At 43.5% G+C, this 72,089-nt stretch overlaps 5 protein-coding genes across 6 annotated transcripts in view; 1 reads left to right on the top strand and 4 right to left on the bottom strand.

The window, feature by feature from the left end:
• The window catches only part of pdik1l (PDLIM1 interacting kinase 1 like), a 10,776-nt gene extending 3,156 nt beyond the window's left edge, over positions 1–7,620 (bottom strand). The window contains exons 1-3 of the mRNA XM_080532655.1: positions 7,514–7,620; positions 4,481–4,776; positions 1–842 (exon numbers count right to left, since the gene is read on the bottom strand). The exon at positions 1–842 is cut by the window's left edge and continues 3,156 nt beyond it. Of these exons, the coding sequence (XP_080388781.1) occupies positions 102–842; positions 4,481–4,776; positions 7,514–7,544 (1,068 nt within the window). The 5' untranslated portion in view covers positions 7,545–7,620 and the 3' untranslated portion in view covers positions 1–101. The remainder of the gene's footprint in view (positions 843–4,480; positions 4,777–7,513) is intronic.
• A 6,550-nt stretch (positions 7,621–14,170) lies between these two features.
• lin28ab (lin-28 homolog Ab) lies at positions 14,171–32,270 on the bottom strand (the record flags this gene model as incomplete). The annotated part of the gene is made up of 4 exons (XM_080532658.1): positions 14,171–14,390; positions 24,842–25,020; positions 31,118–31,293; positions 32,240–32,270. 4 exons carry the CDS (start codon positions 32,268–32,270, stop codon positions 14,171–14,173), a joined length of 606 nt encoding a protein of 201 aa, XP_080388784.1.
• Positions 32,271–44,640: 12,370 nt separating this feature from the next.
• On the top strand, positions 44,641–56,027 carry maneal (mannosidase endo-alpha like; the record flags this gene model as incomplete). 2 transcript variants are annotated; one of them, XM_080532654.1, is made up of 4 exons in its annotated part: positions 44,641–45,142; positions 50,434–50,543; positions 54,375–54,451; positions 55,391–56,027. In XM_080532654.1, the coding sequence occupies 4 exons, from the start codon at positions 44,641–44,643 to the stop codon at positions 56,025–56,027; spliced, it is 1,326 nt and encodes a 441-aa protein (XP_080388780.1). The 2 variants fall into 2 exon arrangements, with proteins under 2 accessions (XP_080388780.1, XP_080388779.1); XM_080532653.1 differs by having other exon boundaries at positions 50,434–50,612.
• Positions 56,028–59,096: 3,069 nt separating this feature from the next.
• LOC308158116 (metal regulatory transcription factor 1-like) lies at positions 59,097–69,521 on the bottom strand (the record flags this gene model as incomplete). Its single annotated transcript, XM_080531713.1, has 11 exons — positions 59,097–59,162; positions 59,418–59,674; positions 59,942–60,008; positions 61,377–61,972; positions 62,180–62,237; positions 62,754–62,834; positions 62,953–63,086; positions 64,194–64,267; positions 65,290–65,421; positions 67,794–68,032; positions 69,066–69,521. 11 exons carry the CDS (start codon positions 69,519–69,521, stop codon positions 59,097–59,099), a joined length of 2,160 nt encoding a protein of 719 aa, XP_080387839.1.
• A 1,779-nt stretch (positions 69,522–71,300) lies between these two features.
• Positions 71,301–72,089, bottom strand: part of sf3a3 (splicing factor 3a, subunit 3) — an 8,019-nt gene continuing 7,230 nt past the window's right edge. The window contains exons 16-17 of the mRNA XM_080532639.1: positions 71,966–72,021; positions 71,301–71,618 (exon numbers count right to left, since the gene is read on the bottom strand). Of these exons, the coding sequence (XP_080388765.1) occupies positions 71,541–71,618; positions 71,966–72,021 (134 nt within the window). The 3' untranslated portion in view covers positions 71,301–71,540. The remainder of the gene's footprint in view (positions 71,619–71,965; positions 72,022–72,089) is intronic.

The raw sequence follows: 72,089 nt of genomic DNA, 5'->3' as shown, positions 1-72,089 counted from the left end.
TTTGTGTGGCCCATCTGAGCTAACAGTGTGGCCAATCCGGTGTGTACACGTCCTTGACAAGCTATACAAGGTCCATGAAGTTTCCTTTCCAGGTTCTACCATCACGTGTCCCAGTCCAGCTCTCTGCAGGCGATGCGGACCAGTCGGAGCTCCAGTTCAAAAGCGTCGGGCCTCTCCTGAGGATTGGCCGACAGCATGTCCCTGATCAGCTGCTTCATGTTGGCGTTCATGCTCTTCTTCCTGGCAGGGATCAGCAGCTCCATCTTGGGGTTCTCCAGGAGAGCCTCCCCCAGTGGCACGATCTCCGAGCCCTGCTGCACGTAGCTACCCAGCAGCTCCTTCTGCGTCTCGACGTCCACGAAGGTGATGCGCTCCACCATGGCCCAGATTATCACCCCCAGGGCGAAGATGTCCGCCTTGGCCGTGTAGTGGCCCTCCCACACCTCAGGGGCCATGTAGAAGTCTGTGCCGCACGCCGTGGACAGGAAGCACTTGTTGACGCTGGCCGGCTCCTCCGAGTTGAGGCCGGAGGAGGAGCAGACTTTGCTCAAGCCGAAGTCGGCCACCTTCAGCGTGGGCTCGGGGCAGCCGGCCGGCGTCCTGCCCTGGCAGATGAGGATGTTGTCGGGCTTGAGGTCGCGGTGGATGATCTTGTTGCGGTGGAGGAAAGCCAGGGCGCTGCCCAGCTGCAGCATGAAGCTGGTGTTGGTCTTGCGGCTGGGCTTACGGGAGAGCAGGTACGCGTTCATATCGCCGCCGTCGCAGAAGTCCATGACGAACCACAGGTAGTACGCGCAGCAGGGGTCAAAGGTGATCTCACCCTTTAGGGAAGTCTCCACCAGCTGGAGTTAAAGAGAAACAAAACAGACAGGAAATTGGTTTAAGCATAGTTTGAGTCTTGGCAAGCTTTAACTCACCAACTGCCAAAGAATGCCAGAACATTCACCACCTAGAGTGCTTAGTGTTTTATGTGGTGTTTACCTAGCAACAATACTTTGGTTACAAAAGCATCATAATATATGCGTTTTTGGTGAATAAAGTCACCCGTGGCACTTTAGAATCTTGACAATTTGGCCACCCTCTGCATTAAATAAGTGAAACATGTCACCAGTGAGATGAACACTGACACTGCTAAACATGTGCTAATAACAAATGGAATTAACTATTTAAACAGGTTGCCAAGAAGAGCAAGCCACTACTACCAGCATACAGACTTGACTGTCAATTTCTGTTGCATTTCAGATGCAAATTGTAAGAACCTTTAAATACAATTCCTAACTGCTACCTGACAGATCTACATAAAAAGAGAGACATTTATTAAACACATTTTCTGGAAGACATGATTATTGATAAAACAAGATGGAAAGATTATTATTATAGTCATTACATTCCGGGAGAGAAAAAAGGGAAAATCTGATACTTTTGAGTGAGCAAAATTGCCTCCCCCCTTTTGGTCTTTGAACACAGCCCGACTGCCATCATCTTTTGTGAGCTGTCTTTATGCCTGTTTATTTATTTATTTATTTATCAAAGCTCCTTTTGAAGCCTCATCTTAAAAGCCGTTAGCTGGAGGAACTGTATTTATTTCATCTCTCCACAGCTCCTCCTTTTGACAGCTGACCAGATACACAGTTACACACTTATGAGTATTATGACATTTCATCCTTCCAAACGCCTGACAAATGCTGCTTTTTGACACACAAAAAGTATTTTGTATTTTTTTATTTTGTTCACACTGATAACACTCTGTTTTTTTTTGTGACAACATGATGAGTGAGAATACTTAGATGCTAATTAAAGCATTTAAAAAATGTGTACAAATTAGATGAGATAAATCACGAGTGTCAAACACCATGCCACACGATAGCAAGACACTTGAGAATGCGGTGGTTCTGTCTGACGAGGAGTGACTTTCAAAATAATATGGATAATTAGATGCAGGGGTGTAGATGAGTTTCAAATCACACAACACACCTGTGTGCTATAAAACTACATAGGAAGGACACACAAGATCCCATTTGTCTACAAATAAATCCAGCATAACCGCTTGAGTTTGAATTACGGCTTCCTGTGTCACAATATTAACAGTAGGAAACCATCATGTATGGTGCTACTACCATTTACGAAACGTGGTATATACAAACGGGTCACAGATTGTTTGGCATTCCATTAAAGGGGCAGCCGTTAACCTAATAGATGCAGAAAATTCCACAGTTGCCGTGGTCCGATAATACTGTCCTATTATCATTTGTTTTCCCTATAAGCGCACATCAGAACATTACAGAAAAGAAGAAAAAAATACCCAGAATAAAGGGATTCCGGGAACGCAGCCAACCCCAACCCACCAGAGAGCTTAACGAGCTGTCGGACAATGGCCCACGTGCCACTGAGGGGATATAATCAGGAATGGCCAGGCCCTTGAAGCGCTCAGTTAGCCAGCAGGAGGGCACAGGGACGTGACAGGCTGTAGACAGGCTGACTGTGGAGGGGCCCCTTTAAAACCACAGAGCCAGGGGCAGCACCTGACAACACGTGTGCACACAGTCACACACAGAGACACACACGCAGACACACACACGCTCTATAGAGCCAGTAAGCACTCTGATGACAGTCCACCCACCCACCCACACCCACACACGCTCACGCACATGCTCGTACACACGCTCAGACACACGCACACATGCTCACACGCACTTACACACACGCTCACACGCACTTACACATGCACTTACACACACGCACACGCACACGCACACCCACGGCTCCTCTAAATTCAAGACAAACCAGTTGTTAGGACCAGGACAAAGGGTCTGTAAGAGCAGCACCATCTGACAGGAGAAGACGATGCAACAATACAATTTGTGAAAATGCAATTACAGCTCTAAACACTGGAACCAACCCTGGTCACCAACCATGGCATGCACTTGGGAGTTACTAGCAAACACTAGTCAAGCCCTGTCATGCTACTGTGTTTGTACAACCGTGCATAGGAATGTGCTGTGCCCCGTTATTGACGGCTGTTGACAATGTGCCGTCAAACAACCAGTAGAACAACCAGAACAACTGGCACAGGGGCAAGGACAAACGCACAGTCCCTTTAGCAACTGGCATGACTGTGCAGAAGCTTCAAAACAACAACACACCCTACTCTTTAGGACTCCTGTTAGAACTAGGCTATGTCATTGGCTCTGGGGGATGTCACCAATCAGCATCCAGTCAAATTCCTTCCCTTCTGGACCATTCCCTACTTCCTCCACAGCTGCCAAGGTTCTCTACATCTGCACAGCAGAACGCTGAGGTCCTGAAGTAGGGGTGGGCATCAATGATCGATGATCGATTAATTGATCGATAAGGTCTTGGTCGATCACAAGATATTTTGATCGATAATCATTAATAATAATATTATTATTATTAATATATTTTTTATTTTTGGGGGGAATAATAATAATGGAAATTAGTTTGTCCACGTGTCACCAGATTGCGTTCGTCTCTCACCCCTGAACATGTTAACATGATCATCTTTCTGAACAAGAACCAGTAGGCCTGCCGCCTACAGTCTCTCGCTGGAGTTTAAATTTAAGTTAAGCTGGACGCTCTTAAGGACACTAATGTTTTCAGTCATCCTCCTATTTGTGAGTAACTGTTTTTTTTACTGCTCCTATGGTGAGTTACTTATTTTCTATATTTTTATTTATAACGTAAAATGTGTTTTTAAGTTAAACAATTTAGGCTACTCACTGCCTTGTTTAAGAGGATTGTTATCTGACTGTAGTGTCTAGTTTGGATGTGAATGAATGAATGTGTGCAATAGCAACACAAATAAAGTTTTTTCCCCAAGGAAAACATGCTTGTTATTTCTGCCCTATTTTTTTCCCCCGATTTTTTGGGGGGATTTAAAAATAAAAAAAATACAAAAAAAAATACAAAAAAAGCGTATTGATTAATCGATAATTGATCGTTAATTCGTTACGATTATCGGAAAAAAAATGTTGATCGTTTGCCCAGCCCTATCCTGAAGGCCCTGTGGCAATAAACGTGGGCACTCATAACCTATAGGTAGCCTACCTATAGCCTAACCTGTTCACGAGGGGGGTGTCTGTAGAAACTGCTTTGCTTCAAAAATTATTCACACACAAAAACTTGAGCCTATCTAGGCCCAGGGTTCTCCCCAGGATCTTTGAACAGTGTGGCGCTGGATTGCATTATCAAAACCCGACTGCGTTTATTCATGTGCAAAAACGCTGAACTCACTTGGAAACATCACTTTCAGTTACGCTTCCGTTTAGCGACGTCGTCATTGGCGATTGATGATAGAGCTATCATTACTAACTATATAGTTATTATATTATACAGTTAATATATACCCTTGTAATGTTTACATAGTGGTGCCTTAAAGTTCACAGCGTGGAACAGCGCCACTCTTGCATTCGTTGAGGAGAACCCTGCAGGCCCCTGGCCTCCCAGAGAACAGGCCTCTTACCTCCAGGTAGAGAGGGGAGCTGGAGCCATGGCTCATCCTCTGGGCCAGCTCGTCCCGCTGCAGCACACACTCCTCCAGGTGGATCACGTTGGGGTGCTGGCTCTGGATGCTACTGAGGGCCCAGAACTCCCGCAGGGCCAGCTCCACGTTCTCGGGTGAGTGGCAGCGGATCTTCTTGACCGCCACGCGGGTGCCCGTGCACTTCACCGCAGCCTCATACACCACGCCGTAGCTGCCCCGCCCCACCTCCTGGATCAGATCGTACTTCGGCTGACTGCTCACCATCCTCTTCCTCACTGTGGATATGGAGGGGGGGGGGGGAGGAGATGGGGAGGAAAGATACAGGGGATAGGAAGGTAAAAACCCCAAGCAAAAGAAAGCTGTTTCTAGATGTTATTAACTTTTACCTGTTGATGTTGACACTAAAGGTGAGCTTAGGCTGACAGAGAATAAGGTTGAGATTCCTTGTTTGGATTCGTAACAGGTAAAGTTAGAATTCTCCATAAGCTACTTCCTTTTGCTTCCTGAGTTGACAGCCAGGTGATAGCAACTCACACGGCAGACTAGGCCTATGCCTGGCTGTGTTCTCCATTTTTCCCCAAACAGCACTACAGTGTGTGTCCTAAAGATCTAGAGTCTGACTGATGGAAAATGTCCATCCCTCGCCAATTCTTCACGAATAAAGCCATAGCAACACTTAAGTTAAGAAAGCTTCCATCCTCAAGACTTACAACATGTACGCTATGTTTTAAATAAGTAATATCCAATTATCATAACATTTAAAAGCCATTGTACGGTCAACATCTAATCGATAGACATTGAATCGTGTTGATTTGTTGTGTGTTCAAAAGGTCAAATGTATCAGATGCAGTCATCATGCCTCATGTCACCCTGAAGTACAGGCCGAAGCACAACAGTTGCCGGGCAACACTTGTTCTTGACAGTAAACATAAATGAGATGGCTAGCTTCTTGATGACAGCTTGGTCTCAAGAAGTCATTGACATGTTCACATGTTTATTTGTTTATTAAGATCCCCATTAGCTGCTACATAGATTAATATTTTCCCATTAGTATAGTTAAATTAGATCTTTAGACAAGGGACTGGCACTGTGATAGAGTGTTGTCTCTTCTATACATAACTGAGTGACAGGAAATCCGTTTTTAGCCTCCACCATGAAGAAACCCATTAGTAGCGTGTCTTGTGGGTTATGCATGTCCGTTTGAAGTGTACGCGAATAGATTCTACAAGTGGACAGGACATGTCAACAAACAGATGTTTCTCAAAAAAGACTAAAAGAGAAGTAGTCAATCTCTCCTCAAGCCTCAGCCAGGAAAGACTGTTTGTTGTCAAGCATGTTGATTAGTTTTGATGTGACGTGCGTGACACAAATCAAGCGAGCTGCTCTGCAGATTATTTGAAGGCATTCAAAGCTTGCAAATGCACGTCTGCACTGAGAAACGTCAACAAAGTTTTGACCCAAACTCAATTGCTATGTGGTCATGGAAAAGAACAGATTTGACAGTAGAGGAAACTTGCAGCAGCCAACACTGACACCCCATATTACATACGCAAATTGAATGGTATCAAATGATCATGCATAACAATTAACTAACGTTAGCCGAGCTCTTGGCATTTAGAGACAGAAACGCGTTGATACGAGATAGCGACACATATTTTCCTCAGTCTAAAAAACACAGAAAGCAAAGGAACACACGTCTAGTCTGCTGCTATCTGGATAACCAGAGATAGCTAAGGAAGCGATCATTCAGGCTATTACCACCATCCATGACCATAATTAGCTGATTAACAAAAGTCTAGCTACCTAGCCAAACTGCAGCTTAGAGTAAATGTACGTTAGGCAGCTAGCTTTCTAGCTAGCTAGCCCAATCAAGTCATGGACACATGGTATTATTGTCTTGAGCTATGCTCGCCGCATCTGTTCCCCTCGTATGTCATGTTCTGAGGCCACAGACCTTTCCCGTCGGATCCGATGCTGACAAATTCCTATTTGCAGATAACTTTCACCAGCTGTAGAGGTATATTTGTGGTCCAGACATGCTTACAACGTATAGACCCAAAAAAATGGAATGTTGTTACAACGTATACAATTCTTACAAATAATAACAATTCTTACAACGTAGACCAAAAGAATGTAATGCAAAAACCATAAATAAACATTGAAATATCCGGTTTCAACGTGTGTTGTTGTTGTTGTTGTTGTTGTTGTTTTGGTGCACAGCAGTTTGCAATCTTAGTAGTTAATCGTTACACACGGCATAAAAAGTACATTTTATAGTTTAGTAGCAGGGATCGATTGCGATTCCCCAGCGCCATCACTTCGGGATCACCATCCGAACAACCGCAGAGTTTGTGACCAAAGTATATAAGTGAAGTATGAGCGGCACGACCATTGGCATCGGGGCTAGTGCTGCCATGTCTATGCCTAGTGTTACTATGTCTATGCCTAGTGCTACTATGTCTATGCCTAGTGCTACTATGTCTATGCCTAGTGCTGCTATGTCTATGCCTAGTGCTACTATGTCTATGCCTAGTGTTATTATGTCTATGCCTAGTGCTACTATGTCTATGCCTAGTGTTACTATGTCTATGCCTAGTGCTGCTATGTCTATGTCTAGTGCTACTATGTCTATGCCTAGTGCTACTATGTCTATGCCTAGTGTTACTATGTCTATGCCTAGTGCTGCTATGTCTATGCCTAGTGTTACTATGTCTATGCCTAGTGCTGCTATGTCTATGCCTAGTGTTACTATGTCTATGCCTAGTGTTACTATGTCTATGCCTAGTGCTACGTTGTCTATGCCCAGTGCTACTATGTCTATGCCCAGTGCTGCTATGTCTATGCCTAGTGCTACTATGTCTATGCCTAGTGCTACTATGTCTATGCCTGCCGCTGCCAGCACATTTGTCCAGGTTCAATCACACAGCGACATACCGCTGTCACTTGTTGTAGACAAAGAACCGGCTTCTGTCTGAAGACGAAGGAACAAAGAAGGCAAGTTTTCACATTTACCTTTAGTCTTCGTCTTCTCTGAAGAATTCATTTGTTGTCAATCTCACTTTCCCTGGCAGCCATTACGTTACTAACCGCCACACACGTCCTCGCGCAGCCACGGTCCGTGTGAATGTGAGCGTGCTTGGCTGCTGAGACCGCGGACCTGCTCGCGGAGTCCCCTCCAACAGCGCGCGCGCACGGTTGGCTCGCTCCCAAAACAAGAGGGTTGAGCCTCGGGAAAATATAATGGCAATATGGGGATTCAATGTGTATATGGAGAGAAAATGAATATGCATTCATCCTTACCGTATGCACATATTCAAATATTTTTCGAATGTGTAATATTTCCCAAAGTAGATATCTCAAATCATCATATCAATCTTAAACACCCACTTTCATGCAACACCTTATTCTAACTATACAATAATAACATGTTTATCTCAATACAATACATATAGCCTACGTTTTGAAAATGCAGTGTTGAACTATTTAAACAGCTTCAGAAAGTGTAAGTGTAAGCATATCACTGCCTATGGCCTAACTTGCCTAACAATGTTCCAAGGATTGCTATGATCTTTAAACTGGATCAACCAAATTATATTTTTTACGATTAGTATACTCATTATCATATAGTGTCATATCTAGTGAAACATGGCATGCTGTGTATCTATGATCTGACATGTAAAAAGTCCCACCAGTGGATCACTGTAATATTTTAAGTTTATTAGCAGGGGAAGTGATGAACATGTCAACAACACTACAACACATTGTTGTTTCCAAGTCTGGGATGCATGCCTTCTCAGTTTTAAATGAAATTGTAAAAAACAACAGTCATATAGTTAAATCCTTATTGCATCTTCAGTTACTGCAACTTCAGTAAACATAGCTACATTCTTTAGTCAATTAAACACAAATTACTGCACATTTGGCAGTATCTTTGCCACGACTTGATGTATTTGCAATTGCACAGAACGTCTGAATTGTAAACATCAAAATTTTTATCTGTGAGCAAATATTATTGTTCCATTTTATGCTTCAAATACAGTCCCTGAGAATTGACTACTGATATAGGCTGAGTTGTAACAAGACACTTGGGATATATGGGCGAACAATGAGATGGATTTGCAGTTTGTGGGTAGGCCTACTATTTCAGTGCTGGTATATCGCCTCTAATATGACGGAGAATGTAGCACACAGCAGTGAGAACGCATCATTATAACCACATGACTTCCTAAAAGATACCAGAAAAAAAACACATACACAAAAGGCAACATTTTCACAAAAGTATATTTTTGTCATCCGTTATCGTGGTGATCTTGTCATATTAGCATCACAATTAAACAGCTGGCATTGCTTTGAATACATCCTGATATCCTACTGTCAGTATATTCAATACAATATGATATGATTGCTGTATCTCACAGGGATATGTGATGCTTTGGTAACAACTGTTACAAAGCTTCAGAATGACAGCAGAAATATAGAAAGCACTCTGCTTAATACATGCTTGGGGCGTTTTCCTGTCATGGTGAGTAGAGATAAGCGCTTGTTTGAGTTATCTCTGAAAATGAAGTGAAATGTTATTTGAGTCCTCACAGAGTTATCCACCAATCTAACTTAGGAACAATACTAGCGATTTAGTGAAATTAACCCTTTGCATTGATGTTCAGCAGTATCACATTGCACAAACACAAAGGAATATACAGGTATGCTATAGAAGAATTATGTAATGCAATAATCATGATGATCATGATCATCAATAATCATGCAATAATGAAGACGACATAAACAAAACATTTGAAAAAATAAAAACACAGAAATTCAACATTTCTGTGGGAGGTAGAACACATTACATTGCAAACTGAAACAAAGACATCATTCAAATAAACCAAACAACAAACAAAATCATTCAACATCAACTCACATAATGATTCATGGACACAGCCATTTGCTTTCGCAGCAGGGCTAATATGACAGCTAATATGACAGCATCTTTAATATGACAGCATCTCTGCCATTGTCCATTACACATTTTCTCAAACAACCTGAGGTAGACTTGTACAGTTTAGATTCTTGACAAGACAGTATGTCTTGTTCTTGTGTATAAAATTTGTAAAAAGACCCACAAACCCAAAACAAAACGACCCAACGACAGGAGACGGGAGCAGCAGGCAACAGGCTGATGAACAGTGTGACGTAGGCAGCGTTGCGAGTCACATGGTGGACTCAAGTGCATATGACTGTGACATGTCAGTCTGCTAATGGTGGCCAAATGTTGAGAGCTCGTCATCAAGATGAGGTCTGGTCTGGAGGGCCTCAGCCATCAACACGCTTGGTCCCCAAAACTACTAGTCTAGGCCTGTTCTGCAGTCCCTCTACTTGGTGAGGCTATTCTAAACACTGTTTAGAATCTACTCTAAAACACAGACTACCATGCAAATACAGAAATAGACAACATTATATTAATATTGTGACACGGATGGATATGTACAGTAACCATAGGTGAGAGATGCAGAGCTGACCTGTTAGTCAGTCCTGATTTGGTTTCTGTTTTGGTAAGGTGGGTAGGTTGATGGTCTGGTGCTTCAATTTGGTCTTCAGCTAGTTATACATATCATATCAGGGGCCTCTAATTTTACCAAAGGAATACTTACGCTATTCTCAACACCTATGCCATCACTTAATCACCACCTCCACTTATGCCTGGGATACACCAGATACCTTTACCTCAGCAGCGTGTGTGTGTCATTTCTACAAAAAAGAAAACCTACATGTTCTCCAACGCATACAACCTTCCCTATCCTTAACCCCTAACCTTGCCCCCCCCCCCCCTCCCCTGGCTGTGTTATTTGTTTCCTGTGCCTGTTCGTCAATACAATACTGTGTTCTATGTGCTCACGTTATCTGTTGCTCGTTCTTTTCGTGTTTTCTGTGTACCCATATTGTCAGTGTCTTTGAGTCATTGAAAAGCGCTTTATACATATAATGAATTATTATTATTATTATTATTATTTCGGTGCCCATGTTAACAGGTTAGAGCAGCCAAACAGCGTGAGACGCATCACCATGCTGCTGAGGTAGAGGTATCCGTTTTGGCCCATGCGTTAAGCTTTCGAACAAGACAGCTAAACTAGGGTAACATGAAAATACACAGCTGTTGTAAATTGACATCAAGGTAACGTGAAAATAGTGCATTGCTCCTTCAGCTTGTTTTTTGGCGATCAAAGTTCTGGGTTTTCCGGCAACCCAGCCCATAAACTATATAGACACATACACACTTCAACATCCTATTCAAAGAAGGTCTTAACTTAAAGCGTTTCCCTGAGTGCAAAAGAGGGATTTCAGTGACACAAAACCTTTGCTGCAGCCATGTGGATCCACAAAGCAATTTACTATCTATACATCCTAACCATGGACACAACAACTGAAGCAAAAGGTCACACTTTAGATTAAGTTGCTTAATATCTGTGTATTAACAATGTACTTATATTGAGACTATCTAGACAGCTGTGTTGTTTTTATATGAAGTTATTTAGTAATTGCTGTGTATTTTAGTTATTACTTACTTACTACTAAGTTGAAGAATTGTTGTTATTACATTATATAGTGCCAGTCCCTATTCTATTGAATAGCAAACACAAAACTATATGACTATGTTGTTACTAAGTTACTTCATATAAATACAAATGTTGTTTCTTGAGTAATGACTGCATTATTGCATGGGTATAAGAGCAACTTAATAGGGCAATGAGAAACGCTGAGAAAATCACTTCTCGAAACTAAACAAACCACAACAATCCCAGGGTTCTCTTTTCCACACTTGATAGCCTGTTAAACCCCGCCCCTAGAACACCTGATAGCCTGTTAAACCCCGCCCCTAGAACACCTGATAGCCTGTTAAACCCTGCCCCTAGAACACCTGATAGCCTGTTAAACCCCGCCCCGAGAACACCTGATAACCTGTTAAACCCCGCCCCTAGAACACCTGATAGCCTGTTAAACCCCGCCCCTAGAACACCTGATAGCCTGTTAAACCCCGCCCCTAGAACACCTGATAGCCTGTTAAACCCCGCCCCTAGAACACCTGATAGCCTGTTAAACCCCGCTCCTAGAACACCTGATAACCTGTTAAACCCCGCCCCTAGAACACCTGATAGCCTGTTAAACCCTGCCCCTAGAACACCTGATAGCATATCCTCAGCCTCCAAATATGAGGAATTCTCAGCCCACTTTAGAGACAAGATAACGACCATCAGGATGTGTATTACTAAGACAAGACCAAACATGTTATCCACTGATCATCCACCACTATGTAACATGACTATGAGTTTGTTTGCCTTGGTTGATACTGAAACATTAAGCAAAGTGGTGTCTCAGCTCAGGCCCTCTACTTGTCCCCTTGACCCTATTTCCCCACCACATTTTTTAAGGAGATTTTCAACTCCGTATGTAAGGACATATTAGTATGTAAGGACATATTAGCCATTGTAAATCGCTCCCTGCTCACAGGCATCTTCCCAGGGATCCATTCTAGGACCGTTGCTTTTCAGCCTATACATGTTACCCCTTGGCTCTGTCATCAGGAAACACAACATTAACTACCACAGCTATGCTGACGACACCCAGCTCTCAGTGGGGGGGTCTCTGCAACCCCCAATAACTACAACATTGTTGACTGTCTGACAGACAGTATTGCTGGTATCAATGGATGGATGATACAACACTTTCTCCAGCTTAATCAGGATAAAACAGAGGTATTGGTCATTGGTGAAAAAGTCGAAAGAGAGAAATTATCTGCACATTTGAAAACACTGACACTTAACACCAAGTGCCAGGCCATAAATCTAAGAGTCATAATTGACTCAGATCTTAATTTTGAATCCCATATCAAAAATATGACAAAAATATCCTTCTAGCACTTAAGAAACATTAGCAAAGTGCAATCTTTTCTCTCCCAAGCAGACACTGAAAAATGAATGCATGCGTTTGTCACTAGCAGACTAGATTACTGCAACGCCCTCCTGTCAGGCCTACCCAAAAAAGTGATTAGTCAAATTGACGGTACAAAATGCAGCCGCACGTGTCCTTACAAAGACCAGACGGAGAGCACATATCACACCAGTCCTGAAGTCACTGCACTGGCTCCCTATTAGTTTCAGAATAGATTTCAAGATTATTTTATTAGTCTATAAGTCACTCCATGGCCATGCAATCAAATACATTATGGACATGGTTGTGCGATACACACCAGGTAGACCACTGATGTCCACTGGCACTGAACTCTCGACAGTCCCAGTAGCCAGGACCAGGAGATATGGAGAAACAACGTTCAGTAATGCTCCCAGACTCTGGAACACCCTACCAGAGCCTGAGACTCTGGAACACCCTACCAGAGAGCCTGAGAACTCAGGAAACATTTAAACGAGACCTCAAAACATATTTATTCAATCTCGCCTTTTAAATCTCTGCTACTATTGTTGTTTTATTTATCTCTATTGTTAGTTTATCTCTACTGTTGTTTTATCTCTATTGTTGTTTTATCTTCCTTGTAATCTGTAAAGCACATTGTGTACATTTTTTTATGAGAAATGCGCTATACAAATAAAGTTTGATTTGATGGTGAATAAATAATCAATATAAAAAGCTAATTGTATCTATATAGTACATTTAGCAGGTGGAGTATATCCTTGCCTCTCTTATGAAGGAGAAGTTAAGGCATGACTATCTATTGAACACTGGGGTTCTTTATCATAAAGATCATTAAGCCATTGAAAAAGAAGAAAACACCACCTCAGCTCCTCAAAAAAAGCCACAAACTTCTGACTATCAAAATATTTTTCAAGTAAATGTGTCATGTCTTTGGGCAGTTTATGATAACAGCCCTGATATGTAGCATATGTGTAAAAACGTTGGGCAGACAGAAGCTGTCGTACAATCAATGCTGGTCTTGCATAAAGCCTTCAGTCACAGTGTTGTCAGATAGGAGCAGGCAACATCAGGACAGGTATAGGATACAGGAAGAGGCTATGGCACTTACAACAAGCTACATTGTGCACAGTCCAGTTAGCAAAAACGTAGTACCAACATTCATTCAGCAAAAAACTGATTTAAACATTCCAAAAGGCATGTAAGTAAAATGACTACCAATACCTGAACAAGATCTGCAGCAGAAAGACACACTCCTTCCTTTTGTTGATAAAACACCATCAGAGCCAGAATATGATCCGTTTCTGTACATTCATGTGTATGATTGTATATTCTGACTTTCTTCTTAGAAATGGAACAGAACAGAACTGAGCAAAGTACTCGCTCTATTCATCCTCACCCAACATCGGCCAAGACTGATTTAGCAGGAAAATTAAAAAATAATGTGCCATACACAAAAGTACAGTGGTAAAACGTCAAGTCTCATTGCAATTTGTAAACACAAAGTGTTTTGATTGTTTCAGTACAAAACTAAGACACTTACCTAAGGCAGAAAAGAATAACAGAGACAGAAAAAGTATATTGAGTCGCTACGGTAAATATGTCTCTCTACAACGAACACTGAACTAATTCTCAACCATCACATTATCAAGATGAAACTTTGAGGTTTGATAAATAAGACCTGAGGTAGTTCCAAAAGCAGCATTCCAGTGAAACCTTTGATTGGCGCTTGTCATATCCATGAATCCTTCAATCAGATCTCTCCAGCGGCAAAGGGGCGTGGCTCTGGTCCTCCTCCTCATCCCTCAGCGAGCCTGCCGTTCCCTGAGATCCGGGGGAGGATTGCTGTGCTTTGATTGGACAGTTGGCCACCATGTGAGAAATGCTCTGGCAGAAATGGCACTTCTTGGGCTGAGGAGGCAGTTGACATTCTTTGGCATGATGATCTGCCCCTCCACAATTGTAACATCTAAAAACAAAAATGAGTTATGATACAATATTAATGATATCCAGTATATTCCATATAACAGACACTTTTATCCAAAGCGACTTCAGTACAGAATACAATGTTGTATTATGGTCGCAACGACGGTCGCACCCATAGAACAACCTCTTACTTTAGGCTGCATATCTGACAAGTTGAAATGGTTATTCACAAAAAGCATCTTAACATCAGAATTTTCATTATCTATTTATTTTTTTTGTCAAAAGAAAATCTATCTTGCCTATAATGCCAAAGCATAATGATAAAAGGTGCAATTTTATAAGAGGCCTGAATAAGTACGGACAGATTACATGTTCTTCCAACAGAGGGCAGTATACTCCCATGGATGGCTTCAGATTGCTAAATCTATGTTCTCTTATCATATTAATTCAAATGTACTAAGAAACACTAACTGCTACAAGGGGCTGGACCAGACTGATGTATTTCTATATGCACATCTGTATGCCAACAGTAAAAACAACCAAAAATCTATCCGGTAAGTATTGTACCATAAATGTATGTAATGCTAGATTATATTTGCTTTCTCTTTTGTATGGAAGGGTTTGGAATGGTCCGTCTAGCAGGGAAGTAAGGGGGTCTTTTAGGGTAAAAACAACAGAGCCCCCCCCCCCCCCCCCCCCCCCCCAACATACCATAATTGCAAATCCAAATGAGTGGATGCAGTGAATTCTGTGATTGCATTGCCTCAGATGCAGATCAAACCCCGGAGCAAGCCCCAAGCTAACCGCAGCTTCCCTCCCTCCTCTCCCCAGTTGCCCTTTGCCTCTCAACCCCCATCCGGGGTGGGGTGGGTGGGGTTATTGATCAGTGCGGCCACAAGGGTGGGAGAGGGGTCTGTTTGTTTCAATACTGCAGAGTGACCTCTGAACTCTGACCCCCCCGGGTTTTCTTTCTGCCTTCCCCCCACCTCATTTACACACCACACCCCATTGTTGCCATGGCAGTGGTGACCTCTGACCTCTCCCAGGGACCTACATCTGTTATCAATTTAATGGATAGGATCCTTTCCCCCTATTGCACCCAACATTCATGTTTCTGAGCCAATGACACAGGGTATACTATACTCAAATACACTTGGTGTTAAAGTAAGACCTCATGGAGAGATGACCATGTTATCCACTCGTCAGACCTCGGCAAATTACACTGTGGAAATACATTTTTATTGAAATCAATTGAATAAAAAAACTTGTAGGTGAAAAACTTGAGGTGCTTAATTTAGTTAGCCTTGCATGATCGTTATGCAATTGCTTCTATTGTGCCTGACAATTTAAATCAAGCACAGTATTTAAAACCGTTTATATGAATGAATGGTCTTTATTGTCATTGCTATAGTACAGGTACCAAACAACGAAATTTGGGAGGGGTGGCTCCCCTGGTGCTAGGAAAGAAAAAAAAAACTAAAAAAAACAAGAAGGGAAAGGAGCTGGTTTACATAAATAAAGGCTATGTACACTATCCACTATACTATACTGTACAGATAAGACGACTAGGGTTGTCATATTGCACATAGTGTTATTGCACATTCATTTAAAGTGTCGCAGTTTGCAGGCTTGAAATGTACACATTTGTGCCTCAGCACTACACCTGATTTTTTCAATCCAGCAGCTGCCATCAATCCGTCCAGACTGTCCAGGGCCCAGAACCTAGGTCTTTGCTGTGTTCAGGGCCTGGGTGGCCCTGGGGTAGAAGCTGTGCTTCAGTCTGTTTGTCCTTGCGGCATATACATATATATCTGCTCAAGTCTGCTATCCATTACATCACACCAATGACACTTTCTCGCAAAATGGGAGTCAATAATCTAGCAGTCAGAAATAACTTCTACAAAGATTTAGGAAATAAGGATTCTCTAGATATAAATGGAACGTGTTATTGTTAGTGCTGTGCTTTCTACGATGATTACAGCTACACAGAGCTGAGGGAACACAGGGTGTAAGATTGTTGTTAAAAATTAAAGCATGATGATGTTCCTCAATGAATTCAGTGCTTTAGCTGAACAGCTAACAGGGCTGAGGGAACAGCTAACAAGGCTGAGGGAACAGCTAACAGGGCTGAGGGAACAGCTAATAGCTAACAGGGCTGCTGAGGGAACAGCTAACAGCTAACAGCTAACAGGGCTGAAGGAACAGCTAACAGCTAACAGCTAACAGGGCTGAAGGAACAGCTAACAGCTAACAGCTAACAGCTAACAGCTAACAGGGCTGAGGAAACAGCTAACAGCTAACAAGGCTGAGGGAACAGCTAACAGCTAACAGGGCTGAGGGAACAGCTAACAGCTAACAGGGCTGAGGGAACAGCTAACAGCTAACAGGGCTGAGGGAACAGCTAACAGCTAACAAGGCTGAGGGAACAGCTAACAGGGCTGAGGGAACAGCTAACAGCTAACAGGGCTGAGGGAACAGCTAACAGCTAACAGGGCTGAGGGAACAGCTAACAGCTAACAGGGCTGAGGGAACAGCTAACAGCTAACAGGGCTGAGGGAACAGCTAACAGGGCTGAGGGAACAGCTAACAAGGCTGAGGGAACAGCTAACAGCTAACAGGGCTGAGGGAACAGCTAACAGCTAACAGGGCTGAGGGAACAGCTAACAGCTAACAAGGCTGAGGGAACAGCTAACAGGGCTGAGGGAACAGCTAACAGCTAACAGGGCTGAGGGAACAGCTAACAGGGCTGAGGGAACAGCTAACAGCTAACAAGGCTGAGGGAACGGGGTCATCCCTATGTTCCCCGGGTCCTATGTTCCCCGGGTCCTATGTTCCCCGTTTTCTTAGCCAAAAAAAAAAAAAGGGTTCTATGTTCCCCTCTTCCGAAAACTTCCGAAAAAGGGTTCTATGTTCCCCGCTTCCGAAAAAGGGTTCTATGTTCCCCGCTTCCGTATATTCCCCGCCTGCCGTTGTGTCAAGCGACCCCAGGTGTCGTTATGTAGTACTGCATGATTTTTTTTTTTTTTTTTTTTTTTTTTTAAACAACATACACAAATACATAATTATACTGTTAGTTTTTTTTTTATTGTTTTTTTTTTAAACAACATACACAAATACATAATCATACTGTGGATTACTATGTGTACAACATTATTATATGAACAAAATGATTATATGTACAAAACCTTTTGTAGGTAGGACACTATTGGACCTCGGCCCAAATCTAGTACTGAACCTGACCCCCCATGCTAAACCATTTGGAAGTACAGTATACTAGGACTCCAATTCAGACACACTGGGGGGCTGTCACAAATCTACTAACTCTAATCAGCCTGGTCTCACACGGCAGACGTCAGAATTCGACGTTGATGGACAAACATTAATCTGCTCTATTCATACATTAATCTGCTCTATTCAGACATTAATCTGCTCTATTCAGACATTAATCTGCTCTATTCAGACATTAATCTGCTCTATTCATACATTAATCTGCTCTATTCATACATTAATCTGCTCTATTCAGACATTAATCTGCTCTATTCACACATTAATCTGCTCTATTCACACATTAATCTGCTCTATTCATACATTAATCTGCTCTATTCAGACATTAATCTGCTCTATTCAGACATTAATCTGCTCTATTCAGACATTAATCTGCTCTATTCATACATTAATCTGCTCTATTCATACATTAATCTGCTCTATTCAGACATTAATCTGCTCTATTCACACATTAATCTGCTCTATTCAGACATTAATCTGCTCTATTCAGACATTAATCTGCTCTATTCAGACATTAATCTGCTCTATTCATACATTAATCTGCTCTATTCATACATTAATCTGCTCTATTCAGACATTAATCTGCTCTATTCACACATTAATCTGCTCTATTCACACATTAATCTGCTCTATTCATACATTAATCTGCTCTATTCAGACATTAATCTGCTCTATTCAGACATTAATCTGCTCTATTCACACATTAATCTGCTCTATTCACACATTAATCTGCTCTATTCATACATTAATCTGCTCTATTCAGACATTAATCTGCTCTATTCAGACATTAATCTGCTCTATTCAGACATTAATCTGCTCTATTCATACATTAATCTGCTCTATTCATACATTAATCTGCTCTATTCAGACATTAATCTGCTCTATTCACACATTAATCTGCTCTATTCAGACATTAATCTGCTCTATTCAGACATTAATCTGCTCTATTCATACATTAATCTGCTCTATTCATACATTAATCTGAGAAAGGATTAAAGCGCGCTAATGATGATGGACGTAACATCAGTCCAATCATGGGCGGGCACCGTGATTGAGAAAGGATTAAGAAAGGATTTAAAATTGTGAAAGGAGGAGACAGAGGGGAAAATGTTCAATGTCAAAATGTTCATGCCAAACTAATAACATTTAGGGCCTGATTTACTAAGATCCCAAATAACGAATACTAATTGAAGTTCACACACAGGGGAAGTTGAGATATACTTGTTTTCGGCTATACTTCAAATAAGGCCCGCTATCTTCTACATTGGAAAGATCAACAATCCTCACTGCACACCGTTAGTAGATCAGCCTGCAGATGTAGAACCAGTTTGCACATTAATAGGCCATTAATAGGCTAATAAGTTATAATTCTGTATTTTTGTTCTAGCTTATCATCGTACTCTGAACGATGCTGTCCAAGTGCGCCATCCTTCACTTTGGAAATTCCTTCGGCACCTGAAGGATCAGCAAACGCTTGCAGAGGGTAAGCTGGGGATGGCAGACAGAGGCCACGCTCCCCCAACAAGGAGACGGAAGTGGAGGGAGTTGGAGGCCCGTCTACTGAGGCTGAAAGGACAGTACATGCAGGGCCTCAGAGATCTGGCTTCGTACTGGAGGGCTGTCAGCCGTAGCGTCCGTATGGGCTAGATTTCCACATTTATTTTGATAGCACTTTGGCCTATGTTGTTGTTATTATTATTGTTATTGGCCTAATTGTGTTATTGTTATTATTATTATTATTGTTATTATTATGTTATTGTTATTGGCCTAAATATTGCTATTGTTATTATGTTTGTTGCTGTTTGTTGCTGTGCCTGACTACTAAAACACTAGAGTGAAAGAGACTACATCTCTGTATGCCAGGATCCCCCGAGGATTTGATGTGTGAAAGAGGATGTGTCACACTCTATGTGCTACGGAAACTGGCTAGTTACTTAGGGATTATATTATGGGATATGTGACACTGTAACCTAGAGACACACTGCGCTGTTACGTGACGTCCTGCCAATGGGATGTACAGTATTGTCTCAGGTTGGCATTTTGATGCTTGGTCTTGGAAACAAACACCATGTTTGCACAAACATTGTTTTGTTGTTGTTGTTGTTGGTTGCAATAAAAGCCTATATTTTGGATTGATATCTCTACTGTATTTATTTGATTCCGTTTGACCAAAATATAGAAAAAATATTTCTTTAATCCATGCATACAATTGCAAATGTTGGGCCGCTACCCACACGTTTAGCTGTGTTGCTCATTCCACAAATGCATGATCCTTACAAGTCATACCTCGTTGTAAAAGTGACTAATCAGCGGGTCATTCCACTAAAGGTGGATCAGTATAGCGGCGCTCAGGGAACTCGAGATTGGAAATCAAGCCTCAGGTGATTCCTCGAACGAGGATCAGCCTTGTGTCATCAGTGTTCACAGAAGACAGGCTTAGGCCCAATCCCAATTCACCCCTAGCCCTTCGTTTTCACCCCTATGGCTCGATTTGCGCGTTCACGTTTAGGGCGAGGGCTGTCTCAATTCATATTTCGTCGAGGGCTAGGGGTAAGGGGGAGGGCTAACTATTACTTCGTTTCGAGGGATTTCAGGACCAGACTAGCTTCGAAGGGCTAACGGTACGCTACCCCTTGATACCAGGATGCATTGCGAATCATCTACAGAAATCTTATGTCGCTCTATTCAATGCGGAAATGTCATTTTAATTCTCTGTAATTACTTATTAATAAAGATTTGAAAAATTATGATAACCATCTTATTGTCTTAGTTTAATGTCATTACAATGCATTATAGACCTTTTATTTATAACACGCATAACCCAAAAATCGCTTTTATGTCGGTGCTGTGTCTAACGTTACAGTAACGCAACGCTGCATGACAGTCGAGCATTTCAGAGATGTACAGTCATAAATCAATTATTACCTGTGGCGTTTGACAGCGGATGATGGTACACATATGTAAAGTTATCTATCAAACGTTCGGCTGACTTGTACATGATGCGCATTTTGACCTATTTCCACCCGCAATCTAATCCGAGCAGTTGTTATTATGTAATATTATTAATGGGTTGTATCATTCATTTCAATGCATTATAGACCTTTTCTTTATAACAAGCACAACAACAACAAAACGTTATCATGCCGATGTGCTGTGTGTCTAACGTTACAAGCTGATTTGTGCATGACAGCCGCGCATTGACATTTCCATGTCTGATGTCTAATGTCTGTTGTACTAATGTCATTTCAATGCATTATAGACCTTTTCTTTATAACAAGCACAACAACAACAAAACGTTATTATGCCGATGTGCTGTGTGCTGTGTGTCTAACGTTACAAGCTGATTTGTGCATGACAGCCGCGCATTGACATATTTCCATGTCTAATGGCATATGACACGCGAAATGTAACTACAGTTAAGGATACGCGTAAAGGATGATGATATATCACCGTTCGACTCTACTGAGAAATGTTTCCGCTTATTTGTCATCTCTCCTTCACAGGCAAATGTGGCCGCGTCCCCAAGAGATCCTCTTTCTACGTTTTTGACCACCACTATGATGGATTGATTTTTGGATTCTAGACGACGAATTGTTCTGAGAAAGGCGCTTGGTAACGTGATTTTTGGACAACGCTTTATGACTATTGATGGACTGGTTGTTTTGGTTGGAGTCATTCATTGTCATTAAATTCATTGTCATTATTGCGATGTCCACAAAAAAGACATCGCTGACGGAAGAGACTAAAAAAGGAACGTCTAAACACTACAGTGTGTTGATAACAAACGAAAATAGATGCTTATAGCACACGCAACAGAAATAAACACAGCTGAAGAAGGCATTGCGAGATGTGAGAATTCGCCGGCAACACAACGCGTCAACCGTACCGCGTGATGACGTAGGCGCCGTGAAGGGTTGTCCCAATTCATAGGGCTTTGATTTCAAGGGGTAGGGCTTGTGACGTATTCGAAGGCCTTGCCTTCGAATCGAGTGACACTCGAAAACGAGCCATAGGGGTAGAAAAGAGAATCGGGATTGGGCCTTACAAATCTTCGATATGGGCGCGTGCACGCAGACATAAAAAGCCCTGAAGTGTCGATCTGTCGAAAAGAAGATACTCCACTCTGCAGGGGTACTACATTTGCGCAGCATTCCGAATTATTGATTTTTATGAAGACGGAAAAATAAGATGTAAAATAGTGCAATACTGCCGCAATTAACAAGGCGAGGGAAATGGTTTGGCAAGAAATTGCTGACCGATTAAATGCGTAGGTCATACTAGCCCCAGTTATTGTTATATGTTCATATTTTAATAAATGACTATTACTACTGTGGTGATATCCGCAGCAGGCTACAAACCGTCATATCGCCACAATGGCCTAGTGGTATTGACTGCTGCCATAGGATTTAATCGTCATTTTATATCAGTGGTTCGAATCCCTCTTCAGGCGCACTTTTTACTGCATTTCGTTGTCTGAATCTAATCTAAAATCTCATCTAAAAAAGTATTGTAGGCTATAAAATTATGGTGCAGGCTAATTTACAAGAACTGACACGATTACAATGGTGTTTGAAACCTTTGCATGAAATCTTCGGTTAAATGTAAAAAAAAATAAAAATGAATGACTTAGTCAAGTCTCGAACTCGCAACCTTTGGAACTCCAGTCCGCAGCCTTAACCACTACGCTAGCATGACAGCAATGCAAGTTGTTTCTTTTTACACTCTTTTCTTTATTGATATATCGATTTATCTATCACACTTTCAAAATATCAAGTTATCTATCACACAATCAAACTATCTATCGATCGATCACACTTTCAAAATATCAAATTATCTATCTATCACACAGTCAAACTATCTAATCTATCTATCTCGTGTGAAGTGGGAACTAATATTTCCTAGGGAGGAACTATCGTTCGGGATGTAGTTTCCGCCTGTGAGCCTTTTTTGACGCGCGTCTCACTATAGCCTGTGTTTTCGATTTCGAAGACGTCACTCACTGTGCTACGAAAACTGGCTAGTTACTTAGGGATTATATTATGGGATATGTGACACTGTAACCTAGAGACACACTGCGCTGTTACGTGACGTCCTGCCAATGGGATGTACAGTATTGTCCCATAGGTTGGCATTTTGATGCTTGGTCTTGGAAACAAACACCATGTTTGCACAAACATAGTTTTTTTGTTGTTGTTGTTGGTTGCAATAAAAGCCTATATTTTGGATTGATATCTCTACTGTATTTATTTGATTTCGTTTGACAAAAATATAGAAAAAATATTTAATAATGTGTATATATATATATATCACTGGTGTTCTTTTAGGAATATAAGATTTTCAATTCCATCTCGAAAATGATCTATCTAGGGAGTTATATAAAATGCTGAGACAATACTATGACATTCATTGTGTTCTTCATTATTTCCAAGTCATCTTAAGACCCCCCCCCCAAAAAAAAAAAAAAAAAAAAAAATCAAACTCTCATGCAGTACCACATAACGACACATGAGGTCGCTTGACACAACGGCAGGCGGGGAACATAGGACCCTTTTTCGGAAGCGGGGAACATAGAACCCTTTTTCGGAAGCGGGGAACATAGAACCCTTTTTCGGAAGTGCGGAACCGGGGAACATAGGACCCGGGGAACATAGGACCCGGGGAACATAGGCATGCTCCCGAGGGAACAGCTAACAGCTAACAGGGCTGAGGGAACAGCTAACAGCTAACAAGGCTGAGGGAACAGCTAACAGCTAACAAGGCTGAGGGAACAGCTAACAGCTAACAAGGCTGAGGGAACAGCTAACAGGGCTGAGGGAACAGCTAACAGGGCTGAGGGAACAGCTAACAGCTAACAGGGCTGAGGGAACAGCTAACAGCTAACAAGGCTGAGGGAACAGCTAACAGCTAACAAGGCTGAGGGAACAGCTAACAGCTAACAAGGCTGAGGGAACAGCTAACAGCTAACAAGGCTGAGGGAACAGCTAACAGGGCTGAGGGAACAGCTAACAGCTAACAAGGCTGAGGGAACAGCTAACAGCTAACAGGGCTGAGGGAACAGCTAACAGGGCTGAGGGAACAGCTAACAGCTAACAAGGCTGAGGGAACAGCTAACAGGGCTGAGGGAACAGCTAACAGCTAACAGGGCTGAGGGAACAGCTAACAGCTAACAGGGCTGAGGGAACAGCTAACAGGGCTGAGGGAACAGCTAACAGCTAACAGGGCTGAGGGAACAGCTAACAGGGCTGAGGGAACAGCTAACAGCTAACAAGGCTGAGGGAACAGCTAACAGCTAACAGGGCTGAGGGAACAGCTAACAGGGCTGAGGGAACAGCTAACAGCTAACAAGGCTGAGGGAACAGCTAACAGCTAACAAGGCTGAGGGAACAGCTAACAAGGCTGAGGGAACAGCTAACAGCTAACAAGGCTGAGGGAACAGCTAACAGCTAACAGGGCTGAGGGAACAGCTAACAGCTAACAGGGCTGAGGGAACAGCTAACAGCTAACAGGGCTGAGGGAACAGCTAACAGGGCTGAGGGAACAGCTAACAGGGCTGAGGGAACAGCTAACAGGGCTGAGGGAACAGCTAACAGCTAACAGCTAACAGGGCTGAGGGAGAACCAGGGCCCGGTTGTTCAAAACATTTAATTTGGATCAGAATGATCTCGATTCCTTTCTCTGATCCAGGAACAGATCGAGCTGTCTAATTTCCCCTATACAACTCAGCCAGATAGATCTGATCCTGGGTAGCAAAAAAGAATCAGGATCATTCTGATCCAAAATAAACTTTTTGAACAACTGGGCTCAGAACTATCAATAACTGGCAACACTTATTTGTGTAGTAGGCATGGAGATAGTTGTGTGTGTGTGGGGGGTGGGGGGGGAGTGGAGAGTGGTCTGCTAACTCCCAGGACTTGATGTTGCTAACAGCCTATTGATCCAGGTCAGCACAATTACACCCTGTGGGGGGGGGGGGGGGGGAGCTTTTTTTGGACCAGCTATTTATTTCCCAGATGTGTTATCATTTAGTACATCATTTAGTATTATTAGTCAATAGTATTGGTATAACCCGTTCATTATGTTTTTCTCATCTTTGCACTTCAGTTGTTATGTTCACATAAATAAATCAATTACAGTTAAACCCAATGTTCAATCATTTATCATGGAATTGTTAGCATGAGTGAGGCCATCCCAAGACGGGTGATGACTCACCTGTCCCCTTTGGAGCGGCGTTTCTGGGTACTCTTTGGTCTCTTCTCGCTGCCTTCACACGGGGCTCCGCCTGGACCCGTCACCTGCAGAGACTCCAGGCCCTTGGACGACTTCTTGAAGGTGAACTCCACAGTCTCGCCCTCCTTCAGGCTGCGAAAACCCTCCATGTGCAGCTTGCTCTGTGAGGGGTGGGAAGAAAGGAATGGTCAGGGTAAGGAAGGAGGGAAGGATTGGTCAGGGTAAGGAAGGAATGGTCAGGGTAAGGAAGGAATGGTCAGGGTAAGGAAGGAGGGAAGGGTCAGGGTAAGGAAGGAGGGAAGGAAGGAAGGGTCAGGGTAAGGAAGGAGGGAAGGGTCAGGGTAGGGAAGGAGGGAAGGGTCAGGGTAAGGAAGGAAGGAAGGAAGGGTCAGGGTAAGGAAGGAGGGAAGGGTCAGGGTAGGGAAGGAGGGAAGGGTCAGGGTAAGGAAGGAAGGAAGGGTCAGGGTAAGGAAGGAAGGAAGGAAGGGTCAGGGTAGGGAAGGAAGGAAGGGTCAGGGTAAGGAAGGAAGGAAGGGTCAGGGTAAGGAAGGAAGGAAGGGTCAGGGTAAGGAAGGAGGGAAGGAAGGGTCAGGGTAGGGAAGGAAGGAAGGGTCAGGGTAGGGAAGGAAGGAAGGGTCAGGGTAGGGAAGGAAGGAAGGGTCAGGGTAAGGAAGGAAGGGTCAGGGTAGGGAAGGAGGGAAGGGTCAGGGTAAGGAAGGAAGGAAGGGTCAGGGTAGGGAAGGAAGGAAGGAAGGGTCAGGGTAGGGAAGGAAGGAAGGGTCAGGGTAAGGAAGGAAGGAAGGAAGGGTCAGGGTAAGGAAGGAAGGAAGGAAGGGTCAGGGTAGGGAAGGAAGGAAGGAAGGGTCAGGGTAAGGAAGGAAGGAAGGAAGGGTCAGGGTAAGGAAGGAAGGAAGGAAGGGTCAGGGTAGGGAAGGAAGGAAGGGTCAGGGTAAGGAAGGAAGGAAGGGTCAGGGTAAGGAAGGAGGGAAGGGTCAGGGTAAGGAAGGAAGGAAGGGTCAGGGTAAGGAAAGAGGGAAGGGTCAGGGTAAGGAAGGAAGGAAGGGTCAGGGTAGGGAAGGAAGGAAGGAAGGGTCAGGGTAAGGAAGGAAGGAAGGGTCAGGGTAAGGAAGGAAGGAAGGGTCAGGGTAAGGAAGGAAGGAAGGGTCAGGGTAGGGAAGGAAGGAAGGGTCAGGGTAAGGAAGGAAGGAAGGGTCAGGGTAGGGAAGGAGGGAAGGGTCAGGGTAAGGAAGGAGGGAAGGGTCAGGGTAAGGAAGGAAGGAAGGAAGGGTCGGGGTAGGGAAGGAAGGAAGGGTCAGGGTAAGGAAGGAAGGGTCAGGGTAAGGAAGGAGGGAAGGAAGGGTCAGGGTAAGGAAGGAAGGAAGGAAGGGTCAGGGTAAGGAAGGAAGGAAGGGTCAGGGTAAGGAAGGAAGGAAGGGTCAGGGTAAGGAAGGAGGGAAGGAAGGGTCAGGGTAGGGAAGGAAGGAAGGAAGGGTCAGGGTAAGGAAGGAAGGAAGGGTCAGGGTAGGGAAGGAGGGAAGGAAGGGTCAGGGTAGGGAAGGAAGGAAGGAAGGGTCAGGGTAAGGAAGGAAGGAAGGGTCAGGGTAAGGAAGGAAGGAAGGAAGGGTCAGGGTAAGGAAGGAAGGAAGGAAGGGTCAGGGTAAGGAAGGAAGGAAGGAAGGGTCAGGGTAGGGAAGGAAGGAAGGAAGGGTCAGGGTAAGGAAGGAAGGGTCAGGGTAAGGAAGGAGGGAAGGGTCAGGGTAGGGAAGGAAGGGTCAGGGTAAGGAAGGAAGGGTCAGGGTAAGGAAGGAAGGAAGGGTCAGGGTAAGGAAGGAAGGAAGGGTCAGGGTAAGGAAGGAAGGGTCAGGGTAAGGAAGGAAGGAAGGGTCAGGGTAAGGAAGGAAGGAAGGGTCAGGGTAAGGAAGGAAGGGTCAGGGTAAGGAAGGAAGGAAGGGTCAGGGTAGGGAAGGAAGGAAGGGTCAGGGTAGGGAAGGAAGGAAGGGTCAGGGTAAGGAAGGAGGGAAGGGTCAGGGTAGGGAAGGAGGGAAGGGTCAGAGTAAGGAAGGAAGGAAGGGTCAGGGTAGGGAAGGAAGGAAGGGTCAGGGTAAGGAAGGAAGGAAGGGTCAGGGTAGGGAAGGAGGGAAGGGTCAGCGTAAGGAAGGAGGGAAGGGTCAGGGTAGGGAAGGAGGGAAGGGTCAGGGTAAGGAAGGAGGGAAGGGTCAGGGTAAGGAAGGAAGGAAGGGTCAGGGTAAGGAAGGAAGGAAGGGTCAGGGTAAGGAAGGAAGGAAGGGTCAGGGTAAGGAAGGAAGGAAGGGTCAGGGTAAGGAAGGAAGGAAGGGTCAGGGTAGGGAAGGAAGGAAGGGTCAGGGTAAGGAAGGAGGGAAGGGTCAGGGTAAGGAAGGAGGGAAGGGTCAGGGTAGGGAAGGAAGGAAGGGTCAGGGTAAGGAAGGAGGGAAGGGTCAGGGTAGGGAAGGAAGGAAGGGTCAGGGTAAGGAAGGAAGGAAGGGTCAGAGTAAGGAAGGAAGGAAGGGTCAGGGTAAGGAAGGAAGGGTCAGGGTAAGGAAGGAAGGAAGGGTCAGGGTAAGGAAGGAAGGAAGGAAGGGTCAGGGTAAGGAAGGAAGGAAGGGTCAGGGTAAGGAAGGAAGGGTCAGGGTAAGGAAGGAAGGAAGGGTCAGGGTAAGGAAGGAAGGAAGGAAGGAAGGGTCAGGGTAGGGAAGGAGGGAAGGAAGGGTCAGGGTAAGGAAGGAAGGAATGGTCAGGGTAGGGAAGGAGGGGAAGAAAGGAATGGTCAGGGTAGGGAAGGGAAGGAGGTCAGGAGATAAGGAGGCCAGATGGAACGCCATCCCTGCAGCTACAAGGCATTCCATTATTACCCAGCTGCCGAGTCATGTTTTGTACATTTGCATTATTTAAATGGCAAGAGATTTTTTTTTTTAAACAGCCCTGGGGTCCGTTTCACAAAAGCTTTGTAGCTTAATTAGTACTCATCCTGATAACCCAGCCGCAAAGCCTTGAGAGGCTAACAATTGTAAAATCAATGTTTACGAGTCAATCTTCGGCACCAGAACTAACAAAATTCGTTAAATTAAGTGGTCTAGGGGAAGAGTAGGGCTCGACTGTGAAAACTGCTACTAGTAGCTACTTAAGGAAAAGTCAGTCCTTGTCGGGAAGTTGAGATATATGTGTTTTTACTTAGAATATAACACATTGTCTGTGCATATAACTCAACATCAGCTACCGGGCTTGTCAGGGGTGAACTACAAAGAGGTGTTACTTAATTAGAGCCATACTACATACATACATCAAACATTTAGCATAGGTTTCAATACATCAATGGATACGGCCTGGAACTCTCCACCCACCCCCCACCCCATAGCAAATCTAATCCTAACCCCCCTTTAGCAAATCCATCCTATTGACGGTCCAGTTAAAACATCAATGCCTTCTTACACCCCTCCCCCTTTTCAGGATTGTGTGTGTGTGTGTGTGTGTGTGTGTGGACAGCACTGCCACCTCCCCCCAGCTAGTCACTCACAGCATTCCAACCCCCAACCCCCCCCCCCCCCCCCCCCCCCCCATCTCTCTCCTTCCTCAGCACCATGAGGCAATAGACTCTCCTAAACTCTCCAAACTCCATCTGGTCAAGTCCCAAACTGACCACTGCTGAAGGATGCTGGGGGGGGGGGGGGGGGGGTGGGTAGTGTGCATTCCTGGGATAGCTTCCCAAAAGGCCCATGAAGAACAGTGGCAAGAATTATTAATCCACCTGGAGTAAAGTTCTGTCACTCTCCTTCTCATTATCATTCCATGGATGGTGTTAGACGTGGCAGACATCCTGGTGTACTTGGGACTACGGAAAAAGTACTAAAAGTAGTAAAAATGTAATATTCATTTGCGACTCGTTTTTTCTTGCTATGTTATGAAAGCTAAGTGCTACACATTGTGCACAGTGCAGGACCATCCACAGACACACAGACACCAATCTGGTTCCATGGTATATACGCTCCTTGTGTTTTATCTAAGCCAATGGTAGGGGTAGGGAAGGAGGTGCTGTGGACCAGCAGTTGATCGTGGGAGGGCTGTGGTGGGTCAGTATATGCCCCCACCCCCACCCCCCATGCCGTCGGACTTAACCCAGACACCCACTCTCACCGGGGGGTGGGGGTGATCACGGTGGGAAAGGAATCCAGGTCCTGACAACCTTAGCATTCCTCCCAACCCCCGTCAGAGGAACTACCCTCTGACCTCTCGCGCTTCACCTCAGTGTCTCCCGAGTGCTTTTTTTTATGGATAGACTCAGCTCACAAACTCCACCACCTCTAACCCATTCCCCATCCGCCTTAGCTGGGCTAGATGCTGGAGCAGCTGGGGCCACCACCACCACCACTTTCTCTCCCACTCAGTTCTCAATTCAATTGTACAGGCTTTATTGGCAGGACAAATACAATAGCCTTATTCAAATGTATTGCTGCTGCCACCCCCCACCTCCTTCCCTCTCTCTCTCTCACAAACACTATTCTCTTTCGCGCTCTCCCTCTTTCTGCATTTCTCTGTCTCCTCCTCTCTCTGACACGCCGATATCCCCCACCACACACACACACACTCACACACACACACACTTCATTCACAGATTTGCTGCTCAGTAACAGATCACAGCCGGCAGGATTTCCTCTCTTGGGTTGACAATGGCACCCATTGTCCCGCGGGCCCAACAGGTCCCCAGCCAGGACCTCGGTCTGAACATGATCAATTTCCACCCCAGAGAGGGAAGGCTTCGGGAGAATGGGTGCCTCAAGACAATCAACATTAACAAGCTACTTCCTTGTGTCCAACGCTGCAGTCATAGCTGAATGAAAACCAAGAAACTGCCTGTCAGAATTTCCACCACAAAGTTGTAATTCCAATGATAACAGTTCAAACATGAGCAGTGTTAGGAGGGTGTGTGTGGGGGGGTGTATTTATTTTTCTTTTTGATTGGGTGATTTACCGAAACACAGAGCAGGGAAATTTGAGTAGGGGTCTCTAGCCCCCACGTTTAAGGAGAACGGAGGGCCAGGGGTGGGTGGGCGCCACACGAGGGGCAAGTCCCCTGATGTTTTAATGACTTTATAACAGGAAGCAGGGCTGGATGGGGAGAGGAATGAGGCTTGTTATCTCTGCTTAGCCTGACCCCTGTCTGTTCCTTTTAAGTCCCAGAGACCTCTTACTCAGGGGGGGTTGGGGTGGGGGGCACGTTGAGCCTGGTGGACTTTAAGATCTGCTAATCTCCAGGTAATTTTACACAAAAAACCCTGGAGTCCCAGCTCGTCACTGAATGATTCACATTCCATTCCATCTGAAACGAGAACTTGTTCACCCCCCTCTTGATGTTCCAGCCGTAGTCAGCCTGGAGTCTATAGTGCATAACTTAAATAAAACTAACCTTCACAAAGAGATGTCATGAACAAAACAATACTATCTGCTCTCATGATGACCTGTCTTAATTCTTTGGGGATTTCATACATCACAGAAAAGTTTCTCTTTCTAAGTGAAATGTCTGATCTGAATGCTTAACTATCATCACTGCTGTTTGATATCATGAATCCACTTCCAAATTTTGACTGCCCTCATAAAATGTGTCAAAACATTGTGCAGTCTTGATTATGCACTCAATTCAATACATTTAAGGTAATGGGTAATAGGCCTAAACAACCCCTGATTTTGGTCATGAACACTGAAGCTACCTTACTTTCGATGTTAGTGTATTACCTAATGTAATATTGCTATGTAATATGCTATCAAATCCAAACTTTACAGGCATATAGGCTGTATGCAGCACACATGTTCAAATCTGAAGTCATTAACCACATCACACTGTTGCTTAAAACATCCTATGTTAAAAGTTGCAAGCGTTAAACCATATATTTTGGAACTTTTTTATTTATATAAACTGGTAACATTTTTCACGGGATAAATTAAATGACTTCTTCCTTTAATTAAATATCAGTTGGATCATAATAAGACCATAATACATTCACCGACAGATCTATAAAACATAACTGATCATAAATGTAGTCCCGAACTTAATTTAAATGCTGAAAAGTGACATTATTATAACAAAATAATTTAACTTGGTCACTCCTCAGTTCAACACGATCAGTACAAACGTTGGCACAAAGATGCGCCAAGAGATCCATATCTTCAGATTTGGTCCGAGCTGCTATAGGCCTTGAAAACACAATGTCAACACTACACTTACACGGGGCCCACAGCAAATCTCACCTGGTGAACGAATACATCGACGGGCTCCTCGAGTGGCGCGCCATCTCTGTTTGTCATGGACAGGAACCCGAACCCCATTCGTACGTTAAACCATTTGCACACGCCGCTGCCCAGAGAAGGGCCCAGGTCTTCCTCGGAGCCTGCCGCTTCCTCCTCTTCGGTCTTTGCACAGCCCCCTTTCGACAGAGAAAATGTCACTCGGTCAAAAAAATCGAAGTATACAGGCCTGTTTGAAATCCATGAAAACAATTCTAGGAAGCATATGGGTCTGGCAGGCCCCTTACTAAGATGTTTTCCAGCATCAGTCCTTTGGTGCGACATGTAGGAAATTAGCGTATTGCGTGTTGACGAAGATCGCTCGAAAGCCGCATGCAATTATTGGGTGTAAACAGTATTAGAAACAATCACGAATCATTATAAATCCGAGGTATTTCTGCTATCAAAACCTGTTTCTTAACGACAGATAATGATCATTGTAGACGGTGTACAATATAATAACAATAATAATACTCTTAATAGCCCCAATAATAACAATTAGTAGGCCTATTATAATTGCCTAATTATGATAATAAATCATATATAGATGAATAATACAATAATAATGTTTGTAAATTGAGACTGAGTAGGCCCTAAGTCAATTAAATTGCAGTTAAATCACATACAAAAGTGGTCAGCTAAATCAAATTGATTGAAAATGTCTTGATCGAGCCTATAAGTCATTAACAATGAAAGTTTCAATGTCGGGGAAATTGTTTGACAAAAATAAATAAATAAAGTTTGACCAAAATAAATTCCCACGCAGGAACAGGAAAGGTCATGTTAGGCTAGGCTTAAACAAAGTTAAACGAGAGTCCAGGAGAAGGCCTGATGATGAGAGCAATGAAAGATAAAACATATTTTTAAATGTAAAACAAAACAAACAAAAAACGAATAGCCTAATATAAGAATATTCTCTTACAGTCGAAGTAGGAAAGCATATAAAGCAAAATGAATCACCTATTGTCATATTTCACCACCAAACTCCAAAGCAAAACATCTATACAGTAGGCTACTTCTTTCAGACAATAGTTGGTTATTCTTGGGAAAATGTCCAAGTTATATCTAAAAACACCTCTGTGCTACCTGTGAAATGTTGGTTGGAAACAGAGCCCATCCCGCTCCTTTCCGTGTAAATGATAGTCCAGGGTGTCCTCGTCTACCCCCTGACCAACAAACCACGGCCCCGAAACGCACTTTCCCGCACAGAGGCTATGGGATTAAAACAACGTGCAAAAGGAAGCGGCAGCAATGGATACAAGTAGACAAAAGGGTTTGAGGTACTTTCTCCCTGACAACGAAAGGTAGAAAGACTGCTGGGAAGACTTTTTTGAAAAGAATACCGAAATCTGAAAGACAATGCAAGTAAACCCAACCCGCCCTCTTTTTTGTCTCTCTCCTAAAAGAGATCTTTCTCCGGAACCCTCCTCCATCTTCAAAGACGCATTATAACGCATTATAATGCTTATACCTTCTGCCATGGCTGGTGGGATCCAGTGCCTCCTACTCCAGAAGAATCAGGCAACAAATGCTGGCTGTGTGTTTAACATCCGTGTGTGCTTTTGTGATCTTTCCTCGGAAATAATGTATTTTTTTCCCGGTCCCCTCTCTTGCAGAATACTGGGGCCCCTGACCCTCCGGCCGCTAATATTAACCCCCACCCTTTCGAGCCAAGTCCACGTGACACTCAATTGCAATCTTCTTGCTAGTAAATTAAACATTCCACGGTGATAGGACCCAAATTCGGAGAGCGACCAATCAGGGAGACCACCATGCTCCAGTTGAGGCTTGAGGGACACCCACCCGCCCACCCCCCACTCCTCGCATGGAACACCCACAACCCCCACATTGCATTTACATCTGAATGTGTGTGGATGGTCACTCCGGTGGTTTCACGGAAGCCATTGGCCATCCACATTCCAAACCACCAAAGGACATCTAAAGTCCTAGGTATAAATCCAAGAGCGCAAAACAGCCTACGCCTACGCGAGTGGTCACAAAGCTTTTTAACCATGAACATCTACTACTACAATCCACTGAATGAATGCATACATTGTATGTGTTGTTTGTTAGGCTAGTGTTAATTGTGGTTGCAGTAAACAAGCTCAGTTTCTAATATTACGACCAATTTGTAACACTGCCTGCATCAGAACAATAGTCTATGGGCTTTTTCATTTTGTTTCACGCTTCAGTTTCCACTGAAATTGTGTCCTGTGCACATCATCGGAGGCAAGCTGATGTTTAGAAAGGCCTAGGCTGCTTACAGCGAGGAAGTTGAACTTCGTAGTATTTTGAGCTGGCAACAAACCAATTGCTGGTGGTGATAAAGGACTGAAACTATGCTAGTGACTGCGTTTTTTTTTTTTCGAGTGTGATTCTCAACGACTCTAAAACGTGTGGAAACGGTCTCCATTTTGGTCATGGTCCTTGAGTTGCCTAAACATTTTGTAATCTAACGAATTTACAAACCCATATGTTCCTGACCTGGGCTATTAACATTGTGGTTTCAATTGAATGCTGAAACAAATCAATTTTACCTATTTGTTTACCTATTTATTTCACTAGATTTTTCATAATCCTGCGAGTCTTAGAAAGATCCTTGTGACATTAAGATCCCACATTGCTTATTCTTTACGTTTTCTTTCTTTTTTTCGCAAATAAGCCTATATTACATCCTAGTGGTGCACAGTGATATTGCACAATTATTCAAGTCCGAAAATTGCCATTTAGGTCAAAGTATTTTGGGCAAAACATTCTTTTTTCTTAGCCACGACTTGGTGTTTTCATTCCTTGAGGTTTTTTCCCCAGCAAAAACCAAAATGAAGTAACACTGGGCCTCTCAACTTCAATGGAGTATAGGCTAACCTCAGAGTCGGACCGTTCCAAACATCTCATTTAGAATTTAGGTCTACGCTACCTGATGGCGCTAGAAAAAAAGTAATTGCCTCCAATAAAGAATAGCCCATAAAATGTAGACATAGCCTACTTTTTATTCTGAATGTAACGATAACTAACCTAGTCTACCATGATCACCAACTATGCTAGCCTTTTTTCAGAGCATATACATCCAAAGCTGGTGAATCTGCGTAGAGACTGTATTCATGATGATCTGATAGACAAATTCCTGTAGGCCTACACATCAGAATTAGTTTAGAAGGAGTTTAGAAGAAGTTTGACCACACCAATCCTGAGATCCCTACACTGGCTACCAGTCTCTCAAAGTACTCCTAATTGCATACAAATCACAAAATGGTCTTGGACCAAAATACATATCAGATCTCCCACCATATATTCCCGCAAGGCCCCTAAGGTCAGCTGAGACTAATCAGCTAATCATTCCAAGAGTGAAAACAAAACATGGTGCAGCAGCTTTCAGTCACGCTGCATGCTCCTGGAACGAACTCCCTGAAGAAATCAAACAGGCTCAAACTCTAAAAATATTAAAATCTAAGCTAAAAACCGCAACAGTTTTGATTAAACACAAACACTTCTATCAATGTATTTTATCCACAAGCTATTGTCTTGTTGAATGTGTTATCTATTTACTTCTTATATTTGCTTTTATTCATTGTCATTTTTATTTTCTTACTATGCTCCTCTTGCTGTATTTTTAATAATGTATGAAATGTGCTATACAATTAAACTTGCCTTGCCTTACAGTTAAGTTATGTCCAGATCAACATCAGAGACAGAGCCATAGTCTCTGTGTGTGTGTGTGTGTGTGTGTGTGTGTGTGTGTGTGTGTGTGTGTGTGTGTGTGTCTCTCTCTCTCTCTCTCTCTCTCTCTCTCTCTCTCTCTCTCTCTCTCTCTCTCTCTCTCTCTCTCTCTCTCTCTCTCTCTCTCTCTCTCTCTCTCTCTCTCAGCATATGTGTCATTAGCAGGCCTCAATAGCCATCCTAACCATGTCTACTAGATTTTGATCAAGTTTACCAAAAGTCACATTGAGTTGGCCTAAGCATAGGAGAGGAAAAAAACATGTAGGCCTATACTGTCTGCCATTCTTTAAGGCACGGGCTTATGGCAATTAAAAGCAATTGGCAACTCACCCCTGCACGGATCTGGATACATTTTCTTGAACAAATATTTGCGTCCTTCGTTCTTTTATTTGACGAAAACCAGCCGCCTGCCCTCGCCGACTCAACGCGGGCTTTTATAGATAAGGTTCAGGAATCACATTCACAGTATTTGAATAATTAGCGATGATTCATACCACTGTACCGGATCTGCGCTTTCAACTGTCAGACCTTTTGAATTGACACTGTCATCAAGTCATTTAGGAGATCGCAGATGGCATTCGCTTTTCATTTCACCACCGAGTCACAGGCTGCTAGGCTACACTTCAATTACTACAGGCCAATAGCCCTCCATCAAATTATTAACATGTAACTAGTTCTTGGAAGGAAGTGTATCACGGGAGGATTAATCATCACTGTTGCGGTACTGCGAAGTATATTGTCAGACGCATATGAGTCATGCACATGTTCTGAATAGAAACCGCAGTTACCATCTCAGATACCTGAACGAGAAACCGCACGTTGTGAATGGGGCTGGAAGTGAGACTTCCACAGGGCAGCTGGTGGACGAGACCATATGAGACGCTGTTCACGGTCATCTTGACACCAACATCCTCCCTCTCACTTACACAAAGGTGCCCTGGCACCTGTAAGATAGGGCCGTCATCTTACCTGCAAGCGTCATTGTGGTCAGTGTTTATTGATGCGTGTCTAAAATTAACTGTGTGAGTAGCGGAGGTGATTTGGAATTACGCTGGTAAGGAGGTAGCCCTGCCTGAGACATGGAAAATCAACTGTCACCCTTGAACCATGGACAATGTCCTCTTGGCCTAATGGTAGACACTTGGGTCTTTCTCGAGGGAGACCCAGGTTCAAACCCCATCTGTGGTTCTGTGACCTCCGGTGAATAGCGGAGGTTATTTGAAACCATGTTCTTGTGACGAGGTAACCCTGCCTGAGACATTGAACCCTCAAGTGTCACCCTCAGATCCTGAAGATGTCCTCTTGGTAGATGCTTGGGTGTTCCACATGGGAGATTGAAGTTCAAACTCAAACCTGTCACATACAGTAAGTAATGGGACAGTGAAGCTTTTTTTCCTTTGTTTGGCTCTACACTCTTTGATTTTAAATTAAATCATTCAGTTTCACTTGTTAGTGTTGTAATTTCTGAATGGTGAAACCAATATGTACACAAGAACCATCAAAGTCAAGCTGAGAAGCTATTCTTTATGTACTTGAAATGTTTGAAATCCAAAATCCAAACTTTTAAGAGTGCAGAACCAAAAGTGGTAAAACATGCTTCACTGTCCCACTACTTACACAGGGCACTGTACTGTGGACGTTCACCTCTCATTTTGCAAGGGTGAGCAGAGATGTCTTCAATGTTACAAAGTGTAGACAACACGTGTTTGAGACCATTACAATAAGGCTATGTCCACACCAATACTTTTTTATAAACTTGGATTTTTATATTCGTTTTGAGGGGTTCGTCCACACGCAAACAAGTTTTTGCCCCCTGAAAACGAACATTTTGAAAAACTCCGGCCAGAGTGAAAATTTAAAAAAAACGCTGTATATTTGTATACGCTGAGTTTTTTTGTATTCGTCACGTCATCATGCGCATAGATTTCTATGATCATGCGCACTGCAGCTGTTTGCTGTTCCCTCCAATGTCATATCCTGGGCTGGCACCAGTAACTACATTGTTTACAACAGGCAACGGTGGTCGAGGCTACACAAGCGAGGAAAATGGATGTGTACAAAGTGCTTCTAGTTCTTTCACTGTTAACTGGACTTTTAACCTGTTTACAGATAATTGCACAGTTAATGATCGAGAACATTGAGAGATAGAGGCGTCTGATTGGCCAGCGGGGCTATGGGGTTAACATTATATTGCCGACTACTGGTGTGGAATGCTCAATGACAGCGTTTATATTGCGTTCATGCGTATGCATGTGGATACAGACATTTTAATAAACATGCTGGTGTGGACGGTAATATTTTTATATACGAAAAACGTTTAGTTTCTGAGACCGTCCTTTGATCTCTGCCTCTTACCAACTCAATAGGGCAGCCAGTGTTTACTATAACAATGACGGACAAAGCTATAACTATCCTTTAAATCCACCACTCTCCAACTCCAGGCTACACTACAGAGAAATATAGATGAGGCTTGATTGCAGACATATCATTAAAAGTGATATAGAGCATGTAATAATTACAAAACACTGGCTACTCACCTTGATGAAAGGCATTCAACTACAATAAATTCTGAAAAATCAAAGCATGTCTTCTGATTGGGTTGAATGTCTACACCTGTTGCCACATGAATTGCACTGAAACAATAATATTGGTTCAGTGCAATTAGTGTAGCATCGGGTGCATATTATGAAGACAAGGAAGCCTGAACTTGATTATAGCTCAAGCCTGCTAACTTTGGATAATCCTGAATATGCATAGCTTGCACTCTTTTATTCAATTTATTAAATAATAATTTATTAATTATTAACACAGATGACTGCGGTACACATGGTGGGGAAAGTATAGTGAATATGGAAGGAGAAAAAAACAACTTTAGTCCAGGTTAAGTTGAAGTATATTTGAATTAATAGATTGAAATAAATGCCTCTATGAAATGAAGGCCACTCCTTAACCAAGAGAGAAAGAGAGAGAGAGAGAGAGAGAGAGAGAGAGAGAGAGAGAGAGAGAGAGAGAGAGGTTATATACCTAATTAAAACCAAATGACTTCATTCAAGTCCTTCTCAACAGGCCTCTCAGAGTTGCTGTGGGTGCAGCAGGCTCCTCTGTGTCACCATGGAAACACATGGAATTCTGTCTATCACAGGACAAAGAGGGGTTCCTTAGCTGACCCGTGTCACACTGAGGGGCTTAGGAACAATACCCTGGCACGTGCTCCCCGAGCAACCCCCCACCCAACCACCACACACACGTAGGATGCCGTGTCAGAGTGATGGAGAGGATTGTGGAGGTCTATCGCTCACTCACTGAAGGGAGTTAAGCTCCGTTCCTCTGACAGTTAAGAGTGCAATCTGAGACCCTGCACTATAAGAGGCAGCAGTAGCCAGTAGGTATCCTATAAGCGGCAGGTTGCAGTTGCATTATGTAAAAGGCTTCACCATTTTTCAGTCTAGTCCTCAGCCGGCTATGAGGAATGGAAAATTATACCACAGGAACAGATTGGATTTACTCATTTGAAATGAAATGTCGGAAATGTAAGAGGCTATATTCACCGTGACCTGATAGTTAAACGAATTCCACTGACCTTGGTTGTGTGGTAAGGATCTTGTGTCTGCACACTGCACCTGGGCAATGAGGATCCACTGTTCACATCAGAATGACAGTTAGATGTGTGTGTATGTCCAGATCAACATTAGAACCGGAGCCATACTCTGTGTGTGTGTGTGTGTGTGTGTGTGTGTGTGTGTGTGTGTGTGTGTGTGTGCGTGTGTGTGTGTGTGTGTGTGTGCGCGTGCGTGTGTGCGTGCATTTTGAGGAGAACATTTGAGGGACTATCAACGCGTGGGACCTTGGCAGTGGAGATTGAGAACAACCCAGCAGCCCCGTTTGGGGAGCTGTCAGCTCACCTTTCACCTCTTCACCCAGGGGGACCGGCCAGCACCGATCAATAACACCAATCCATACATGATCCATACACCCTGCTATGCCTTGACAGATATCCCTACTACAACAAGGTTTCGGTCAGAAAAGCCTGTTGCCTTTTAAAAGTGCAGGTGGTGTTTAAGTAGCTTATAGCATTAACAATTCTTGAATTAGGTAAAACAAATCAGGTAAAACCAAAATAAGTCTCTCTCTCTCTCTCTCTCTCTCTCTCTCTATATATATATATATATATATATATATATATATATATATATATATATATATATATATATATGTTATGGTACATGTGGGAATATGGTACATGTGGGAAAACTAGGGTTAGGGTTAGGTGCTAGGGTGCTAGGGTTAGGGTTAAGGTTAGACATGCCAGCATGTACCAACTCGACGTAGCACCTAACCCTAACCCTAGTTTTCCCACATGTACCGTATTCCCACATGTACCGTAACATATATATTTATATACATACAGTATATAGGGCTGATTTCATGGACGCAGATTAAGACTAAGCCGAGACTAAAAAGCATCCTCGATGGAGTTTTTCCATTGCAAGTGTGATTTAACCCTGGACTAGGATAAAGCCTTGTCTGTGAAACCGGGCTCATAGAATAACAGATTAATAATGTTGTGTCAAATCTGATTAAGGTAAGAGGCTCCACCAAACCATCTGCTGAGAGAAGCAATACATCAAATGGGTGTGACACTGTCACACTTGGTTTTCCTGATTGTCTGTCAATAGAGGTTGGACAGCACAGATGCTACAACATAGCACCTAGTAATGGAGGCTATACAGCTACGCATAATATCCGATGATGTGATCTGATGATTTTACAATTAGGCCTTACACTTGGATTTGGACAGTAACAGGTTCAACAGTAACAAACGTCAAAGTGTGCGAGTAGAATTAAGCCAACAGAAGTCATATGTGTCGACTGTCGAGTCGGGTCAGACAATGAGGCACCTTCAGCACCTTGGACAGCTCCACTTTAAGCAGCAAATCGTGGCTCTAAGAGGGATATCATTGATACATTCTTAAACTTTGAGATGTTGTTCATCAACACAGAAGACTGTGACTCAGAGAAACACACTAAGCTATGCCATGCACAAACAATTTCTCGTAACTTAAATAAGCTACATTAGTGGAATTAGTGGAATCATTTAATTCGAGAGAAATGGGGTTCATCAATGATTATGGTTACATTATTCACAGTTTAACTAATCGCACTAATTCATGGAAATGGCCATGTTAAAATGGAGGCGGCTGTGTTGGGGCGGCTAAGGCGCAGGAGGTAGAGCCAGCGTCTAATGATCGCAAGGTTGGCAGATCGGTGGTTCGAGCCCCGGCTGGCCACATGTCGAAGCGTCCTTGGGCAAGACACTTAACCCCAATTTGCTCCCAATGAGCGGGCCAGCACCTTGCATGGTAGCTTGCCGCCATTGGTGTGTGAATGTGTGTGTGAATGGGTGAATGAGAGGCCATTGTAAAGCGCTTTGGAATAAGGCGCTATATAAGTCAGTCCATTTACCATTTATTTATTTACAAAAATATTGTGAGTCAATCCTCCCATCCCTTGTTGTCCATGCTGGAGCCCGTCAGTCAAATAAATCCACTGTTCAAACACCTTTTCATTATACACGGACACCCCCTAGTGGTGATGGATGGATATGCGTGGCAGTGAGAGATCACATTGGCCTAACTCTTTATATCTCCAACATGATAGAGAACCAGTTACTTTAAAATATATTATTGCTCGGATCCTCGCGAGTCATGTTTCGCATCGCAAAAATACACAATAAATGATATCACTCTACTGCCACTAGATGTCACTGTAGTTCTGTCATGTCATTTCGGGCAGTTTACATAATTTGGTGTTGTTTGCGTATAGCCCTCCTCTTATGTTAGATACACGATTTATGTTCTTGGTCAAATTGACCCAGTTAGACCTTTATCAGTCACCTCAGGGTAGAAGAATGTACCCTGAATGTATTAGAGTGTATTTTTTAAATTATTATTATTCACTTTTGGGATAAATAATTAAAATGCAGATGGTATGTGTTTGACATGTGATAGCATATCTTGTGGGACCTGGAACCTTTCTATATTATGTTTTCAGCAGGCACTCTCCTCTGATGTTCATGGGCGATGGGGAGTGTGGAATATTCAAGCGTCGCGTTATTTTACATGTACACCTCACTTTCAGGCTGTGAGGAAGTTTGACATTTACATTTTTGACATTTAGCAGACGCCTTTACCCGAAGCGACTTACAACAAATACATTTGTCGAAGTAAGCGAATCATCTATCCATCAGTCATTGTAATTGTAATCTTGACAGTTACGATGCTAGAAGAATGAAGAATTACTAAGAATTTTCATCAGAGGATAAAGATGGTCAGAGTTGGATGGATGTTCAGAGTTCACTTCTTATCCTCAGTCTAGACACCTTCCTCAATCTTACTGTCATGATGAAAGAGGCCTTCTAGCACCTCACACTGACTGAAAGTCTTTTGCTCTCTTCAGCAGAGAACATATTGTTCTGTTGTAGATAGGGTTGGGTACCGAAAATCGGTACCGGTAAGTACCGGTTACTTTACATTCGGTATAGTACCGAACCGAATTGCAAAGGAGATTTCGGTGCCTCATTTCGGTACTTTTCTATCTCGCCCCCTGGTGTCCGGTGTCATGCAACAGTCAACTTGTGACTCGTGACGTGACATCGCCTGTTAAATTTCCACTCAGTGCGTGTCGTGGTAGTGAGCTGAGCAGTTGTGTATCATCATATTATCGAATTTCGCTAGCTAGCCTAGCTACGAGGTCACCGAGAAGACCTCACAACAAAAGCTCCAACAAAATTGTCTCCTACAGGCTGTCTCCTGCGCTAGATAAAGCAGGGGATGACGCCATTTCTGTGGCTCCAGCTGCAACACAGCGAGGGCTGCGTTCGTAAATTCGCTCCGAGAGCGACGGAGCGCACACTGGGCTCAACGTCATAAAGCGACCGAGTAATTTGATTGGACAAGAGGCGTTCTACGAGTGCTGGTCGGATTTCCTGAGCGTATTTACGAACGCACCCCCAAACACTTCAGACAGTAGTCAGGATTCAGGAAAGGTGAACACACACACACAATCGCGTTTGTGACCACCGTCGCAATTCACCTGTGTTTATCTGAATCATCCCTCTCTCTTGGACGTGACAGTCCTTGAAATGAATGCCAAATGGCCTAATGATCATTTATTACTCGATTCGCTCTCAGTGTTGTCTTGCATACGCAGCTCTCCGCGGACAATCATCGGTATATCTTCTTGTAAGTGCTACAATAACATCCACGGAAATATCAAACAGAACTAAACTATAATCGAAACAAGCCAGTGGTATTATATATAGTCAGTTATAGGCCTAGATGACGAGCAAACAATATTTGTTTACTTTATGTTTATAAATCTGTGCCATTACTAATGGCATTAGACAATTATGTCAAAACAAAAAAAAAGTCAAAATGACAATAAAAAAGTCAAGAGAGGTGTCGTATTTTGCCAGAGAAGGCAAATATGCTGATCTTTTTGCAAAATAATTGCTGAGGTGGGAGTTTTATTTTTATTTGAGTGTATATTTCACTGTAATATTATATATATGTATATTGTGCCTCAGTCAGCAGGAGTTTTATTTTCATTTATTTTAATTTGAGTGTATATTTAACTAATATACGTATATTGTGCCTCAGCAATAAAAAAGTGAAAAGCTGTTTAATTTTGTCGACCGTGTTATTATTATATATATATATATATTATGTCATTTTAAAAAATCAAAAGTACCGAATTAAGTACCGTTTCGGTACCGGTACCGTTTTTAAAGTATCGGTTAGGTACCGGTACCGGATAAAACCCAAACGATACCCAACCCTAGTTGTAGAGAGTGAAGGTTGGTGAAGAGTGAAGGTAGGCCTATCCCCTTTTTCCCATATGAATGTTATTATTTATTTTGATACGTTCATTCCTACCGAGAGGATAAAATGAAGGTTCATGCTGAAGAAAAAAGAACTTTCAGCTCATGCTGAAAACAAAAACACTCTTAAAAACTCTAAAATGGGTCGGTTTTACCTAAAAGTAAGAGGATAGTCACATAGTCTTTCGGTTATATAATCAAATAAGACATAAGAGCTCAGTGAACTATGCCATTAGCAGAGGAGGATCTTAAAATATCCCGCCGTAACGGTCTATGTCAGTGAGCTCGATCTGGCAAGATCCTAACCGTGGGCGTCCACTGGGTGCCTGTTGCTGCCTAATCCCACAGAGTGAGTGGGCATCTTCCTCCCAGGAGTTAATCCTGCCTCTGCTATCCTAAACTATGTGGGTGGCACATCTTAATCTCAATGTTGCCTAAACTTCAAAGCTCATGTATCATTCAGTGTTTTGCATATCAGCCCACGGTGCTTCGCTGAAATCTCTAGTGAAATGCAATAGGCGAGTAATCATTTAATAAATATTATAACTATATAACTTCAAGGACTTCTATTCAGTTCATTTGAGGCTGTTATCTTTTACTCACACAAGCCACACATTTACCTGACACTAAACCCTGACAAATGTGTTCTATAGGCCTATATCTTTTACAAAAAAAAGTGTAATGTTTCTTCGTTTTATCAATTATTAATCCTATCATTGTCCATGCCTACAGTATAGGCCTATAGCATTGTAGCCTAAAATACATCATGTCGACATGCATTTGGTCTGTAGAATAAGACTATTGAAGTAGAAAAATGTGTTGGACGGAAAGAGAATGTAATAAAACCTACACATACCTATGTTGAACAGTTCAAGCCATACAGTGTAAACAAAGGCAATGCCCATTTGTTCCACGCACACTCTATGTTCTTTCAGCGCGCGGGGTTAATCCCACCCACTCTGCTCGCCCCCGCACCGCGCAAACCGCGAGCGCTCAACATCTTCTGGCGCGCGGCGAGAAAACGATCAATATAAAACGGTCCACCCAAAAGTACGAGTGACTAATCACGGAAATAGAAATCAATCAACACGTCGACCTCACGTATCAAATGTCCACCGACTGTGCCGTGTGTTTGGGTATTTGATGGATTATAGTGTTTGCTCCCGGAAGAGCAGATCCAAACGCATTAACGAGGAAGAAATGAGAACGAGGGGTACCAGGCGAGCGGACAGCGCTTGCCGGAAACAAAGGTAACGGTGCTGCTAAAGTATGTGATGAATTAACAGACCAGACCGGCACAGTTTTTATTGTGTGATGGGCACTACAAGCAAATACCTGGAGTGACTGGCTTTTTGAAATACGCCAGAAGCGACATGTTTTTCACTCTCTCGCGCAGTGGCATCCACTAATGGGCTCACAGCGGTCGAGACACGTAAAACCAACAATAACATACAATCCTCATGACAGTCGCAATGGAAAGGCGAGGGTTCATTTCATTCATTCATTATAACAAATCATGTCTGTAGTCTACGTGGAGATAGGCAGCAAATGTAGCACAGATTATTATACGTTCGCTTAATTCAAACGCAGGACGAGAATAATGATGGTTCGCTGCTGAGAGTGAAATGGATTCGGTCGTCGCGTTCAAATCAGACATCGAACTCAAGCCACAAAGGGTCTCTGAACTCTCCGACTAAACGCACAAATCATCGCACAGTCTGGGGTTTCCCCCCCACGCCTTACATGTTATATGTGTGTTCTGGAAGATTGCACATGTTGATGGAAGAGACTGTTATAGCCCACAGTAGTTTGTAAACAAAAAACACATCACCGGATCGACTGCCTAGTCCGCTGCAGGGTGATCAACGTTTCAGCACCATAGACAGCGACAATGACACGGTTGCGCAAGAAAGCTTTTATTGCACTTTTCTTATTCACGTTGTTCATATTCGGGACGATGATGGGCTTGAGGACGCTCAAACCCAGCGACGGCTTCTCAGATCTCGCCCCAGGGATGGAGTTCGCGGGAGAGAGAGCCGACCGGCGACGACCGGTTTCGAACGACGTGGTAGTGTCCCCGGGTCAGTCCCATTCAGCGGGTGACACAAAAGTCGTTTTTACGAAATCTGATCGTGATTACAGTATATTCTACGATGTACACATATTCTATTATCTATGGTATGGGACCCCACAGATGGACGGTAAATATATCCACTGGGACCATGTCCTGGTGCCACACTGGGACCCTAAGATTGCCGCAATCCACGCGAAAGGAAGACACACGCCTCCTGAGGACATTGCCTCAAGTTTCTACCCGGAGCTGGGACCCTACAGCTCGAGGGACGCCAGCGTTCTGGAGTCGCACATGTCTCAGATTGAGGCCGCCGCAGCAGGTAAGCAGCACCAGCCTAGGCCGCTGATACCTCATGGAGTTGCATGGAGTAAAACAATTAATCATGATCTCATCCTGTGAGAAGACGAAAATGCGGGTTGATCTTTGTACGATGTATAATAATTAATATTATAATAACAATTGTTTTATTGCCATGCAATCAACATGCCAGTCAATAGTTGTTTTACCACAATGTCGTATTTCATGCTCTATAGGCAAGGGGTCGGCCATAGATGGCTCCCCTGGAGCAATTAGGGGTTCAGTGCCATGCTCAAGGACATCTCGACACGTGGCCAGCCGAGGTTCCAACTGCCAAACTGCCGTCCTTGCGATCATTAGACGCCGGCTCTACCTCCTGAGCCACTGTCGACCCCATGTTATAGCCTACCAACCCCTTTCACACATACGAGCCTTCCCAGTAGGGGAAGGTGTATATGTGAACGCGATTTACATGGAAATTGTCTCAGGCCATTACCCTGGTCAGGACGTTGTACAATTCCATGGAATTTAGAGAGAAGGCTTAGGTGTGAACAGAAGCCTGAACATTGCCTGGTCCCGCACGCTTCAACTGTGCTTACTCAGGCCGACAATACAGTGTGCGCTGCGCTGTAGCAACTTAAATAGATGAATCAACGGTAATCAAATGCTTTAGTTGTCGAGCAAACTTGGTGATGGTAAGCATAATGCGAGTTGACTCGCTGTTAAATTAATGTGAAAAAATTATGATACATATAAAACGGAGGTATGAGATATGGCAGATATATATGGTATATGGCAGTCTCACGCGCCTGTCTCGTTTGAATTCAGGTCTACTACGTTCCAGTTCTGCATCCAGTTGAATGCATGATTCAAGTACCTTGTGCAAACCCGGGAATGCCATTGACATGTGTGAAAAGACGCATTTGGCTCATGTGTGAATGGCGAAAATCACTGGCGGACCCGGGTTGGGATTCCATGTAATTTACAGGGTACTATGTCTGAAAGGGGCTGCTCAGGCAGGAGGTAGCCAATGAGCAGATTGCAGGTTACACTCCCCAGCAAGTGGTAGACGCCCAGAAACGTCCTGAACATTTTTGGGAGAAGGGCAGGGTCTTGGCACAAGCTGCCGATGCATCATAAGTAATGATTCAGCATGGCTATTTTGTTACTTGTTTTAAGGGCGAAAAGCTACATATTGCACTATATGCAAAGGAGTATGTTTGTTCGAAATTGAAATAAAAAATTCAGTTTGAAGTTCAAAACATCCTCCTCCCTATATGGCCAGAATGGACTTGCATGTAGAATGTGAGTGTGAGTGTAAAACATGGTAGAGGGATCATTTAAAACTGAGTACACACGCAGGAGGCAACTTGACAGATTACTTGCTGATATTTAGCTGGGCCTTCTTTTCTTAACTGGAAAACAACAAAAACACTTAATTTATACAATGAGGTGATGACTTCTCTGAAGTTAGAAAAAGTCAGTTACTCACTATACGTGGGTCTCGGAAAAAGTTTTATACAACACAGTCCCCTTTCACAAACTACAAACTTTGTCTTTCGCTTGAAATAAGGCCTATCTTGCAATAGAAATATACAGTATATATATTTCCCCTCTCTGTTTACATTTAAACACTGTTTTGGTCTATTGTTTACCAAATTTATTTGTGGTTATTTGTACATGTGTACATGTATCATGTATGTAGACCATGGAAGATTTGTAGGGTGGGAATAGGTAAAGGGGTTTAGAAATGGAAAAATCTAAAGAGTTTATTTAAAAATCAATAAACACCAATAGCTTAGTACTGACACTCAGTCCGTGATGATCTGGGTGAAGGAGCTGAATACGCAGCGAATCCCTCTGTCCCTCTGTCTGTGACAACACAGTCTTATAGGCCTACATCTGTAATGTCATGTGAATGTTTAATGTATTGAAACAAATATGTTTAGCTGGGCCACTTGGAGACTTGCCTTAGACTACTTTCAAGGTAAGGAACCTTCTTTCCATGGAAAGAAATGGGCATGACTTTTCATTCATTTTCAATAAAAGTTAATTCATTGTATCCTGCAGAAACATATTACACACTTCACTGTACGCAACAACAATGTCTTTGAGTCATCAAATAGTTTTATTAAGTAAAATAAGTGTGCAGTACAACATGACAAAGCTTAGGAACATTTAAAACGTGAACTTGTAGTCTTGAGAGGCTGAGGCCTTGGTCTTCTTGGGGAGCAGCTTGGATGTGAAGAACACCTCCCTCAGATATGGAGACCGCACCTAACAGCTTGTTCAGCTCCTCGTCATTCCTTACTGCTAGTTGGATGTGCCGGGGAGCGATGCGCCACTTCCCAGCAAGCACCAAAGGACCTGGACGAATTCAGACCAGCCCGATAACAACCAGATCATGTCTTATCACAACTAGGTAGTATCTGGCCCAGAATATCACCCTATTTCAACTAAAATTTGAAACTTGGCCACTGAAATAACTAAATGGTTGTAATTAAATAACTATTTTTCCGACCAGCACTTATTGTGTAATATCGGAAACATAATTGGCACTGATTTACAAACTGTTTGAAAATGGGTTAACAAAAGTCATTTTGATAATTTCTTCAGCTTGAAAGAGAGCAGCATGGACCCTGATAGTGGCCAGATCACGTCATAAAAAAATCTGAAGGAAAAAGACATTGCCATTGAGTGTCACAAAACTCATTTAGATAATTAGTTCATGAATTTGTTCATGAATGTGCTATCAAAGCAACCTGGGCTTCCATAACACCTCAGCAGTGCCACTGATTGCCTCCATGCCACACCACATTGATGCAGTAATTAGCTAGTAAAGGAGCCCAGACCACGTATTGAGTGTATAAATGAAAATACTTTTCAGAAGGTCGACATATCTGTATTATGAATCCTTTTTTTGTATGTAATATTCAAATATTTTGAGATACTGGATTTTTTGATTTTCATGAGCTGTAAGCCGTAATCAACATTAAAACAAAAAAGGCTTGAAATATTTCACTTCATGTGTAATGAATCTAGAATATATGAAAGTTTCACTTTTTGAATTAAATGCACCTGTAGATGATTCACTTACTTAGACAGATGTATTTATTGTAAATCGATCTGCATGAAGGCTTCTGTTAAATGTCAAGAAAATAAACATTAAATTAAAGTCAATCCGTCTCTCCTGAGGCAAGGATCGAACCAGCAACCTTCTGATTGCTAGCTGGCTTTCGTTTCCGCCTGCGAGACATTTTTGACACACTTCTAAGTTAAACCAGACCGTAAACCTGGTCGCTACCAGGTTTGTTCTGAAGGATTGGTTGCATAGCAAGCAAACAGCTAATTAGCGAATTATGAAAACAAGCCTGAATTAGCTCTAATCGCGTTTCGTGGAATACCCCCCAGTAACGTTATCCGTCATGTTATCCATGGTTACTTCCGTAAACAGTGTGCTGCACGTGACGTCCTGACGCCATTGTTATGTCTTGTCATGTATACTTGTCTTATGTAGACATGTTGTAGAATGTTCACACGGGAGTCAATGTAGGTCAAATATAGGTCACATTTTAAAAGTAATGTGAACTGCCAAACAACAAAAATCGAGAATTGAGCATCAAGACCTTCCGTGTGAACTAAGCCATAGTGCCTCCTTTTATGATAGTTAGGAACAATTAGTTATGACTATGGACACCTGTACCCCTAATCACATGTCATGATCAACTGCGTTTGATTGGATCTAGCATTCTAATCTGATAGGCAATGAGATCAATGTCAATAGGCTAGGACTAGGTGCACGATCTCACTACTTCCTGAAAGGCAACTGGTATGAACATATCCTGTCTCACTCTATTGGTTTAATTGATTAATCAGCTGTGCGGTAAACCGTTGGAACACACAGTGCACAGCTGATTAATCAATTAAACCAATAGAGTGAGACAGGATATGTTCATACCAGTTGCCTTTCAGGAAGTAGTGAGATCGTGCACCTAGCCTATTCCCAATTACGCTGCATCCATAGACATAGGCTAGTGATGGCGAGATGAAGCTTCTTGAACTGTTGAAGCTTTCCATCAAATTGCGTCACACTTGGACCGAAGCTTCATGTTGCTTCATTTGCTCTACTGCGCCATCAAGTGGACAATAAATGTATAGCAGGCAGAGTGATAATGACACCGTGGATTTGGTGTGTGAAGCTTTGAATTGAATACATGTGCTTGTGTTACTAGGAACAACAACATTTTATTCATTTTTATTTAAAAATAACAATTTCCCCACAGTGCTGGGCTTCAGGCGGTTTCTTTTTTTTGAGACGATTTCACCTGCTTTTGAAAATATCCTTTCACAGGGCACAGATGAAGCTGGGGTACATAGATAATTAACGGCAAGTTTATACAAATTAGGATACACATGTTTGTGTTCTTCCCAATACTGTAGGGGGTTCTGCATCCTTTCGATGTTTGGTTCAGCCAGGTAGGTATGGACCTCCACTGTTGCATCTGCAGTTACATTTTGGGTCCTCGCCTGCAGGACTGTGGTGTCTAAACGACGCCACAGTTTGTTACCTAAAACAGACAAACAGGCTGTCAGTGTCAGTGAATATATACAATAAGACAATTAGAATGTATCCAGTATACATTACCTTGAGTCACAGGCTGCGAAGCTTCTGATATGGGGGGTTGTGATGACGACGAGGAGGAGGAGGAGCCAAATCCGAGCCACTTCCCGAATCGTACGTCATCAACACACGCCTCGGTACGCGCTTCACAAAAATCTGCCTCTGTTACTCGATACACGCTCCGAAGCGTCGGCTTCATCTCGCCATCATAGGCTACTCTATTATTGTCTGCGTCCAACAAGCGTTGGCAAACTACTGAGAGCTGGAGAAATGTAACTACTCAAATCCATAGACTCCATTCAACTGTAGTGAATTCTAAAGGAGACGATTAGATTTTGATTTGATTATATAAATTCAGCTGGGTCAAATCAAGCCACTTCAGACAATTGACCCACATTGCAAAATGTTAAATGGTTTGATCTTTACCTTGAAAGTAGTCCATATTTTTAAAGAAATTGGCATGACTGAATGAATGTTAGAAACACATTGTATAATTTCCATTCATATTTCATATATAATAACAATATAGTTTTCAAGGATCAATGGGTAGAGATCATTAATTGTATTAAGGTAGTAAAATAAGCACAGTAAAACACAGTAGAGCTAGTGAACATTTAAAACTCTGAATGTCTCTAGCAGTGCTGTTGTCTCGAGAGGCAGAGGCCTGACTGTACCCCCATGTGTCATTGTAGGGGTGCTGGTGCTGTCCTGGTACCCACCCGGGGTGGCGGACAACCACGGGGAAGCTGCGGAGGACCTGGTGCCCGCTGTCATGGACGCTGCCCACAGGCACAGCATCAAGGTAACTGGTGAGAGAACCGGTATGTTTTTCCTTTCTGGCGCTTTACTGAATGAATGCCTGGCATTGATAGTTGGTGCTGCACGGTTGACGTCTATATTAGCTCAGACCTTTGTTAAGTCAAGTTTAAGCGAGTATCAGTCATGCTCTTTGATAGTGTTGGCCTACCTACGAGTGTTGAATTTGAAATACTTTGTGAACAAAAGTGAGTGAGCAATCACCGTGGGACATAACTAGACGCCATCCTAACCCATGCCGTGCACGAAGGTGATGTAATTTTAAAAAGCATTTACTGCCAAAAACCCTGTTTCAGCCCTCTTGTGCATTATTAATGGAGACAAAGAAAACACATTTTCACATTCACATTCTTCAGCAATCTCACAAGTCTTTGGGAGCCTCTACAAATAGTATTTTCTCCAGGATGTAAAAAATACAACATTTTCATTTGACATACCAAAGTGTGAGCCAATTGTATGTTCCTGAGAAGCCATTCAAGCTATTTTTGTACTACCCCTTACAAAAGATAACGATATTTACCAGCTCAGTAGCCTTGTGGTTAGACTAGAAAGTCCGCCCAGGGATTGGGAGGTTGTGAGTTCAACATCCGGCCGAGTCATACCAAAGCCTATAAAAATGGTACCCGATGTCTCCCTTCTTAGCACTCAGCATTGAGGGTTGGATTGGGGGTAAGACCCTGCAACATACTAGCGTCATGTCCAGGGGGTGTACTTGTACATCAAGCCGCCTCACTCTATGAAAACTATGGAGGCTCCTGCCCTAAGGGCCGATAGGCTGGAGAACCATCGGTTCGCAAGGCTACTCACTTACAAAAGATAAGATGAATGGCATTGCATTGCCATTCATGATAAGCTCTAAGCTTAGAGTAGATTTACCATCATACAGCAAAAACATTCTTCCTTACAGTTGCATATTCCTGTGATGGCAGGTTAACATTGAAGGAATGCTAACCATGTGTGGAGATGAATGATGACAACTAGGTCTCTCTTACACAATGAATGGTCTGAATGTTATGCCTGACCTGAGGGCTAATGCGTCAGCGTTCCAACCAGTACACTAGAACTGCCACACAGCAAATAGAGGTTGAGGTGGGGTGGGGGTGACTGTCATCTTTCTTCCCTCATACTTCCTCAGTGTATACGAGGCTATTCCCTGTGCGTGTGTGTGTGTGTGTGTGTGTGTGTGTGCGTGTGTGTGCTGTATTACCATTCATTACCATGATAGGAAGGCATTGCCACAAGGGCCTATATCAAAGACACACCTCTTTCGCATGCATGAGTCTTACCTACATTGTCCAGAGATTTCAACAGACAGTTATCACTTCACTGGTATTTAAATGTGTTCCTCCCTCTATGCCAGACTAAAAACCTAGTTTCAAGATTGTGTTTGTGCAGCAGGTGGAGATGGCGGTAGAACAAGATTATATGTACAGTATATGAAAAAGCTTTGATTAAACACAGCCTGATCTGTTTCGACCAATGGCCGTTCACATGTGTATGCTCTATTTACTGACACAGTTTGCATTATTAGTCCAATTAATTCATGAACAATAATACCGATGATGTGTAAACAACAGTTTGTTTCGACTTCTCAACACGAGAAAAAAGGCATATGTGGTGAATATATGGTTCCCTCTCAATCAACTGCCTCTACATGTTTGCACCTCCACCTAAGGGCAAAAATGCTAATCGGTGAAACTGTCACCATCAGACAGCGTGACAGGTGATAAAACAAACAAAACAGTTTTTCATCCGTCCTGATGCATGCTTTATTCAGCTGAAGAGGGACAGATTGGACAGCATTTCACCTCAGCGGCCTTTTCATGATTTCAAACCAGCCGAGACAACTGACAGGCCCAGCGCCGGTGCCAAACAACCGCCACGTTGCCATGGAAACTGTTTATGAAGACCTTGCAGTCTCTTTTCAAAGAGAGAGAGAGGGAGTGGGTGTTTGTTCGGCCCGCTGCTCTCTCTCTGTCTCTCTGTCTCTCTCTCTTTCTCCCACATTCATGGCCCAACAGTTCTATCAGCAGGGCTCTGTTGTTGCTGAGCTCAAGTAGATATTTTTGCTTCGGCAGCTGTACGTGGCTGTACAGCCTCAGTCTGGCCTGGGTGAGAGGAGGGCATCCATCAGCATCACTCAGCTGTGTGCCCTGCCACACTAACCCATAAGAACAAATACTACAGTATACTACAATATACATACTAGTATGTAGTGTTGTATTTACTGTAGCAATGTACTGAAGTGTTTTTGCAGAAACTATATACTGTACCTATTGTATAGTATAATAATTATGCTTTTCTCACTCTTCAAAGACAGTACATTCCATGGAGAGAACAAGAATAGATGGATAAATAAAAAGTAAAATGAAAGCCCAATCAGTAAAAACAACAATAAAGAAATAAGTTTTTGAGGGATCGTTTGAAGGAGGAGAGCATGCTGGGTTCTTTGATGTGGTTTGAGAGAGTGTTCCAAAGAGTGGGGGCTGCAGAGGAGAGGGCCTGGTCCCCCAATTCCCTGGTGATGGGAACAAGGAGGTTGGCAGTATACACTAAAGTATAGTAAATAGTAATAATAATAATAATAATAATACATTGGACTTATATAGCGCTTTTCTAGACACTCAAAGACGCTTTACAAACTGAAAAGATCGAGTAGTAATAATAAAAAGAAACAAAAGATAAATAAAAGAAAGTATTAGGGGTCTAATTAATTTTTAGTCAAGTGTCTTTGTAGGACAGTCTACTCTGTATACTGCAATTACGCCTAGATTTCTGGCGGAGAAGCGGAGAACAAGCAACGCCAGCGTCCTTTCTCAACTGGCATTTTTTGAAAAATACTACTACTAATACTACAGTATATACTAGGAGGTAAATAATACTAACCATGACTTAAGTATTTACTACAAAATATTATATTGTATATACAACATCATTTACAACATACTTTCAGTACTTAGAGGTAGATAGAGGTAATGTGCTAATTAACAGTCAACGTTCTATGGAACATGAACGTTCTACATGAAGTACACAAACATTTTAACTATATAATAATAATAATAATAATATATAATAATAACATTTTAACTATAAGTAAATGTACTAAAGTCTACTCAAACAATGAAAGAAAAAAAATGAAAGATATAATAATGTTTCTATCTTTTATTTGTAAAAATCTGTATCTGTTTCTTTTTCAACTTATTTCTTGTGCCATTCTATCTCATTCTTTTTTGGTACCGGGGCACACAGAGTTCTGCTGGATCCTGTTGGATGACATATACACGGCTCCTTATCAGACTTGAAGAAAAGGGGCTCTATTTTTAGAGATTATTTGACAGACTATCTCTGATCGGTTTCCTACGCCCGGGGCCCTCTGACACAGTCTATCTGACAGGATCGATCGGCTCACTGTGATTCGTCTCCCGAAAATAACCTGTTATTCTGGAAGGACACTGGAGAGGCTGACATTTGAGTAAGCAGATACAGTACATGCAGTCCCTGAGGAACACTTTCCTCTGTCTGCCATGGGAGCTGGCTGTGCGTGGGAACTGTATGCCAGTGCAGTGAACAGTCTGATTCACAGATGGTGCTGCCAACCAATGTTTTTTTCTGTCCACACACACCACTAATTAGGTTGTGAGAGCGCAACCATGCTGTGAAATAATTCCAACAACACGTAAAATGTTCATTACTTTCATTATGCTATCATTTCAAGGAAAATGTGTATTCATGTGTGCTCAATGCATGTGATACGGTACTACTGTTGGTTTAGACCTCTGTAATGTAAGTCATGCTTTTACAACTCTGATTTGCACAGGTGGCGTTTCACATCCAGCCTTACAAGGGACGGACCGACCTGAGCATGCATGACAACATCAAATACATCATTGACAAGTAGGTTGGCCCTCCTCACTCCTTAATCTATTTCTCCCTCCCTCCCTCCCACTCTCTTCTCTCCTCTCCTCCCCTCCCCTGCCTCCCTCCCACTCTCTCCTCTCCGACTCTCACTTACACAGATTAAGGCTTTCTTATCACTTACTTTAAGCCAAAGGGCAGGGCTCTGCTTTCCATATCAATGTCAACTGACGTAAGTCTAGGGATCTGCCGAAATGTTCGCCCACTTCAGGTCTGAAGGGGATACAGGAGAGACACATGGTTAAAAAGACATGGCTCTCGGTCTGTGATCTCTCTCTCCCTCTCTCTAAATGAAACCGTAACCCTGATTGTAGAACGTAACACCTCCATTGGTGTTGTTGTCTGTAAAAGCGTCTGGAAAAGCGTCTGTAAAAGCGTTATACCCAGAGTGCGGGAAGTGATTTCCAGTGGCGGACAGTGAGACTGATCGCTGATGCTTTATGTAATGAGTCATGTCAGAGTGATCCACCTAAACAATGAGCCAACCTTGAAAGATCCTGTTTGATTGTGTGAACAGGGATAATGTACTGCAGTCATGCTATGTGAACAGTGATGGTCGGGACAGAGGATAAGCCTAGTGTACCTTGAGATGGATCTGTTTGGCTGGGCTAGATGGTATTGCCAGCTTATGCAATACCAACTGTGCTGACCATCTGCCCGAGAAGAAACCAGAGAGAGAGAGAAGCTTTCAGTAAACCATACTCCACTGTGCACACACTCTCTTCTCATGCTCTTGAAAATATAATATTTTCAGATATAATAGCCCCATTTCACAAAACAGCATTCAATGTCTAGTATAAAGCCAGTGTGAGAAAGCTGGCTTTAACCTCCTCATTAGTAAGATTGTGTGTAGAAAAAGTGTATATAAATAAATAAATAATAATAATCCTCGACTCAAAATCAAATAATTTCTCGCAGGTATGGAAAACATGGCGCCTTCTACAGATTCAAGTCCAGCACAGGGAAGATTCTGCCCCTATTCTACGTCTACGACTCCTACCTGACCCCTCCGGAGGCCTGGGCGGAACTGTTGACCTCCACAGGGTCCCACAGCCTGCGGGGCACGCCCTATGACGGCGTCTTCGTGGCCCTCATCGTGGAGGAGCGCCACAAGCACGACATCCTGGCCAGCGGCTTCGACGGCATGTACACCTACTTCGCCACCAACGGCTTCTCCTTCGGCTCCTCCCACCAGAACTGGCAGGCCATCAAGGCCTTCTGCGATGGCAACAACCTGCTGTTCGTGCCCAGCGCCGGGCCCGGCTACGTCGACACCGCCGTGCGGCCCTGGAACAACCACAACACGAGGAACCGCGTCAACGGCCGCTATTACGAGACGTCCCTGCAGGCGGCGCTGTCCGTCAGACCGGAGGTCGTCACCATCACCTCTTTCAACGAGTGGCACGAGGGCACTCAGATCGAGAAGGCTGTGGCCAAGAAGACGGTCACCCGTCTGTACCTGGACTACCAGCCCCACCGGCCAGACCTCTATCTGGAGCTCACGCGCCGGTGGGCCGAGAACTTCAACAAGGAGAAGGACACTTGGCTCATGTAGACGGCCCCCTGCTGGGTGTACTCTGTCCCGGTCAGGTGATGTGGACACACCTGGAGTATGACTGGAGGAGTCTACAGGTGCATTGACACTACCTGCTCCCACTTAGGAGCAGGTGACTTACGTTGTCTTACATTCATGACTTACCCTCTTGGTCTTTATCCACCCTTTTGTTTCCTCTCAACCCGGAACATTCCAGATGAGGCTCGTCCCCAAAGCAACTTTCGTCACAATACATGGTTTCTATGAGCATACTGAGTATACACAAATAATTGTGCATAGAAATGACAGTGTCATTGGTTGGTTTGAGACAACTAATGGTAAATAAGTGGTTTGTGGTGGGGAGTGACTTTGACTCTCTTCCTTTCAAACGGGTGCTGGAGAAACTACAGTGGTGATGGGGTCACTGTGGCTGTGTAACTCATAAACATAACAGAACAGTTATCTCTAAGGTGTAACTCCTGAAAGTACAGTATACTTAAAGATAAAGAATACTGTTAAAGTACAGTATATGGGTGTGTTTTCTGTCATTGATAGTCTATTCTTTCCTGTATTTCTTTCAAATGATGATGACAATTAAATGTAGTGTCTGTTTACTATTGGAACATTTTTGGTGTGTTTAAAAAAAGGACACAAATAACAATACATATCCATAGTTTTTTGTTTTACTCTGATAATCTTCATAATAAAGATTGTTTATCATACCAGTCTTAAGAGCCATTGGGTTGAAGATGCACCCAATGTGTGGTCATGGAGACTTGTTTTATCACTCTCTTTAATTTCATAGGCCTTGAAATTAGGCAGCCGGTTTCAGAGGAACAGAGGGGTATAGAGGCATGCTAGAATGCCTTTATATTCAAATTTGAGCAGTATTTTCAACAACAACAAAAAATCTATTACATGTAGGGGACCCCAGAGACCTACATTATGGAAAAAGAGCATAATAGGTTTCCTTTAAGACAGTTTAGACAGAACTTTGGCTACTACAGTTCTGTTTCATAAGTGAGTGACCCAGAGCCAATGCCGTGACACCGGTTTTACACCTGTAAGCCATGTCTGAGGACTATCACTGAATGTCCCCTTTCATAGCTTCACATTACATAAATTAAATATCAACAACACAAGGCATTGGGTGCCGACATCCATCAGGGACATGAACAAACCCCCCAGTGCTCACTGCCCAACTGCGCTAAGTGTTAGCTATGAGGTTAATTAGAACGCACTGGGACAGTCCAACACCCCCACAGAGGCTGTGCCCAAGCAAATCACCCGTCAACACCAGACGGGAGCGTTACAAATGTTATGCTTCACTATGAGCCAGAGCAGCGTGGTCCTCATCATCACTGATCTTTAGTTTTAGGTGACAGCCGCACTTCTACCCCAGAATGTCAACTCTTAAAGGGCAGTCTCCTGTGTGAGAGAGAGAGAGAGAGAGAGAGAGAGAGAGAGAGAGAGAGAGAGAGAGAGAGAGAGATGGGGGGGGGAGACGAAAATAGGTTTTGACAAACTAGACAGCGGGAGACAAAGTTGTTGGCGTTCTCAGGAAGCCTGTTCATGCTTGAATCCGGCGTTGTCATCGGATATCGTTCCATTAAGCTGTCACTCGCCGAGGCGGGAGAGGGACAGAAGCATTAGAGTATTATGTTTTTTTCTCACGCAGCTTTAGAATATCACGGTCATTCGAAAAATATTGTACACTTTTGACAGTTAAAAATGGGACGGAGAGGAGAATATAAATGCATCTGAACGAGGCTGTAGGCTCGACTGGGTACGGAATGTTTGACGAGCTTAAGAGCACTTCTCCTCCTTCACTGCTCCTCCATTTAGCTCATTCAATAATGTAAAACAACTCAGGCCAAATATAGAAGAAGAACCATTTTCCACCCCAAAAAAATCCTCATGCACTCAGGCGGTCCCCATGGAGGAGGTCCTCTTCTATCACAAAGGCGTGTGAACGAAGGGACCATGTCCTGAGGTTAAGGATGACACAATGTGTACACGTGAAAGGATAACGCTCATATCTGACAGCAATACGGATGATGAAAAATCACAAATGACATTGATTAAAATTATATTTATCTGTTACATCATGAGCATTATACAAAAACAAATATACGTTTTCCTTTTTACTTTATCAGGCCTAAGGGTCACATGAGCAGCGCACGAGCCGTGCAGAAACTGTATTTATATCGATTCTAAAAGATAATTCTGTGGGTTCAGGAAATCTATTGCGCACAAATTGTGAAAAAGTGCAGTGCGAAGTATTGGACATAATCGTCTGTTTAGACAACTCTCTTTCTTTCGCTCTGTCACCGAAAATGTCAGCCTTTCAAGCGAGACACAAAGTAAAATGGAATGATACGACTTGGATTTGTGCTTGAGTCACCAGTTTTACACGTTACCCGGAGGCCGCTGTTCTCTCCAAACTCATAATGGACTGTCACAAGACACGTCATATATCAAAATACACAGCTAATAAATTGCATTCTCTCTATGTTACAGCGCACCATAGGATCGCTTTCTCTCCCAAAGGACTAGTCTGGTGTCAGTTTATTGCTGGTTAAGGCTAGGGCTAGGGTAGGGACGGCTGATTCGAGGTAGTGTTAAGTGCGTGTTGCACACATTTAGGTATATAAGACAGTATACCCACTCATTCACAAGCTCATCAATGACAGGATGTGATGTCATTCCACATCCCTCACTCTTTTTGGGCCAAAGACCAAATCATGCATGGCTTCATCAGATGATTGATCTTCACGATCTTGACTGTCCCTCCTAAAGACCTCTTCATCCCCACTACCCCCCTACAGTTTCCCTACTGTAACTAAATACATTTAAAAAGTCATTCTTCCTTCTTCTAGCATTGTGACTGCCAATGGCCCCTAGTCCTAGCATAGATTTGTGATTCTTATGATGACTGATGCATAGATGATTCACTTACTGAGACAAATGTACTTGTCACTTACAAGTCACTTTGAATATTGGCATCTTCTAAATATTTAAAATGTAAATGCCTGTTCAGGCACACCAAGGTAACACTTTCGCCTGTTCTCCAATGTTTGGTTTGAACCGTCACTGGCTAGGAGGAGTCTGGGTGAGACTAGAGGTGGTGGAGGAGGAGGGGAACTGGCTAGGAGTCTGGGTGAGACAAGAGGTGGAGGAGGAGGGGAACCGGCTAGGAGGAGTCTGGGTGAGACTAGAGGTGGTGGAGGAGGAGGGGAACTGGCTAGGAGGAGTCTGGGTGAGACAAGAGGTGGAGGAGGAGGGGAACCGGCTAGGAGGAGTCTGGGTGAGACTAGAGGTGGTGGAGGAGGAGGGGAACCGGCTAGGAGGAGTCTGGGTGAGACTAAAGGTGGTGGAGGAGGAGGGGAACTGCAGCAGTGACGGAGGTACAGGCGGCGGTTGAGTTGGAGGCTGCTGAGGCGGTGTTGGTGGCGGCGGCGGTGGAGGCTGAGGGGATTCGGCGAGGGATGGGTCCTGGTTCTGGAGCTGCTCTGCCTGGGGATCTGGGGGTTTGTCAGGAGTGTTTCTGTCTCCCGCTGTGGCGGTGGCTGCGGCTGCGTTGGCGTCTCTGCAGGGGCACTGGCACTGACAGCCCTCCCCCTGCTTTATGATGATGAGAGGCAGCCGCATCTGCTGCAGAGCAGTCCCTACAGGACGCAAGAGGACACACATACACACCTGTCATCTACCCACACAAACACTGTCACACACACTACACACTAGTCGCACAAACATTATCATGCAGCGATAGTTTCATCAGCTCTGCCACTGCATACATAGAGAAGAGGTGACATGATCTAGATGTGGAATATGTATCTATGTATGTATTTATGAAACTCGTAATACAGTATAAGATACATTTAGATGTGTAGCCTATAGATGTAACCGGGTAAAAGATAAATCTCATGTTTTACCCATGTTTTCTCCCACAGGTATGGTTGTGGTAAGAAAGAGTTTCTGTACTGTGGTACCACTGTGTTGCTGAAATACAAAAGAGAGAGAGAGAGCGTTTTGAGCATATCATCAGCAACGAATGTCACTGCCTCATGGCAAAGCAGTGGAACTTTTTAATTAAAAGCATCCGAAGGTCAGTGAACATCAGAGGCGTTGTTAGGGTCTTGAAACATTGGGGGCTCAGCCCAGCCCAAGTTTAATCGATTAAGGGGTGTTGTTAGCAGAGCTTTTGGTTGAGGAGTGGGGGGGGGGGGGGGGGGGGGGCTTGCGCTAAATTGACAGCGTTTCTTTTCTTTTTCTTTTTCTTTTTCTTTTTTCCCCCTCAGGATCTGGAGATCCGGGGCCATTCATAAAACATTCAGGGATGGAGCTCTGGATGCCCAGGCCTAACAACACCACTGGTGAACAGTAGCTCTGGATGCCCAGGCCTAACAACACCACTGGTGAACAGTAGCACTGGATCCAATCCAACAGGCAAACGATTGGGATTGGGAGCCCCTCTACATATCCTAATTGAATGTCTTCACACACACAGCATGAGTCAGGGCTTCATTAAAACACAACACAATGACATGATGGGTTAATACAACAGAAAAAGAAGAATGAAAAATGGGAAAAATTGATTAATAAACAAAACACTGAGAATTTATACTTTTTACTTTTTTAATTTAACTGATTTTATACTGACAAGGCACAGCTACACAGACACAGTGTGTGTGTGTGTGTGTGTGTGTGTGTGTGTGTGTGTGTGTATACATCTACACTTTATTAGGAACACTATACTAATAATAGGGCCTCCTCTTGCTCTCAAAACAGCCTCAATTCTTCATGGCATTGATTCCACAAGATGTTGGAAATATTAAGATTCTGGTCCATGATGACATGATTGCATCACGCAATTCCTGCAGATTTTTCAGGTGCACTTTCAAGCTGTGAATCTCCCGTTCTACCACATCCCAAAGGTGTTCTATTGGATTCAGATCCGGTGACTGGGAAGGCCACTGCAGAACACTGAACTCATTGTCATCTCATCAGTTTGAGATTACTTTTGCTTTTATTCGTTTTTTACTACGGTAGTTTGTTTACTTTTTTATTTCTGACATGGGGCATTATCATGCTGAAAGTAGCCATTAGTAGATGGGTACATTGTGGCCATGAAGGGAGGCACATGGTCACCAACAACTCAAATAGGCTGTGGCATTCAAGCAACGGTTAACATGCCAAGAAATCATTCCCCACACCATTACCACCTGAATGAATAAGAAGGTGTACAGGTGTTCCTAATAAAGTGTTCAGTGACTGTAATATATGGTCATGTATTTACTTCAAATATCCCATTACTTGTATATATACACAAACACACACACAAATAATCAGGCATGAAGGATAACATACCGATTGCTGTGCATCCTGAATCGCTGTGGCGCTGTTTAGAATCCACTGCAGGTTCTGGTCAGACAAGGATATGGGCTGGAGGACGGCCTGGGTTTCCCCCAGGGAGGGGAGCAGTTGTAAGGACGAGGCCTGCAGGGCAGCACTGATGAGAGGCTGTGAGCCTGACAGAGCCAGGCCAGGGACAGCTTCCTGTGGTAGGCTCTGGTTAGACGACTGTTGTGGTGGACTCTGGTTGGATGACTGTTGTTGCAGGCTCAGGTTGGATGACTGTTGTTGCAGGCTCAGGTTGGATGACTGTTGTTGCAGGCCGTGGTTGAACAGCTGCTCTGGTACCTGATAGGGATTGTTATCAATAATCATCTGACTGACAGCTACAGGGTGGGCAACAGAGCCAGGAGGGGTGGAGTCAGGGGGTGCAGGGCTGGTTAAGGTGAAGGCTGGAGGTGTGTCCAGGAGACCAGCGGTCAAGGAGAGGTGAGAGGAAGAGGAGGACGACGAAGAGGCCACGGTGGGGTTCCTCTCAGGCTTCTTCTGCAGGGGGTCCTGCACAACGGGGGGAACCACGCTCTCTGAACTGCACGGACGCATCGACGTCTCTGGATAGATGATGGAGAGATAGAGAGTGTTATGAGCACTACTGAGCCCTTTTCGCGGATGCCCCCCCCATGTAAACCCACTCCCTACGCTCTTGTTTTTACCCTTCATGAGTTTTACAGACGTCAAACTATAGATTTGAATTGCCTTGTTGAGGCGAGAGATGTGGGGTTTAACAACAAGGCGGTGGTGGTCAACAGAGAACTCACCCGCTGGCTGGTCCTTGTCTTGAAACATCAGCTCAAACATCAGATCCAGCGCGTTGGACTGACATAGGGACAAGACACAGCGTATAAGTCTTACAGGCAAACACTTTGAGCGATAGGCTTCAGTCAGAACAATCTAGGAATGCGTGTACTGTATAGTCTGTACTGTAAAGTCTGCGTCCCATTAAACCCCACCAGACACTGGGTGTCTTCTCTGGTGATGCTCTGCCAGGACTGTACTGCGGTGATCTTCAGTTGTTTTGAGGACTTTTTTACGTAACACGAAATGAAATGCATGTTCAACTGGATTTAAATCTGAAGATTGATGTATGAAGACTGATGAAGTACCATCCAATGTATTTGCAGGCATTTGCCTGCAGTCGAGCAGACAAAGATGTTTCTGTACACTTCGGAATTCATTCTGCTGCTGCCGTCAGCACTTACATGAACAATTGGGAAAAGTTAGCCAGTTCTAGTGGCAATACTTATGGAGGGCATGTATATAACACGTATATTCAGTGTACTGTATATATAAGTGTATTCATCTATAAGTAGAAAGAGTTACAAATCATCTTACATTTAGATTGTTTTGGCTGGGTTGAGAATCAGTGGACATCAGACTCAGGTCACTGAGGCACGGGGACTGAGGATTTGCATCCTGTGTTTCCAAACACAGACATACAGTAGATTAGAGGGCCAATCATATTGACAGTAGATTAACAGATTAATTTAACACCAAAAACACACTTTTCAAACCCGTCGCAGGGAGGACTCACTTCTGAGAGGGAATGGCTGTGACTGTGAGTTGACGGCCCAGGATGGTGACCTCTCGAGGGATCCCTTAGGCTGATAGGAGAGCTTCCTGAGTTATCACAGTCTCTTTCCAGGGGGAGGAGAGGGGATGTGTCCCCTATGAGAAAACAAGACACACAAACACATCCACAATACAGACAGGCAGTTATTAAGGTTGGAGTTATTCAGCAGACAACAGCCACATAATTGTTTACAGCCCCATAAAATGTGAGTTGGTGTTGGTTTTGAGAAAGGTCAAGTCCACAAGTCTTATTATCATGAGACGGAGGAGGTTAAATACTCTCAGCAATAAACATACCCATGAATATGTTAATGAACAGTCATAACTGGACTCTGTGGTTGCAAAGACCTTGTGTTCAAAGCCTTTGAGGCCTGTGGTTTTGGGGGAAAGGTGCTAATGCTGTCTGAGAAGAGAGAACACCAAATCCTGGTCACACACACAAGCAGAACAGCACAGTCCTTGTAGTGGAAACTTCCACTGCGCAAAAATAAAGGCAGACAATGTTTGTCCAAAGTGAGTCCACAGACCTCACTCCACCACTCACATTTCCACAATTAATGGCTAACCAGTCCACGGAGGAGGGGGCCAGGGAGGAGGAAGGAGTTGGTTGGGTACTCTAACATCAGACGAAAGAAACCCAGAAAAAAAGACAAATTATAGCGCCACTGTCTGAGCATGTGTGATCTCAGCACTTCACTGGATGTGGATAAATAGCCTCATCAGGAAGTGCTGACAGGGCGCTTGGGGAATAAATGGCCCAATAAGAGGCTGGGGAGCTGGGGAGCTGAGCAACGCTGAAGCCCTGGCTGAAATGAACCCAAGTGTTTTCAACAGCGAGCGTCGAGTCCTGAATCCTGACTCAGCGAAGGAAGGAAGCGGTACACCATTAAGCATACTCGATAAAGCCCAGCGCAAAAAGAAGTGCCATACAATGTGACTGTATTTGCATCTCATTTACATTTATATTTACATTATATTTCTGTCAAAGGCTTCTTTCAATACTCAATTACTTTTAACCCTTGTCATTCTGAAAGAGTGTCCCAAGTTCGAGCAGTATCCTCTCACCTATTCATCCATTGAATAGAATGAGGCATGGTATCAAACACGTGTCCATTACATGACTTACAATGAGCCCGTCCTCCAATTTCTACCTCCACCAGACTCCCCTGCCGAGTCTCACCCCTCTTCTCCAGGCAAGCATACCTGTGTGTGCTAAGACATGGGCTCTGAGGTGGTCACTGCAGGGGAAGATCTTGTTACAGCCAAGATTGTCACACCTGAAATGAACAAAGAGAGAGATAAGATAAGATTCAACTTTGTCATTGAACAGAGCACAAGTACTGAGACAACAAACTGTCTCTCCCCCCACCCCAGGGAGAACAGAGCTCTACGTTCTAGGCACAGGGTCAGCCATTTTCAGACTGTCTCTCCCCCCACCCCAGGGAGAACAGAGCTCTACGTTCTAGGCACAGGGTCAGCCATTTTCAGACTGTCTCTCCCCCCACCCCAGGGAGAACAGAGCTCTACGTTCTAGGCACAGGGTCAGCCAGTTTCAAACTGTCTCTCCCCCCACCCCAGGGAGAACAGAGCTCTACGTTCTAGGCACAGGGTCAGCCAGTTTCAAACTGTCTCTCCCCCCACCCCAGGGAGAACAGAGCTCTACGTTCTAGGCACAGGGTCAGCCTGTTTCAGCGCCCCTGGAGCAGTTAGGAGGTGAAGGAAGAGTGAGCAAGTGCCATGGCTCAAGGGCACAACAGCACCTGAGATATGATGCAGGCAACCCTCCAGTCACCAGCTCACACCCGGCTCCCTCCTGGGGTGGGGATCAACCCTCCAGTCACCAGCTCACATCCGGCTCCCTCCTGGGGTGGGGATCGACCCTCCAGTCACCAGCTCACATCCGGCTCCCTCCTGGGGTGGGGATCGAACCAACAACCCTCCAGTCACCAGCTCACATCCGGCTCCCTCCTGGGGTGGGGATCGAACCAACCACCTACCAATTGTGGCCATCCTCTCTAACCTGAAAACCTACTCTATTCCACCATTCATTCTGACATTCACAGCAGGACTGAGGTCTTTGCACCTCAATGGGGCAACATGATTAATAAAAGGACACATTTAAATTAAATCTAAAATGATGGTGGTGGAGACATTAAGATCCGAGCTACAGGGCAATAATTACACGTTGAACAGCAGTACTTCAGTACTACATGAGCCTGGTAAGACTGTTTCGATTTGGCTTCAAAAGGCTCTCAGTTCCCTTCCCAGTTGAGATGGCCTGTTGGTACTCTCTGCTCACCTGGATGGTCTCTCCTTAGTGTGTATGCGGAGATGCTTCCTCAGGTCACTGAGTGTGGTGAAGTATTTGCTGCATCCATTAGATTCACAGTTGAAGGTATTTCCTGTATGCAGCCTCTGGTGGGCTTTCAACCTACAGACCAACACACATACTCAATATCATCATAACATTGCTAGTTTTGTTTTCTTTTATATATATATATATACAGTATATATATATATATATATATATATATATATATATATATATATATAAACTCCTCAAAAAAAGTTCGGAAACAATATTTGGGTTGATTATCCCTCCTCTTTAATAATACCAATTGGTATTGTATTTTATATCGTTGGAAAGCCTGATTAGTCACCTTTACAACGAGGTACAACTTGTAAGGACCATGCATTCCTGGAATGAGCAACACAGTTAAACGTGTGGGTAGCGGCCCAAAAATATTTGCCAAAATCCCCTATATTCTTCTGTTGGTATTCACTCTTGTTTTGAGTTGCTTGGTGGATTGGATGATTGCACTCTCCCACAGTAATAAGGAAAAAACAAGACATATTGGCAATTTTTACACTTTATTCATTTTACACTGTCAGGGACCTCAGTAGCGTGTGGAAGATCCATACGCAGTCACAACAGCTTGGCACCTCCTCCTCATGCTGGTCATTCCTCAACCAGTATTTGCCGCAAGTCAGCCAACATGGTTGCGTTGGTCACTCTGGATGGACACAGCATGCCCAAGCTGATCCCACAAGTGTTCAATTGGGTTGAGGTCTGGATTCACGGCAGGCCATTCCACCCTCTCCACTCCCAAATTCTGGAGGTACTCTGTGATGATCCTGGGTCTGTGGGGGTGAGCGTTGTCATCCTGGAGGATGGAGTTAGGTCCCAGATTCTGGAGATATGGGATCGCCACTGGCCCCAGAATATCATTCCTGTCAATTAGGTGCCATTCAGGTGCCAGTCACACACCTGTGACTGACATACACTGCCAGCACTTAAAGCTCAAAACGAGAGTGAATACCAACAGAAGAATATTGCATTATTATACACAGAATATGGGGATTTTGGAAAAAAGATTTGGGCCGCTACCCACACGTTTAGCTGTGTTACTCATTCCACGAATGCATGATCCTTACAAGTTGTACCTCGTTGTAAAGGTGACTAATGAGGCTTTCCAACGATATAAAATACAATACCAATTGTTATTATTAAAGGGGAGGAAGAGTCGACTGAAATAATGTTTCCAATTTTTTGGGGAGGAGTTTATATAAAGCTTGTACAGTGTCCTTGGGTGTTTTGAAAGTTTTCGATTGAAATGTATTACTGTTGTATTTTCCAAACAATATTTTGTGAATCCAAGGGCCAGAGTTACAGAATGTGTTCATATGATATGAAAAACAAATTTAAAAAATAATAAGACCAAAACTAAAACGACTACATTCATTTGAAAGAGAAAAAGCTTATAAGTCATCTTAAAATCATTTAAAGGTTAGCTGAATGAATACCACTCACACATAAATACCACATTCAATGTCAGTGACCTTGTCGAAAGGCGAAGCAGTGAACAGAAAAGCTCTGGCCTCAACCAGCACTTCACCTCAGCTCCTCTCAGAGGTAGAGCTACTGGGGCAGTCTATGTTCATGAACATAGTGAGGAGGTGGTGGAGGTTGTGTTGAGGAGGTTGTGGAGGGTGCCGACTCAATGGTTGCCCTGAGGACTTATGTGACCCTACTCCCACTCCTGACCACTAGTCCAGACATCAGCTGCTACAAAGGCTCACGAAGAGGAGACCAATGAACCCCCCTTTACTATGTCAACTCTGGACTTTGGATCCCACACACCTACACACACACTTTGAACTCTACATTTTGAGAAGTTGGTGGTTCAAACATCAGTGTTCACATTGACATGACTCTCTACTTATGCTGGGACAGCATAGCAACACCCAGAGAGGAAGCGGGCTGGGGATTATCGTAATGGGGTGTTAATTAGATTGACTGGAACACTGGTCAGTTACACAGACAAATGAGGTCAGACACTATCGATCCATTGCACAGTGCTTCCTTCCTGTCAGCCCAATGGAATCAGACGGAGCCACATGGGGGACAATCACAGTAGCTGAAACATAATATAATATATCATCCTCTGTGGCTCAGTTGGTAGAGCATGGCGCTAACAACACTCAGGTTGTTGGGTTCTATTCCATATATACTGAAAAGTGTATGCACTCACTGCAATGTAAGTTGCTTTGGATAAAAGCATCAGCTAAATGGCATTTATTATTAGCTGAACCGGCTCTCAAACGTAATCAAAGAGTGAATGAAAATATCATGCAGCTGACAACAGGCCTATATAGTACAGGTTCTCACCTGTCTGGTTAAAAAAACAAATCGAAAAGCATTTCTTTCATTCGGCAAAATATTAGCAGACATTTTTTTTTTGCATTATATATAATACAAATACAACTGGGGTCATCTCAGGGTCATGCCTGAGCTGATGTCACCTGTAGAGTGTGTTGTATGCCTTCTCACAGCCATGGGCGTCACACTCGAAGGGCTTCTCCTTGGTGTGGGTACGTACGTGGATCTTCAGGCTGTAGGAGGTGAGGAAGGCTTTGTCACAGTCCTGCTGGTTGCACACGAAGGTGTACTCTCCACGGTGCTTCTTCTGGTGGGTGCGCAGGTTCCCCCCCGTGCTGTAGGTCCGAGGACAGCCTTCGTACAGACACTGGTAGCGTTTCACCTTTAGAACAGGGCGGGAAGACGTCATTAACACAAATAATCTCAAAATGACTGAAGATATATTGTACGCTCGAGATCATGCGCTTTAGATGTTTTCTTACATCACAAAATAAACATGTTTTGATTGATATATTCATGAGACACTGAATTTGAAACTAATCATCTATGTTAAACCCCCATCACATTTCTGAACGTAATCAAGAGGGGAAAGAGCGATGAAGTTAAGTTAGAGGAGGGAGATTTTCATCTCGTCAAGACATTTGCGAAGACCTTGAAATGTAATGACTCAGGCCTCTGGAGATGGGAGGCTGATGATGGCAAACAGAAGCTTCACAGCTAGTTCCCTGACTGGCCCAAAACCAATTCCCTCTCCTGTCTCTTTCCCTCACTCAGCGACTTCATCATGAAAAGTTTGCTTTTCACCTTCATCAATACAGCGCTCGCTAGCAAAGTCTATTTTCTGTTGGCAATGACTCAATGAGGATATCTTACAGCTCCATCTTGAAGTGTCCTTCGGTATTACATTTCGTAGAATTTAAGGCATTCTTGCAACAGTTAAACACAAAGTGTGTGCGCGGTGTGATGGTTTCACCCTATCAAATGATTGTTGTAAGGTTGTTTTTGATGGAGGTTATGAGTCTCTCCATCTAGCTATAATTGTAAGATTATTCAAGCAAGAAGCAACCCTGTCACATTAGAGAAAATGTGGGAAAGAGAAATCACACCTATCCTCCTCAAACTCCAGGAACTGCCTGTGCTGGTGAATTGTAATGGATGAGGGTGTTCTCTGACAGTATGTCTCATAAATACTGGAGGCCTAACGTACACACTCAGATATTCACTGTAAAATATGGATGAGTACCAGGCTCCTAAAATGAACACTTTTTCATTCCACTTCTAGCACTGAGCAATAACAGAGTGATGTTCAGTGGACTGAACGGAATAAAACATTCTGAAAGAGAATAGTACTACCACATCCAAATACAACATTTCAAGACGTACGATGACCCTGCTGTGACCCCGTTGGCGTTTACCTCCCTGTGCTTGGTCTCTGGGCACTCTGAGTGCAGGGTGATGGTGGCCCCCTCGATGTGCCTGGGCATGGGGGTGGAACCAGGGTAGATGGTGAAGTGGATCTGGTCTGGGGAGATGGTGTGGTGGACATAGCCCTGGGACATATCCTCCTGCCAGTGGTCCCCCATGCCGGACCAACCCTCACCCCCTTCACAGCCTTCAGATAAGAACGTCATCAACGTGTCCTTCTCATCCTCATCCTCTTCTTCCTCCTCCTCCTCCTCCTCCTCGTCCATGCCATCAGCACCGGTACCTACGGGATCTTGTTCAATAAGCACTGTTGTTCTGTCATAGACTGTGTTGACACCCAGAGGGAAGGGTGGTAGTATGTCACTGCTGCTGCAGGTCGCCTTCTGCTCTCCGTCCTCCTCTTCTTGCAGTTCCAAGTTGACCATAACTTCCTTCTCGGAGGGCATCGCTTCGTTGGATTGCTTGTTCATCCTAAAGATACTATCGAAAGGGACAGTGACTTACTGTAACAAGGCGCTATCAGACAAGAGGAGATAAAATATATGAAGAATTGTCAACTACGAAATGAACATTGCAGAAAGGAAAACGGAATTGAATCGGTTCTATTTCTCTGATGCGTCAGGTGGCTGGCTAGGTACGCGGAACATAGAAGTATGCCTGTCACAAATGCTGCAATTTCCTTCCTCATCTGCCTAGAAGTTCAGTATGGTGTGCAAACTTATCACAACTAATGTAGTCACGAAAACTACAATCTCTTCCGCTTCCTGTAACCTGCCTGTTATTGCTCAGAGCATAGAGTTAGAACACTAGAGGCCGCAGACGCCTTAATTAATTGTAATTTGTAGTAATTTGTCATTTGACTTCATGTAGTCAACTTTCTTCATCTTCTGTGTTTTGAGCGGGCGCAAATCCAATGTTTAGTCATTCATTGCCACCATGCTATGCTGCAGTATTCGCTTCGGTAGTGTTAAAACAGCTCCATTTGCAGCTCAATCATTAGCCGGTGTCTTCTCTAGTAATATATCTCTATGGGCAGAGTTTGTCCTCGAGGCAACTTCTCCTCTCCAGCTTTCCTCTCTCCCTTTCGATTTCCAACTAGTGATATCAACCCCTCAAGAGCACCATCTTGTGGAAATTCTACTGAATTACTTTTCTCAGGCTCAGACAGACGAAACTTCATTCATTCAGCTCAAATTCACACACTCGAATAGGTCAACAACAAACTTGATCCTGAAGATAAAAAAAAACATAACGACTCCCATACCTGCAGAGCTTCCTCCATGCTCAATCAGCTGCACGTGTGGGTGAGGTAACGAGCCGTCCGTCCCAATTAGGAGGTCTCTGTTGTGAGATGAGTAATGTTAGGTGAACTGGGTATTCCATGGGAGAAATAAACATCTAATAAATCTAAGTTGTTAAGTACCCCCCTGGTCCCTCCTTGTGGAACATAGCAATTGTTGTATGATTAGTCTGGGGGGAGTCTTAGCACAAATCAGGAACACTCCGACCTGCCATTTCATCCTGCCTCATTATGAAAGGCTTGCTTCTAATACGGGGCACCGTTAATGCGTTCATGTGAATTATCGTTCAGTTAAACTTCTGTTCATTACAAGTAGGCCTACTGTCATTTTTGTAGCTGTTCATTACAAGTAGGCCTACTGTCATTTTTGTAGCTGTTCATAAGCACCACTGCTCTATCAAATCATAAGTTTTAAAACAGACTCACTTGAAATGTAGTTCGCTCAGTAGTTTCATTCCCTTTCACCTTGCTCATGTATTTATTTCTTATATGTATATGTACCCCCAAAACATATTTACTCATGTTGGCTATCTTTTATGTCAGTCGCCATTCACAGTAATAGTTCTAATATATTATTAAACGGTTGATGTTTTTTTAAACCATAAATACATTAATTTACTGCCACCTCAAACTAACCTAACATGAATTCAGCTATCAATGATCAAGAAACAATATTTCTATAGACTACCTTTCTCTCACTCATTCTCTACTATTCCCATCTTCTCCTGGTGACAGTAAGAGGTGGAACAAAACACCCTTTCCCAAGTCTAATCAGTATCCACAAGGACACCCTCATAATAAAACAGGATAGGAGGAACGAGAGAACAATTTCAGGACAGTGTGGCAGTGTCTTAATCATAAACATAGTGGAAGTGTACCAGTGAACAGGCAGGAAGAACGATAGGAGAAACAACGGTGGTGACAAATAGTACTCAAATTTATTACTATAAACAATGACAGCATGTCATTAACGCTGTCTAACAGAGGAATGGCGGACTAACGACTCAATTAAAACATTATTACATCTTACAGTTAAAGATTCAGGAGAACAAAATGAGAAAGTAAAAAAATGTATTCGAAAGGACGTTCTTCGGGGGGGGGGGGGTGATCATTTCTGTGTCGTGTGTGTCTTAACGCTGCTTAGTCTTGGTTCAAGCTCCTCTCTCTACAGTAGACCCTGTCTCTTCAGATCCTCATAGGTCTTCTTGTTGACCACATTTCCAATGGAGTCTTCGTACTCCTCCTGGATAAACAGCAATGAATGAAATGAGCTCATGGTCACAATCACATTGTCCAACTAACTGGGGTGCTAAATACCCCAACTGCGAGCACCACATTAAAATACTACCTCCGTGATAATATATTACAACGATCTACGATTGACCAGTGTGATTCATATCCATGTCTGGTGTATTTCTACTAAACCTCATACAACATAATAGAAGCATTAGCGGTTAGATTTGAAAGCATGCTGTGAATTGGATGGATAGATGATTCACTTAGACAAATGTATATGTTTTAAGTCGCTTTGGATAAAGGTGTCTGTTAAATGCCAATAATGTGAATTAAATGTTTTTTTTCTTGACTCACCTCCGTGTCTGGCTGCCATCTCTCTGATGCTTTCTGTGACTTCAGCTTCGACCACACTAAAACAAAACACAAAGATATCAACAACCAGTATTGGTCCCCTTTAAACATTGCTTACTGATATGAC

This window comes from Nansenia antarctica (assembly GCF_963989245.1).
Source record: "Nansenia antarctica genome assembly, chromosome: 5".
NCBI lineage: Eukaryota > Metazoa > Chordata > Actinopteri > Argentiniformes > Microstomatidae > Nansenia > Nansenia antarctica.
Note: the sequence above shows the minus strand (reverse complement) of the source record. Positions and strands in the feature narration are given on the sequence as shown.